The sequence below is a fragment of the Carcharodon carcharias genome, chromosome 35 (genome assembly GCF_017639515.1).
Source record: "Carcharodon carcharias isolate sCarCar2 chromosome 35, sCarCar2.pri, whole genome shotgun sequence".
Lineage (NCBI taxonomy): Eukaryota > Metazoa > Chordata > Chondrichthyes > Lamniformes > Lamnidae > Carcharodon > Carcharodon carcharias.
In genome coordinates this window covers 7,476,348-7,546,614 of record NC_054501.1, presented here as the reverse complement: position 1 = coordinate 7,546,614, position 70,267 = coordinate 7,476,348, and the positions used below count along the sequence as shown (strand labels likewise).

The following is a 70,267-nucleotide window of genomic DNA, read 5'->3' as shown; positions in this document are numbered from 1 at the left end:
GAGACCAGACAGCGCCTCAGTTTGACATCTCATTTGAAAGATGCCCAATTGCACTGGAACATTAGCCTATCCTTTTTTTGCACTAAAGCGTCGAGCAGTGGGCCACAAACCCACAACCTTCTTGACTAAGAAGCGAGGGTGCTACACACCCCTTACTGCGAAGGGGTTGGAGTATAAATGTTGGGAAGTCTTAACTGTACAGGGCATTGGTGAGGCCGCTCCTGGGGCACTGTGGACAGTTTTGGTCTCCTTACTTAAGGAGGGACAGACTCGCATTGGAAGCCGTTCAGAGAAGGTTCACTCGGCTGATTCCTGGGACGAAGAGGGTTTGGCTTATGAGGAAAGGTTGGGCCTCTACCCATTGGAGTTTAGAAGAATGAGAGGCGATCTTATTGAAACATATCAGATTCTGAGGGGGGTGGGGGTGGGTTTGACAGGTGGATGCTGAGGGAATGTTTCCCCCCCTCATGGGGGGGAATCTAGAACTTGGGGGGGGGGGGGGGTGGGTACAGTTTCAGAATGAGGGGTCTCCCATTGAAGATGGAGATGAAGAGGAATTTCTTCTCTCAGAGGGTGGTCAGTCTGTGGAATTCTCTCCCCCCCCACAGAGAGCAGCGGAGGCCGGGTCACTGAATATACTCAAGGCTGAGTTAGACGGGTTTCTGATCGACGAGGGAGTCAAGGGTTATGGAGGGTGTGGTGGGGGGGGGGGCCAGGGATGGACAGGAAAGTGGTGTCGAGGCCACAATCAGATCAGCCATGATCTTATTGAATGGCAGAGCAGGCTACTGCTCACTGAGCACAATGCAAATGATGCAAGCACTCTTCCTCTGTCGTGGGGCAAGAGCACAAACAACTTACCACATCGACGAGTGCACTTCTTGCCAACGAGACAACACTGGGCAACGTCCACATGAGGTCCCCTCGCCTGAGGAGTTCAGAGCCCGCAGCCTCCTTCTGTCACACGGGAAATGGCCAGACAGCACCCGCACATCCTTGTGTGTGAGAGCTCAATAACCCAGCGGAAGAGCTCTCTGCCGTCCAGAGCCCCTCCCCACCGATGGAAGGCCTTTGCAGCCTGTTCACCCTGGTCATCAAAGGCGACAGGGCAGCCAATTGACGCACAGCAAGCTCCAACGCACAGCAGTGTGATAAATGGCTGAATTGTCTGTGCTGGTACTGCGGGGTTGACGGGTGTGCGTTGGCAATGACCCTAGGAGGACGCACCCTGCTCTTCCTCAGAGACTGCCCTAGGACCTTTAACATCCACCTGAGAGCATGGAGATCCCCAGGAGTGAGAAATAGTGTTTACAAGAGCAGTGAGTGAGGAGGAATTTGACCCATTGAGATTATGTACTACGGGAGTGAATGACAGGATGGTTGGGTCCATTGAGATTGCGTACAGTGGGAGTGAACGGGAAGGGGTTTGGGTCCATTGGGATTGTGTACAGTGGGAGTGAGCGGGAATGGGTTTGGGTCCATTGGGATTGTGTACAGTGGGAGTGAACGGGAAGGGGTTTGGGTCCATTGGGATTGTGTACAGTGGGAGTGAACGGGAAGGGGTTTGGGTCCATTGGGATTGTGTACAGTGGGAGTGAGTGGGAAGGGGTTTGGGTCCATTGGGATTGTGTACATTGGGAGTGAATGGAAAAGGATTTGGGTCCATTAACATTGTATACAATGGGAGTGAACAGGAAAGGATTTGTGTTGATTGGGATTGTGTACAATGGGAGTGAATGGGAAGGGGTTTGGGTCCATTTTCATTGTGTACAATGGGAGTGAACGGGAAGGGGTTTGAGTCCATTGGGATTGTGTACAATGGGAGTGAATGGGAAGGGGTTTGGGTCCATTGGGATTGTGTACAGTGGGAGTGAATGGGAAGGGGTTTGGGTCCATTGGGATTGTGTACAGTGGGAGTGAATGGGAAGGGGTTTGGGTCCATTGGGATTGTGTACAGTGGGAGTGAGTGGGAAGGGGTTTGGGTCCATTGGGATTGTGTAGAGTGGGAGTGAATGGGGAATGGTTTGGCTCCATTGGGATTGTGCATGGTGGGAGTGAGTGGGAAGGGGTTTGGGTCCAGTGGGATTGTGTACAGTGGGAGTGAACGGGAAGGGGTTTGGGTCCATTGGGATTGTGTACAGTGGGAGTGAACGGGAAGGGGTTTGGGTCCATTGGGATTGTGTACAGTGGGAGTGAGTGGGAAGGGGTTTGGGTCCATTGGGATTGTGTACATTGGGAGTGAATGGAAAAGGGTTTGGGTCCATTAACATTGTATACAATGGGAGTGAACAGGAAAGGATTTGTGTTGATTGGGATTGTGTACAATGGGAGTGAATGGGAAGGGGTTTGGGTCCATTTTCATTGTGTACAATGGGAGTGAATGGGAAGGGGTTTGAGTCCATTGGGATTGTGTACAGTGGGAGTGAATGGGAAGGGGTTTGGGTCCATTGGGATTGTGTACAGTGGGAGTGAACGGGAAGGCGTTTGGGTCCATTGGGATTGTGTACAGTGGGAGTGAATGGGAAGGGGTTTGGGTCCACTGGGATTGTGTACAGTGGGAGTGAATGGGAAGGGGTTTGGGTCCACTGGGATTGTGTACAGTGGGAGTGAACGGGAAAGGGTTTGGGTCCATTGGGATTGTGTACAGTGGGAGTGAATGGGAAGGGGTTTGGGTCCATTGGGATTGTGTACAGTGGGAGTGAATGGGAAGTGGTTTGGGTCCACTGGGATTGTGTACAGTGGGAGTGATTGGGAAGGGGTTTGGGTCCACTGGGATTGTGTACAGTGGGAGTGAACGGGAAAGGGTTTGGGTCCATTGGGATTGTGCACAGTGGCAGTGAATGGGGAGATGTTTGGGTCCATTGGGAGTGAATGGGGAAGTGGATTTGGTCTGGCATGTGGAAGGCCAATAATGGGGCCTATCTCGGGTCCCAATGGCTTGTCTTATTATAAAAGAAAACATGGAGACTTATTAAGGAACAAAGCACTATACAGAGTGTATGGCAATGAAGTCCACACAGCAGGACAATATCCGCTCGTTCATTATCTCTTCTCCACAAAGTTTCCTCTGGTTATGATGAGAATGCAGTTTACAGGAATCTCCAGCAAACAGCAATACAGTCCCCAGCTACCTCATAAGGAGATAGAGAATGCAGATACCAACGGACAATGTGTGTGTGAACTCACAATAAGGCTATTTTGAAAGGCACTGGCCAAATATTGGGCCAGAGGCCTGTTTTTTCGATCCACTCGGAAGGGGTGAGTGAGGGACGATGGAGGCTCTCATCTGAGCCCCTGCATCAAAGGACTGGGGTCTAGGAGGAGGAGGAAGACAGGCACCCCAACAACAACTTGCATTGATGCAGCACCTTCAATGTAGGGAAATATTTCCACCCCCAGGGTGCCTCATTGGTCAGACAATATTTGACCGTGAGCCATATAAGGAGATATTAGGGACAGGTCACCAAAAGCTGGGTCAAAGAGGTGGGTTTTAAGGATTGTCTTAAAGGAGGTGGAGGGGGGAAGAGAGAGAGAGGGAAAGAGAGGGGGGTGGAGAGGTTTAGCGAGGGAAATCCAGAGCTTAGGGCCCCACCAGGCAGCTGAAGGCACGGCCGCCAATGGCAGAGCGATGGGAATCGGGGGATGCTCGAGAGGGCAGAATTGGAGGAGCGCAGAGATCTCAGAGGGTTCTGAGGGTTGGAGGAGGATGTTACAGAGATTGAGGTGTTGGGGGGGCGGGGGTGGGGGCACAAGGCCAGGGAGGTTAAGAGTTTCAAAATTGAAGCGTTACCAGTACTGGGAGTCAACGTAGGTCAGTGAGCACAGGGGGCGATGGGGGAATGGGGCTCACTGCTTGCACGTCGCATTGCTGGACAAGTTTCTTTGATGGCCCATTAGTTCCTGAAGAAGACGGACCAGAAAAGGCTAAGTACCTTTTCACAATGTCTAATTCCAGTAGATATGCGAGACCAAGGTATACACCGCTGTCAATCATCTCAGATGAGTCAAAGCTCACACACACTTCCCCTCCCCATCACTAACCGTAAACCTAACCCAGGGGGCTGATATCTGTTGCAGCTTCCCTAATTCGCCTGCTGAGCTGAGATCAGCTAATCTAAACTCCGCTGCTGTGACCTCAGCTTTCCTGTCCCCTTTTCTGTGTCAGTTCAGGGATTAAGGCTTGGAGCAATGTCGAGAGAGCTTTACACTCTATCCGACTTGTACAAGAGCCATCTCAGAGGGAGCTTTACTCTGTATCTAACCCCGTGCTGTACCTGTCCTGGAAGTGTTTGATGGGGACGGTGTAGAGGGAGCTTTACTCTGTATCTAACCCCGTGCTGTACCTGTCCTGGGAGTGTTTGATGGGGACGGTGTAGAGGGAGCTTTACTCTGTATCTAACCCCGTGCTGTACCTGTCCTGGGAGTGTTTGATGGGTACTGTGTAGAGGGAGATTTACTCTGTATCTAACCCCGTGCTGTATCTGCCTGGGAGTGTTTGATGGGGACAGTATAGAGGGAGCTTTATTCTGTATCTAACCCCGTGCTGTATCTGCCCAGGGAGTGTTTGATGGGGACAGTATACAGGGAGCTTTATTCTGTATCTAACCCTGTGCTTTATGTGCTCTGGGAGTGTTTGATAGGGACAGTGTGGAGGGAGCTTTACTCTGTATCTAACCCCGTGCTGCACCTGCCCTGAGAGCATTTGATGGGGACAGTGTAGAGGGTGCTTTACTCTGTATCTAACTCCATGCACGACCTGTCCTGGGAGTGTTTGATGGGGACAGTGTGGAGGGAGCTTTACTCTGTATCTAACCCTGTGCTTTATGTGCCCTGGGAGTGTTTATTAGGGACAGTGTAGACAGAGCTTTACTCTGTATCTAACCCCGTGCTGTACCTGTCCTGGGAGTGTTTGATGGGGACAGTGTAGAGGGAGCTTTACTCTGTATCTAACCCCGTGCTGTACCTGTCCTGGGAGTGTTTGATGGGGACGGTGTAGAGGCAGCTTTACTCTGTATCTAACCCCGTGCTGTACCTGTCCTGGGAGTGTTTGATGGGGACAGTGTAGAGGAAGCTTTACTCTGTATCTAACTCCATGCACGACCTGTCCTGGGAGTGTTTGATGGGGACAGTGTAGAGGGAGCTTTACTCTGTATCTAACCCCGTGCTGTACCTGTCCTGGGAGTGTTTGATGGGGACAGTGTAGAGGGAGCTTTACTCTGTATCTAACCCTGTGCTGTACCTGTCCTGGGAGTGTTTGATGGGGACAGTGTAGAGGGAGATTTACTCTGTATCTAACCCCGTGCTGTACCTGTCCTGGGAGTGTTTGATGGAGATGGTGTAGAGGGAGCTTTACACAGGAACAGGAGGAGGCCATTCAGCCCCTCTTGAGCCTGTTCCCCCGTTCAATGAGATCATGTCTGATCTGTGGCCTAACTCCACCTACCCACCTTCGCCCCGTATCCCTTAATACCCTTTGGTTAACAAAAGTCTCTCAGCCTCCCAGATTTAAAACTAACTGACCCGGCATCGATGGCCGTATGTGGGGAAAGAGTTCCAAACTCCCACCACCCTTTGTGTGCAGGAGCCTTTCCCCATTTCACTCCTGAAGGGTCTGCCTCTCCTTTTCAGACTCTGCCCCCCTCGTCCCAGACTCACCCCCCCCACCCGACCAGCGGGAAATGGGGTCTCTCTCTATCGACCCTCTCGGTTCCCCCTGAATATCTCGAAAACTTCGATCAAATCAACCGCCAGCCCCCCCCCCCCACCCCCCCGAACCGTCTAAATTCCGGGGAGCACAACCCGAGGTAGGGTGTAACCTCTCCTTGCGATTTAACCCCCAGAACCCCAGGTATCTCTCAGTCGACACTGCGCACAGATACCCCCCCGTTGAAGGTTGGGGGTGGGTGGGTGGGTGGTGGGGGGAGGGGGAACAGGGGGGAGAGTCAGGACATCTCAAGCAAGAGGCAACTTCACCCTGAACATGCAAAAATCAATGATTGAACCAAGCAATTTATTGTTTAACACCAGGGTGAGTGGGGGAATGGGGTGGGGTTGGGGTGCAGGGGTAAGGGGTAAGGGGTTCATACCATGCAGTAATATACAAATATACGTTCACAATCATTTAATCGCTTGAGGATTGAGCATTTAAAATACAAAGTCTTGACAGAAAAGTCCATCCGGGCTAGATTTGGTGACTGGAGATGTTGGGGTGGGGGTAGGGAAGAGAGTTGGGGGGGGTGGGGGTGGTGGGGAGGTGGTTGCAGTTTGATATACAGCGGGTAGAGTTGGCACCACAGAGGGAGCGGGTAGCGCCTGGAGGTGAAGGCCGAGGATAAGAAGCGGTTAAAGCTATAACAAAACGTGTGTTAAAAACGCGCCATTTCCCTCCCACCCGCCCCCCAACCCCACCATTGCGCTCGCTTGTTCACACAGGCACGGCCAACAGGCCCGAGGGCAACAGCCACCAAGACCGGGTCGACAACCCGGCGTGGCTCAGCGCCCAGAGGTGCCGCGGACAGAGGTGCCCCCCCCCACCCCCCCCACCCTTGGGCGTTCAGCCGGCGGGAGCCCACCACCCCCCCCCCCCTCCGCCCGGTTTCACCGGCTCCCTAAAGGCCGTCCTCCAGCCTCTCGATCGGCGTCGGACTTGCCGCCTCCCTTTCATTCTTGTCTTGATTTAATTCGGGGCTGTTGGGGGGGGCGGTGGGGGGGAGCGAGGCTGGTGTTTCTCGGTTCGACAGGTAAGACAAGTCGGGACGGCTTCTGTCGTCCCAGCTTCGATCGCGTGCCCAAAACCTCCGGGGAGCTGCCGGCGCTTAGGACTCCACGAGCCAGCCTCATTCAGCTAACTCCTTCTGAAATTCGGATACCTTGTGCGATTTCCAGCCAAGGCTGAACGATCAGGACAATAGCCTGGAAGTGGGGACAGTAACGACATCCTTATACAGCACCTTCAACGTAATAAAGCATCTCCAAGACACTGCACAGCAGCATTATAAAACAAAGCATGACCCCCCCCCCCCCCCCCCAAGGAGATATTAGGGATAGGTGGTCAAAAGCTCGGTCAGAGAGGTCGGTTTTAAGGAGCGTCTCAAAGGAGGGAAGCGAGGCGGAGAGGGCTAGAGAGGGAATTCCTGCCAAGGCAGCTGAAGGTTGGATGAGGTTATAGAGATAGGGAGGGTTGTAGGGGCTGGAGGAGGTTACAGAGATAGGGAGGGTTGTAGGAGCTGGAGGAGGTTACAGAGATAGGGAGGGTTGTAGGGGCTGGAGGAGGTTACAGAGATAGGGCGGGGTGTAGGGGCTGGAGGAGGTTACAGAGATAGGGAGGGTTGTAGGGTCTGGAGGAGGTTACAGAGATGGGGAGGATTGTAGGGGCTGGAGGAGGTTACAGAGATAGGGCGGGTTGTAGGGGGCTGGAGGAGGTTACAGAGATAGGGAGGGTTGTAGGGGCTGGAGGAGGTTACAGAGATAGGGCGGGGTGTAGGGGCTGGAGGAGGTTACAGAGATAGGGAGGGTTGTAGGAGCTGGAGGAGGTTACAGAGATAGGGAGGGTTGTAGAGGCTGGAGGAGGTTACAGAGATAGGGAGGGTTGTAGGGGCTGGAGGAGTTTACAAAGATAGGGAGGGTTGTAGGGGCTGGAGGAAGTTACAGTGATAGGGTCACGGCAAAGCTATTGGATGGGTCTGAAAACAAGGGTATGAGTGATCAAGAAATTTAGTTTGTCTTGGAGAGGGTGTGGAGGAGATTTACAATAATGGGAACAGGGATGAGGGGACTTCAGCCAGTGTGGAGAGACTGCAGAAGCTGGGATTGCTCTCCTTAGAGCAGAGGAGGATAAGCAGGAGATTTAATTGAGGCATTCAGAATCACGAGGGGTTCCAGTAGAGTAAATAAGGAGAAACTTATTTTAATACAGCACCTTTAACGCAATAAAACATCCCCAAGGCACTGCACAGGAGCATTATAAAACAAAGCATGACCTAATTTCTGCTCCTATGTCTTATGGTCTAAACTGTTTCCAGTTGCAGGAGGGTAAGTAACCAGAGGGACACAGATCGAAGAGAGTTGGCAAACGTAGTGGGAGAATATTTTTACGCAGAGAGTCGTTGTGATCTGGAAGGAGCTGCCTGAAAGGGCGGCGGAAGCAGATTCATTAGGAACACTCAAAAGGGGGAGTCGGATAAATATTTAAAAGAGGAGAAATTTGCAGGGCTGTGGGGGAAAGAGGTCGGGGTGGGGGGGGAGCATTGTACTGGCCAACACAGATGCCAAGGGGCCAAATGGTCTCCTCCTCTGCTGTGTGATTCTCATTGATACCCAAGCTCAGGTTTTAACTAGCGGGGGCGGGTTGAGGGTGGTGGGGGGGGGGGATAGTGGGTGGGCAGCTGGCAAGGATAACAGTAGCATCGAGGAAAGAGTGAATTTAGGAACAGCAGATGCAGCAACGAGTCTCAACCCTGAACCTGGCGACGGTGCGGGGGGGGGTGGTGGGGAATGATTGGAAGCCGTTCAGAGAAGGTTCACTTGGTCGATTCCTGGGACGAAGGGGGTTTGTCTGATGGGGAAAGGTTGAGCAGGTTGGGCCTCTACCCATTGGAGGTTAGAAGAATGAGAGGTGATCTTATTGAGACATATCAGATCCTGAGGGGAGGGGGGTTTGACAGGTTGGATGCTGAGGGGATGTTTCCCCCCCCTCATGGAGGGGAATCTAGAACGAGGGGAGGGGGGGTGCACAGTTTCAGAATGAGTGGTCTCCCATTGAAGATGGAGATGAGGAGGAATTTCTTCTCTCAGAGGGTGGTCAGTCTGTGGAATTCTCTCCCCCCCCCCTCCCCCTGAGAGCAGTGGGGGCCGGGTCACTGAATATATTCAAGGCCGAGTGAGACAGATTTCTGATCGACGAGGGAGTCGAGGGTTATCGGAGGGGGGAGGTTGGGGGGGGGTGGTAATGGGCAGGAAAGTGGAGTTGAGGCCACAGTCAGATCGGCCCTGATCATGTCGATTGGCGAAAGCAGCCTCGAGGGGCCGAATGGACTCCTCCTGCTCCTCATTCTCGCGTCCTTGGGAGGGCTGGCAAAGAGTAGGCAGCAATGGAGCTGCAAAAGAAGTGGGGCATTATTCCTATAGGGCCGCCGGGAATTAAGCAGGACAAATCGTCCCTGGGGTCAGTCACCGCGTTCGATTTCATTCACGGCCGCCTAGGTTATCCAGTAAAAGGCAGGAGGGCTGAAGTCCCAGTCAACAGGCTAAAGCCACGTTTTAGATCCATTCTTCCAAACGCCTTCAGGGCTGGTTAGGTCTATTTTTTTTATTTCCAATCAATCACAGAGAGAGATGAGCAGTGCCGATATTAAAAAATAATAGAGACGAGCCATCGAGGCTTGTGGTCTCGCGCTTTATCAGGACAGATGCAAGAATGCCAACTTTCAGAGGGAGCTGCAACTGATACTGCAATTTATGAGGAAAGGGCGCTGATTGGTGGAGGCGGCGTCGCCACGGAGGCTGCACCGGGGGTTTGGAGGGGGGAGGGTGGGGTCAGAGGTGGTGAGCGGAGGACCAGAAGGCGACTAAAGAGAGTTCGTGAAAATAAAACCGAGGAAAAGTCAGAAAGCCCTGGTCCCACGATTCATGGCGTCAACGAACCCGACAGATCCTTTCTCTTTTTGGAAAAGAATATCCCTCTCCTCTCGAGAAGCGCTTCAGATTGTGCTTTTCTTCTTGAACACTGTTGCTACGCTTTGGTCCATTGAGCAAGCGTTAGTAGGATATAAAGTCATCGGCTGACGTATAAATTGGATGGAAAAAAAATATATATATATATATTATAAAATCTATGTAAGGAGCTGGCCTGGAATCCAGGTTGAATTCTTTGAGGACAATATCTACCCAGTCACAAATATGAAATGTGTGAATCCACCGCCTTCGCCAAGCGTGTGTGTTTGCTTCGAGGAGAGTTTGCCCGCGATGCCGGGCGTGAGGGATCCACCGTCATCCGCGCGCCAACCTCGCTGCCGTCGGCACGATGGGTGGGGGGGCGGCACCTTAGCTGAGGGCTGACACGATGCTGGTGACAGGGTGGTGGCTGTAGGTCAAGGCCGACTGCGGGTGCAGGGCAGCGGGCGTGGCCAGGAGGTGGGGGTTGTGGCCGTAGGGCACCATGTGGCCGATGGAGGTCATGTGGCTCTGGAAGGTGGCGGAGCTCAGGGGGAAAGAAGGTCCCTCCTCCGCCAGGTCTTTGGCCAGCTCGCCAAAGTGCTCCTGGTTCTTCTTGACCTTCTTGGACTTGTTGGAGACTTTCCTGTTGCGGGTCTGGATGCCGTCTTTCTTCATCGTCAGAGGTCTGTTCACCTGCAGGGAGAGCAAGGTTACAGCTACCGGAAATAGGAGCAGTGAGAGAGCTTTACTCTGCACCCAGCCTGCAAACCGGGAGTGTTTGATGGGGACAGTGTAGAGGGAGCTTTACTCTGTTTCAAACCCCGTGCTGTACCTGTCCTGGGAGTGTTTGATGGGGACGGTGTAGAGGGAGCTTTACTCTGTATCTAACCCCGTGCTGTACCTGTCCTGGGAGTGTTTGATGGGGACGGTGTAGAGGGAGCTTTACTCTGTATCTAACCCCGTGCTGTAGCTGTCCTGGGAGTGTTTGATGGGGACAGTGTAGAGGGAGCATTACTCTGTATCTAACCCCGTGCTGTAGCTGTCCTGGGAGTGTTTGATGGGGACAGTGTAGAGGGAGCATTACTCTGTATCTAACCCCGTGCTGTACCTGTCCTGGGAGAGTTTGATGGGGACAGTGTAGAGGGAGCTTTACTCTGTATCTAACTCTGTCCTGGGAATATTTGATGGGTACAGTGTGGAGGAGCTTTAGTTTATTCAATCTTATTAAAACACAACATTTAAAAGGGTTAGAGCAGGTTCCACTCTCTCTAAGTGACAGGATTGAAGTCAAAAGCTCATCATCCGGAGGTTATGGATTGAGTCCGTCAATCTGTGGAACAACTTTGCCAGCTATTGGTGACGAACCTGCTTGCACATGGTGATAATGTCACTGGGCTAGTAACCCAGAGGCTCAGGCTAATGTTCTGGGGACACGGGTTCAAATCCCACCCCGGCAACCGCTGGAATTTAAATTCAAGGAATAAAATCTGGAATTGGAACTCAGTCTCAGTGACGGTGAGTGTGAAACTGTCATCGATTGTGGTGAAAAAACCACATTGGGTTCACTAATATCCTCTAATCGACAACTGGGTCTTTGTATACCATGCCAACTTTATATTGCCAATGTAGAGAGGATGTTTCCACTTGTGGGTGAGATGAGATATAAGACAGTCAGTAATAAATATGATCGGGGGGGGTGGAATTCAAGAGATACCTCGTTACCCAGAGAGAGCGGGGAGAACGTGGAACTCGCTCCCACAGGGAGGGGTCGAGGCGAATTGTGCCAATGTGTTTAAGTGGGGAGGGGGGAGAGGGAGGGAGGGAGTGATGGGGGGGTGGGAAGCTGGGTCAACACACGAGGGTGAAAGGAATAGAAGGATATGTGGATGGGGGGGGGGAGACGAAGTGGGTGGGAGGAGGCTGGCATGGGTCAGAAGCACCAGCATGGAGTTTCTGTGGGAGTTTCTGTGCTGTGAACACGATGTGATTCGGCTGGTTGGGGGAGGGGGGTGCGGCTCACACTCACGTTGTGCAGTTTGTAGTACAAGCCACAGGCGTTGCAGACAGGATCTCCGCTGATGTTCCGTCTCCACAGCGTGGTGGTGCTGGTGTGGCAGTTGGCACACTGCGTGCCCGCTCGCTTGCTCACGATCTGAGTCAGGAAAAGGGTTTTGGGGAAGGGGGAGGGGGGAGAAGCAAAGAAAAGACATTGAACCAGCATCGCTCCTCAAATTCACCACCCCCACTTACTGCGTAGCTCATGTTATTCCGTGCATGCCCTCCGAGTGAACATCCCTGGTGTGAAGGCCTTGGAAAGGGTGCAGGTGGTGGCATAGTGGTAATGCCACCGGACCAGTAATCCAGAGGCCCAGGCTAACGCTCTGGGGCCACAGGTTCAAATCCCACCCCGGCTGCTGGTGGGATTTAAATTCCATGAATAAAGTCTGGAGTCGGAAGCCAGTTTCAGTCACAGGGACTGTGAAACGATCATCGATTGTTGTTAAAAAATAACCCCATCTGGTTCACTCGTGTCCCTTTAGGGAAGGATATCTGCTGCCCTTACCTGGTCTGGCCTACACGTGACTCCAGACCCCACAGCAATCACCCTCTGAAATGAGCCCAGCGAGGTGCTCAGTTCAAGGGCAATTAGGGATGGGCAACAAACGCTGGCTTAGCCAGCGACCTCCCCCCATCCTGTGAAAGGATATGCTTCTTTTTTAAATCGCGCTAGAGCGGTCCCAAGGATGAGGGGACTTGAGTGATGTGGAGAGGCTAGAGAAGATGGGATTGTTCTGCTCAGAGCAGAAAAGGTTAAGAAGGAGATTTAATCGAGGCGTTCAAAATCACTAGGAGGCTCTCAATGGAGTAAAGGAGGAGAAACCATTTGCACTACCGTAGCTACAAGAGCAGGTCAGAGGCTGGGAATCCTGCGGAGAGTAACTCACCTCCTGACTCCCCAAAGCCTGTCCACCATCGACAAGGCACAAGTCAGGAGTGTGATAGGATACTCCCCAATTGCCTGGATGAGTGTGACTCCCACAACACTCAAGAAGCTCAGCACAGTCCAGGACAAAGCAGCCCCGCTTGATTGGCATCCTATCCACAAACTCCCTCCACCACCGATGCACAGGGGCAGCACCGTGTGTGTACCATCTACAAGATGCACTGCAGCAACTTGCCAAGGCTCCTTCGACAGCGCCGCCCAAACTCACCACCTCTACCACCTAGAAGGACACAACCTCTACCACCTAGAAGGACGAGGGCAGCAGACACATGGGGAACACCACCACCTGCAAGTTCCCCTCCGAGCCCCTCACCATCCCGACTTGGAAATAATATCGGCCGTTCCTTCACTGTGGCTGGGTCAAAATCCTGGAAATCCCTCCCTAACAGCGCTGTGGGTGTACCTACACCACACGGGGACTGCAGCGGCTCAAGAAGGCAGCTCACTGCCACCTTCTCAAGGGGGCAATTAGGGATGGGTAACAAATGATGGGCCCAGCCAGCGACGCCCAGATCTCGTGAATGAATGAAAAAAAACCAGCCTGTGGCTTGGTGGTCAGAGGATGCAGATTTATGATAACCAGCACGAGGTGCAGAGAGGACAGGAGTCATGGGGAGGGACCTGTGGATGCTCAGTCCTTGAGTAGATTCCAGGCTGAGAATGATAGATATTTGGGCAGCAAAGGAATCGAGGGATATGGGAAGGCTGAGTCGAGGTGGAAGATCAGTCACGGACCTCCTGAACGGTGCAGCAGACTCGACGGGGCTGAATAGCGTCCTCCGTCCAGCTCCTGTTTCTCACATCGTGATCTGGAAGGCCTGTCTCAAACAGCGGTGCAGGTAGCTCGGCTGGTGACCAGCTCCGAAAGAGAACTGGGTACATAGTTGAAGAGGAAAAAAGTGCAGGGCTGTTTGGGGGGGTGGGGGGGGGGGGGGGAAGAAGGAGGGGGTCGAGGGGAGTGGGACTAATTGGAGAACTCTTTCAAAGGGGTTCGCAGGGAGCTAATGGGCCGAATGGCCCTTGCCTCCTGAAATGCGGGATTCCATGATTCGTGGTCGCAGCTGATGTACAGTTCTACCTCCAAGTCTGAGAGAGAGTCATTAGGACACATGTGGTGGCCATTCGGCCCATCGAATGCATGCAGGGATACCCACCAGTCGTTTCTTTGGTCTGATGAGCGGCCGGTTCTGGCCATTCATTTTGTGGTAGAGGCCACAGGCGTTGCAGAGATAGTGTCCAGTCCCATCCCTCCGCCATAGAGGAGTGGCCGTCGCTCCACAGTTCACACATTCCCGAGCCTCTGAAATTAAGCACATTTGAGCGCGATCAGGGAGATACCATCAGGGAACTGCCTCCACGCCTCTGGGACTGGACAGGCAGGGCTGAAAATCCTGGCCAAAAAAGTAGGCTTTAACATGAGAGACCTGCACTGTCGATACTGAGGGAGCACCGCACTGTCGGAGGGTCAGTGCTGAGGGAGCGCCGCACTGTCGGAGGGTCAGTGCTGAGAGAGCGCCGCACTGTCGGAGGGTCAGTGCTGAGGGAGCGCCGCTCTGTCGGAGGGTCAGTGCTGAGGGAATGCCGCACTGTCGGAGAGTCAGTGCTGAGGGAGCGCCGCGCTGTCGGAGGGTCAGCGCTGAGGGAGCGCCACACTGTCAGAGGGTCAGCGCTAAGGGTATGCCGCACTGTCGGAGGGTCAGTGCTGAGGGAGCGCCGCACTGTCGGAGGGTCAGTGCTGAGGCAGCGCCGCACTGTCGGAGGGTCAGTGCTGAGGGAGCGCTGCACTGTCACAGGTGGTGTCTTTCAGCTGGTACATTCAACCATTCTGCCCTCTCGGAGGGACATATAAGATCTCACGGCCAGCGCCTCGAAGGAGAACTGGGGCTGAGGGGGAACCGAGTTCTGTCCAGAGTCGCAGCGCCCCACACTTCTCACTCCAACGCCAACGTCACAGGAAAGGCCGTTTCTTCATCACGTTGCTGCTGGTGGGAGCTTGCTGTGCGCAAAATGGCTGCTCCCCTGCCTGCACTGAAACTCCGATGGCGCTTCAATTCTTTTTAAGCCTCTGGAACGGTGGGAAACGGAGCCTCGAAACACCCTCTCCGGCCCCGAGAGTTAGCGCCTCTCAGCCCACCCCACCCACTGCTGCTGGCACAGGGGGCACATGACCTTACCCACCTTACTGCCACGGGCGCTGATGGTAGATCGATGTCCCCGCAGGCCCTGCCCACTCCCAAACAAGCCACCCCGAACCGGACACACCCCCCCCCCCCCCCCACCCCCCACCCCCCACCCCCCATCCCGCCATTGGCCTCCTTCCGTTGGATCTTACCGCAGGGCGATAATGACAGCTTGTGTTTGTGTTGCGACGAATGCCCTTCGATGATGGAGGCCGCCGACTGGTAGAAGCTCCCGTTGTAAGCCTGGGGGTGGCCGGCCAGGCCCAGCTGGTCGTCCTGGCTCAGCGTGAGGAAGCCCGAGCTCAGGGGGCTCCCCCTCTCCATCTTCATCGCCTCCGAGTACTTGGGGCTCCCCTTCTCCTGGCCCGGCTCGGGGCTGGTCTCCTTCAGCGGCGGCGCGAAGCCGTAGAGGTGCTGGCCGTGGTGGGGCGAGGCGAGGCCGGGGGCGGCCTGGTACAGCGGGAGCGAGGCCTTGGTGTAGGCCCCGACTGTCGACCAGGCCCCGTTGTACGGGTGGCCAATGGCCTGCCCGCTCTCCATCCACGGCAGGCTGTTCAGCAGGTGAGGCGAGTACATCTGTCGGCCTGCGGGGAGGAACGAGACGAATCTGTTGGCAAGGATCTCATGGGCAGAGGCTGGCGTAGTCATTGGCCCTAGCGAACCAGAGGCCCAGACTAATGGTGTTGGCCGTTGAGAGGGGGGTGGTGGGGGGCGGGGGGGCTGCGGACACGGGTTCAAATCCCACCACGGCTGCTTAATAAACATGGAACTGAAATCTAAATTGTCTGCCTCGCTAATCCCCTTTAGGGAAGGAAATCCGCTGCCCTTTACCCGGTCTGGCCTACATGTGACTCCCGACCCCACAGCCACGCGTTCACTCTTCACTGTGCACCCACCCACCCACCACCACCCGAAATGGCCCCAGCAAGCCGCTCAGCTCAAGGTAAAAGGCCGACCAATGCTGGCCTTGCCAGCGACGCCCCACATCCTGTGAAAGAATAAAGAGACGGGAGGCCATTCGGCCCACCGAGACTGCCCCCCACCCCCCCCCCCCCCCCCCCCACCCCCATAACCCTGCACATGCTTCCATTTTCAGATAACGATCCAATTCCCTTTCAAAAGCCTCGATTGACCCTGCCTCCTCCCACACTCTCAGGCAGCGCATTCCAGATCCTGACCACTCGCTACATGATAAAGTTTCCCCTCACGTCTCCATTGTTTTGTTTTGCCGATCGCCTTAAATCCGTGTCCCTCCGGTTCTCGATCCTTTCTCCAATGGGAACATTTTCTCCCAGTCCACTCTGCCCCACACCCCTCATGATTTTGAACACCCTCGATCAACTCTCCTTTCAACCTTCTCTTCTCCGAGGAGAACAGTCCCAACTTCTCCAATTCGTCCACATAACTGAAGTCCCCTCATCCCCAGAAGCATTCGCGTGAACCTTTTCCGCACTCTCTCTCTCTCTCTAAGGCCTTCATGTTCTTCCTATAGTGTAGCACCCAGAACTGGACGCAATACTCCAAGGATAGGCCCTATCTACTCAACTGCTCCTTGTAATCCTCTCATCCCCAACCAGTTTAGTGAACCGAACCTCTTGTGAAAACAGTGCACTGCTTTGTCGGTCAGTCAAGAGCGGGCATCTCCCCCACACATGTCTTCTACCGTGAAGACTGATGCAAAGCGTTTATTCAACTGCTCTGCCATTTCCTGGTTCCCCATTATTATCTCCCCAGCTTCATTCTCTAAGGGGCCTATGTTCACTTTGGCCTCTCTCTTCCTTTTAATATATTTAAAGAAGCTCTTACTGTCCATTTTTATATTACTTGCTAGTTTACCCTCAAAATTTACTTTCTCCCTCTTTATTATTTTTTGGTCATCTTTTGTTGGCTTTTGAAACTTTCCCAATCCTCTGGTTTACCACTTTTCTTTGTCACATTGTATGCTTTTTCTTTCAATTTGATACTATCCTTAACTTCCTTGGTTAACCATGGTTGGTTTATCCCCTTCCTAGAATCCTTCTTCCTCACTGGGATATATCTTTGTTGTGAGCCATGAACTATTTTCTTAAACGTCTGCCATTGTTCATCAACTGCCTTTTCTGCTAAACTCCTTTCCCAGTCCACTCCAGCCAACTCTGCCCTCATTCCTTTATAATTACCCTTATTTAAGTTTAGCACCGTTGTCTCCGTCCCAAGTGTCTCACTCTCAACCTGAATGCTAAATTCTAACATGTTATGGTCACTGTTTCCTATGGGATCCTTTACTCTGAGATCATTTATTAAACCTGCCTCATTACATGTTACCAAATCCAAAATAGCCTGACCCCTGGCCTTCATTTGTTTATATTATTTGCTAGTTTACCCTCAAAGTTTATTTTCTCCCTCTTTATTATATTTTTGGTCATCTTTTGTTGGCTTTTAAAACTTTCTGAGGTGTTGTGGCTTAGTGCTGTGCAAACATTAAAGTGGTCAACATAGGCTTCTGGGAGATATGCATTGGCATGAAGTGCACTTAATTTCCAACGAAGGTCTTCCTCTGGAGATGGTGGGGTGGGGAGTGCGGGTAAGAATAGCTCCTCTGATGGGGGTTGGGAGGGATTGTTATCTGGACAAGGCTGTGGTAACTCGAGTGAAACTTCCCATGAGTGAGGAGGAGGAGCTGGCTGGGCGGTGGTTGGGTGGGTGGGGGGGAGGGGGGTGGTGGGAAGGGGAGGGGGGGTTGGTTAGGGTGGCGTTGGCAGGTGAAATAGGTTTGCGGATGATGGGGGTTGAGGAAGAAGGACCAGGATGGGGGATGACCTGGCAAGGCAGATGTCTGCAAGGTGGTGGAGCAAGGGGGGTTTTGAGGAGAACATCAGATTTCAGCTCCTCACCATCCACCTGGATTAATAGATTAAGAATTCATAGCCCAGAAACAGGCCATACAGCACCCCCTCCACCCTGTGCCAGTGCTTCTGCTCCAAACTAGCCTCCTTCCACCCTCTACTTCATCTCCCCCTTCAATTCTTTTCGCCCTCGTGTGTTTATCCAGCCTCTTCCCCCTTAAATACATCAACACGATTCGCCTCAACCACTCCCTGTGGGAGTGAGTTCCACATTTCCCCCCACTCTCTGGGTAAACACGTTTCTCCTGAATTCCCCCGATTGGATTTATTAGTGACTGTCTTATATTGATGGCCCCCCTAGTTCTGGTCACACACCCCAGCCCCCACAAGTGGAAACATCTTCTCTATGTCTACCCCATCGAAACTCCCTTCATCATTTTAACGAGCTCGATCGGGTCACCCCCATCAGCCTTCTCTTTTTGAGAGAAAAGAGCCCCGGCCTGTTCAATCTGTCCTTTTTTAAAAATTTATTCTTTTGTGGAATGTGGGCATCACTGGAAAATCAAATTGGCAGAAGTAGCCACGAGTAAGAATTCAGAAAGTGTATTCGGGACAGCTCCCTAGAACAATATGTTGCGGATCCAGCCAGGGATCAGGCTATTTGGATCTGGTAATGTGTAATGAGGCAGGATTAATAAGTGATCTCAGAGTAAAGGATCCCCTAGGAAACAGTGACCATAACATGGTAGAATTTATCATTCAGGTTGAGAGTGAGACACTTGGGTCTGGTAATGTGTAATGAGGCAGGATTAATAAGTGATCTCAGAGTAAAGGATCCCTTAGGAAACAGTGACCATAACACGATAGAATTTAGCATTCAGGTTGAGAGTGAGACACTTGGGTCTGGTAATGTGTAATGAGGCAGGATTAAGAAGTGATCTCAGAGTAAAGGATCCCTTAGGAAACAGTGACCATAACATGGTAGAATTTAGCATTCAGGTTGAGAGTGAGACACTTGGGTCAGAAACAACTGTGCTAAACTTAAACAAGGGTAATTACAAAGGAGTGAGGGCAGAGTTGGCTGGAGTGGACTGGGAAAGGAGTTTAGCAGAAAAGATGGTGAACAATGGCAGATATTTAAGAAAATAGTTCATGGCTCACAACAAAGATATATCCCAGTGGGGAAGAAGGATTCTAGGAAGGGGATAAACCAAGGAAGTTAAGGATAGTATCACATTGAAAGAAAAAGCATAATGTGGCAAAGAAAAGTGGTAAACCAGAGGATTGGGAAAGTTTTAAAAGCCAACAAAAGATGACCAAATAATAAAGAGGGAGAAAATAAACTTTGAGGGTAAACTAGCAAGTAATATAAAAATGGACAGTAAGAGCTTCTTTAAATATATAAAAAGGAAGAGAAAGGCCAAAGTGAACATAGGCCCCTTAGAGAATGAGGCTGGAGAAATAATAAAGGGGAACCAGGAAATGGCAGAGCAGTTGAATAAGTACTTTGCATCAGTCTTCACGGTAGAAGACACTAACAGCTTTCCAAAAATACTAAATAATCAAGGGGCAAAATGGGGGTGGGAGGGGGGAAATAAATACAATAGTTGTCACTAGAGAAAAAGTACTAGGGAAACTAATGGGGCTAAAGGCCGATAAGTCCCCTGGGTCTAATGGGCTGCATCCTAGGATATGAAAGGAAATAGCTACAGAGATAGTGGCTGCACTGGTAGTAATCTTCCAAGAATCCTTAGATTCTGGAAATGTCCCAGACGATTGGAAAGCTGCCAATGTAACACCCTTATTCAAAAATGGAGAGAGACAAAAAACAGGCAACTATAGGCCAGTTAGCTTAACATCTGTCATTGGGAAAATGTTAGAGTCTATTATGAAGGATGAAAAAGCAGAGCATTTAGAAATGCATAATTTAATCAATTAGAGTCAGCATGGCTTCATGAAGGGGAATTATACCTGACAAATTTGTTATAGTTCTTTGAGGAGGTAACAAGCAGGATAGATAAAGAGGAAGCAGTAGATGTAATATATTTGGATTTCCAAAAGGCGTTTGATAAGGTACTGCAGGTAAGGCTACTTAATAAGAGAAGAGCCCATGGTGTTGGGGGTAGTATATTAGCATGGATAGAGGATTGGCTAACTAATAGATGACAGAGTGTTGGGATAAGAGGGGCAGTTTCAGGATAGCAACCTGTAACTAGTGGAGTGCCACAGGGATCAGTGCTGGGGCCACAATTATTTACAATATATATTAAAGACTTGGATGAGGGAAGTGAATGTACTATCAGCAAGTTTGCAGATGACACAAAACTACGTGGGAAGGCAAGTGGTGAGAATGACACAAAGAGTCTACAGGGGGATATAGACAGGTTAAGTGAGTGGGCAAAAACTTGGTAGATGGAATATAATGTGGGAAAATGTGAGGTTATGCACTTTGGCAGGAAGGATAGAGGAGCTGAATATTATTTAAATGGAGAAAGACTGCAGAAAGCTGCAGCACAGAGGGATTTGGGGGTCCTCGTGCATGAATCACAAAAAGCTAACATACAAGTTCAACGGGTAATAGGGAAGGCAAATGGAATGTTGGCCTTTATTTTAAAGGGAATGGAGTATAAAAATAGGGAAGCCTTGCTAAAACTATACAAGGCGCTAGTTAGACCACCCCTAGAATACGGTGAACAGTTTTGGTCCCCTTATCTGAGGAAAGATATACTGGCATTGGAGGCAGTCCAGAGAAGGTTCACTAGGTTGATCCCGGATATGGAGGGATTTTCTTATGAGGAGAGGTTGAGTCGGTTGGGCCTGTACTCATTGGAGTTTAGAAGAATGAGAGGTGACCTTATTGAAACATATAAGATTCTTAGGGGGCTTGACAGGGTAAATGCTGAGAGGTTGTTTCCCTTGTGGGAGAGTCTAGGACCAGAGGGCATAATCTCAGAGTAAGGGGGTGCCCATTTAAAACAGAGATGAGGAGGAATTTCTTCTCTCAGAGGGTAGTTAGTCTGCGGAATTCTTTACCGCAGAGGACTGTAGAGGCTGGGTTGTTAAGTATATTCAAGGCTGAGATAGACATGTTTTTAATCAGTAAGGGAATCAAGTGTTATGGGGAAAAGGCAGGAAAGTGGAGATAAGGGTTATCAGATCAGCCATGATCTCATTGAATGGTGGAGCAGACTCGATGGGTCAAATGGCCTACTCCTGTTCCTACGTCTTGTAGTCTTATGGCCAGCATTTGTTGCCCATCCCTAATTGCCCTTGAACTGATAGCTAACTAGGGCCATTTCAGAGGGCGGCTAAGAGCCGACCACGTTGCTGTGGGGTCTGGAGTGACACGTAGGCCAGACTGGGTAAGGACGGCAGATTTCCTCCCCTAAAGGGCATTAGTGAACCAGATGGGGTTCTTACGACAATCGATGATAGTTTCACGGTCACCGTCACTGAGACTGGCTTCCAATTCCAGATTTAATTCATTGAATTTAAACTCCAGCCAGCTGCTGTGGTGGGATTCGCAGCCGTGTCCCCAGACCATCAGCCTGGTCCTCTGGGTGACTAGCCCAGTGACATTCCCACTATGTCTCCCTGTTGCTGATAGTGTTGGAGCCGCTCAAGTTCTGGCATCTACCTTGTGGATCCTTCTCCATCTTCTCCAGCAACTCTTTATAATGAAGAGAACAATACTGTAAGCTCAAGTGCAGTAGGAGAGGCCTCAAAAAAAGCTTAGCGCCTTCTGGCACGGAGGTGGTTCAGTGATATTATTGGTGATGTTGCCGACTTTATCTGGGACTATTGCACACAGCTTTGGACGCACTATAAAGAAGACACAGAAAGGGACATCAATATTGGAAAGGAGTGATTCCAACAACGAGAGGTTAGAATTCGGATGAAAGGCTTGTGAGTCTGAAGCGTTGTTTCGCTGCAAGAGTAACGGCTGATGGGGTTTTATTTTAGGAAGTGGGGAGCTCGTGTAAGACTATTACCCCTGGGTGAGACAGCAACAACAGCACCGACTGAGGATTCCCACCGAAAGGTTGGAGAAGATGAAATCTTCCCACGTGTTTTCCGAGGGAGCTCAGCTGCGTGCAGACGCTGGGGTTGTTACCCCCAGGGCAAAGGAGATTAACAGGAGATTTAATTGAGGCGTTCAAAAACGTGAGAGGTTTCGATTTGAGTGAATAAGGTGAATCTGGCCCCACTGGCAGGAGGGTCGCTAAGCAGAGGGACGCAGATTGAAGAGAATCGAGGAAAGAGCCAGAGGGGGGAGAGAGGAGGAGAATTTTTTTTTGACGCAGCGAGTTGTTGTGATCTGGAAGTTGCTGCCTGAAAGGGCAGCAGAAGCAGATTCGACAGGAACGTTCAAAAGGGGGAATTGGAGAAATAATTGAAAGGGAAAAATTTGCAGGGTTATGGGGGGGTGGGAAAGAGCAGTGGGTGGTGATAGAGTGTTGGACTGATTACTTAGCTCATTCAAAGAGTCAGCACAGAGACAATGGGCTGATTGTGCTCCCCTTGTGCTGTGGGTCAGTGCTGAGGGAGCGCTGCGCTGTCGGAGGGTCAGTGCTGAGGGAGTGCCGCACTGTCGGAGAGTCAGTACTGAGGGAGTGCCGCACTGTCGAAGAGTCAGTGCTGAGTGAGCGCCGTGCTGTCGGAGGGTCAGTGCTGAGGGAGCGCCGCACTGTCGGAGGGTCAGTGCTGAGGGAGCGCCGCACTGTCGGAGGGTCAGTGCTGAGGGAGCGCCGCGCTGTCGGACGGTCGGTGCTGAGGGAGCGCCGCACTGTCGGAGGGTCAGTGCTGAGGGAGCGCCGCACTGTCAGAGGGTCAGTGCTGAGGGAGCGCCGCACTGTCGGAGTGTCAGTGCTGAGGGAGCGCCGCACTGTCGGAGGGTCAATACTGAGGGAGCGCCGCACTGTCGGAGGGTCAGTGCTGAGGGAGCGCCGCACTGTCGGAGGGTCAGTGCTGAGTGAGCGCCGCACTGTCGGAGGGTCAGTGCTGAGGGACCGCCTCACTGTCGGAGGGTCAGAAATGAAGGAGCGCCGCACTGTCGGAGGGTCAGTGCTGAGGGAGCGCCGCACTGTCGGAGGGTCAGTGCTGAGGGAGCGCCGCCCTGTCGGAGGGTCAGTGCTGAGGGAGCGCCGCACTGTCAGAGGGTCAGTGCTGAGGGAGCGCCGTACTGTCGGAGGGTCAGAAATGAGGGAGCGCCGCACTGTCGGAGGGTCAGAAATGAGGGAGCGCCGCACTGTCGGAGGGTCAGAAATGAGGGAGCGCCGCACTGTCGGAGGGTCAGTGCTGAGGGAGCGCCGCACTGTCGGAGGGTCAGTGCTGAGGGAGCGCCACGCTGTCGGAGGGTCAGTGCTGAGGGAGCGCCACGCTGTCGGAGCGTCAGTGCTGTGGGAGCGCCACACTGTCGGAGGGTCAGTGCTGGGGGAGCGCCGCACTGTCGGAGGGTCAGTGCTGAGGGAGCGCCGCACTGTCGGAGGGTCAGTGCTGTGGGAGCGCCGCACTGTCGGAGGGTCAGTGCTGAGGGAGCGCCGCACTGTCGGAGGGTCAGTGCTGAGGGAGCGCCGCACTGTCGGCGGGTCAGTGCTGAGGGAGCGCCGCACTGTCGGAGGGTCAGTGCTGAGGGAGCGCCACACTCTTTGTCCTGCTGCCCAATACCCGCTTCTCAACCACTAAGAGTACCGGATGATCTGGGTCGCTATCCCATTGGCTGCTGAGTTTCTTGCGTGACAACAGGGACCACTCTTCAAGACAAAAAAAAGAACTGATTCACTGGCTGTGAGGCGCTTTGGGATATCCCGAGATGGTGAAAGGGGAGGAGGGGCTGGAGAAAAACAGGCCTTTCCTCTGCCTGCTTCCTTTGCCTTTAGGCGAGCGGGTAGGTGATGTGAGAGTGCTGCGCCATCGGCGGGCAGCTCCACCAACATCACGATGACTCAAACCGGTCTCCGAGGTGGTTGACCTCCCCACTCAACCTGCCCTCCCCCAACCAACACCTCCCCACCCACCAGCAGCCCTCCCACAGTGTCACTCCGAGTAAAGGGACAGGGTGGTGGAGCGGAGGGGAAAATCCAACCAGCCTGGCCTCACCCCAGACAACCCAATCTGTGGGGAAGTGTGAGGTCATGCACTTTGGTAGGAAGAATAGAGGCGTAGACTATTTTCTAAATGGGGAGAGAATTCAGAAATCTGGAGTGCAAAGGGACTTGGGAATCCTAGTCCAGGAATCTCTTAAGGTTAACTTGCAGGTTGAGTCGGTAGTTAGGAAGGCAAATGCAATGTTGGCATTTATTTCGAGAGGACTAGAATATAAAAGCAGGGATGTGCTGCTGAGGCTTTATAAGGCTCTGGTCAGACCACATTTAGAATATTGTGAGCAATTTTGGGCCCTGTATCTCAGGAAGGATCTGCTGGCCCTGGAGAGGGTCCAGAGGTGGTTCACGAGAACGATCCCAGGAATGAAAGGCTTAACATATGAGGAACGTTTGAGGACTCTGGGTCTATACTCGATGGAATTTAGAAGGATGAGAGGGGGGATCTGATTGAAACTTACAGAATACTGAAAGGCCTGGATAGAGTGGACGTGGGGAAGATGTTTCCATTAGTAGGAGAGACTAGGACCCGAGGGCACAGCCTCAGAGTAAAGGGAAGACCTTTTAGAACAGAGATGAGGAGGAACTTCTTTAGCCAGAGATTGGGAATCGATGGAATTCATTGCCACAGAAGGCTGTGGAGGCCGGGTCATTGAGTGTATTTAAGACCGAGATGGATAGGTTCTTGATTGGTAAGGGGGATCAAAGGCTACGGGGAGAAGGCGGGAGAATGGGGTTGAGAAACTTATCAGCCGTGATTGAACGGCGGAGCAGAGTCGATGGGCAGAATGGCCTAATTTCTGCTCCTATGTCTAACGGTCTTATGATCTAATCACCCGCGTTGGGCAGAGGCGCTCGGGTAGTGACGCCCCGGGGGTTGGGAGCGCGGAGAGAGGGATGAGATGCCTCTGGCTCCCATTTTGGTGGGGGGTCGGGTGGGTGGGGGGAGGTTTGGCGGTTGGTGCGAGGGAGAGAAAACTCTTGAGGTTGGAGGGAAAGTCGGAGCAGGCGTTAAAAGAAAAAAGGAGAAGCCTTGCGAGGGCTTGCATCGAAATTCTCTTCCCCGCACACCGGCACCCCCACCCACCCACCCCCACCAGCACACACACCCCAACTGGGGGTGCAGAAAATGCAGAAAGCCACACACTTCAGTAATTTGTACAGTGTTACAATTTCCTGACGGTTTGCAGTTTATCTATCAAACTCATCAGCCTCGTTTTTACAGATAAAGACTCTCTTTCCGCTCCCACAGCTCCTTGCATCCCACGAGCGGCAGGCATGCTCGAGAGAGCAAGAGTTTGCATTCCCCCATCACCCCCCACCTCCCGACGTCCCAGCGCGACCCTGTCACTCTCGTAACGTAGGGGGACGCAGCCGCCAATCCAGAGCAGCAAGATCCCACGAACGGCACCATGGCAGACGACGCAGGTCGTCTGGTTTTGTTTGAGCGATGTTGGTTGAGGGATAAAGGTTGGCCCCAGGAGACCCGGGGAGAAGGCCCCACACCACCACCACCACCCCCACCCCGCCCCCACCCCTGCTCTTCCCCCAGTGGTGGCCGTGCGTCCTTTCACATCCACCTGAGAGGGACGAGCAAGCCTCTTTTTAATGTCTCATCCGAAAGCCTGCACCTCCGACAGCGCGGTGCTCCCTCAGCACTGACCCTCCCACAGCGCGGTGCTCCCTCAGCACTGACCCTCTCACAGTGCGGTGCTCCCTCAGCACTGACCCTCCCACAGCGCGGTGCTCCCTCAGCACTGACCCTCCCACAGCGCGGCGCTCCCTCAGCACTGACCCTCCAACAGTGCGGTGCTCCGTCAGCACTGACCCTCCCACAGCGCAGCGCTCCCTCAGCACTGACCCTCTGACAGGGAGGCGCTCCCTCAGCACTGACCCTCCAACAGTGCGGCGCTCCCTCAGCACTGACCCTCCGACAACGCGGCGCTCCCACAACACTGACCCTCCGACAGTGCGGCACTCCCTCAACACTGACCCTCCAACAGTGCGGCGCTCCCTCAGCGCTGACCCTCCGACAACGCGGCGCTCCCACAACACTGACCCTCCGACAGTGCCGCGCTCCCTCAGCACTGACCCTCCGACAACGCGGTGCTCCCTCAACACTGACCCTCCGACAGTGCGGCGCTCCCTCAACACTGACCCTCCGACAATGCAGCACTCCCTCAACAGTGACCCTCCGACAGTGCGGCGCTCCCTCAGCACTGACCCTCCGACAGTGCGGCGCTCCCTCAGCACTGACCATCCGACAACACGGCGCTCCCACAACACTGACCCTCCGACAGTGCGGCACTCCCTCAGCACTGACCCTCCGACAGTGCGACGCTCCCTCAGCACTGACCCTCCGACAACACGGTGCTCCCTCAACACTGACCCTCCGACAGTGCAGCACTGACCTCCGACAATGCGGCACTCCCTCAACACTGACCCTCCGACAGTGCGGCGCTCCCTCAGCACTGACCCTCCGACAGCGCGGCGCTCCCTCAGCACTGACCCTCCGACAACGCGGCGCTCCCTCAACACTGACCCTCCGACAGTGCGGCGCTCCCTCAACACTGACCGTCCGACAGTGTGGTGCTCCCTCAGCACTGACCCTCCGACAGTGTGGTGCTCCCTCAGCACTGACCCTCCAACAACGTGGCGCTCCCTCAGCATTGACCCTCCGACAGTGCGGCGCTCCCTCAGTACTGACCCTCTGACAACACGGTGCTCCCTCAACACTGACCCTCCGACAGTGCAGCACTGACCTCCGACAATGCGGCACTCCCTCAACACTGACCCTCCGACAGTGCGGCGCTCCCTCAGCACTGACCCTCCGACAGCGCGGCGCTCCCTCAGCACTGACCCTCCGACAACGCGGCGCTCCCTCAACACTGACCCTCCGACAGTGCGGCGCTCCCTCAACACTGACCGTCCGACAGTGTGGTGCTCCCTCAGCACTGACCCTCCGACAGTGTGGTGCTCCCTCAGCACTGACCCTCCAACAACGTGGCGCTCCCTCAGCATTGACCCTCCGACAGTGCGGCGCTCCCTCAGTACTGACCCTCTGACAACTCGGCACTCCCTCAGTACAGACCCTCTCACAGTGTGTGTGTGTGTGTGTGTGTGTGTGTGTGTGTGTGTGTGTGTGTGTGTGTGTGTGTGTGTGTGTGTGTGTGTGTGTGTGTGTGTGTACGTGTGCTTTCTACTTGACAAGTCTGACTTTCTAATAAGCTAATAATTTTGTCATTTATTGAAGAAACCTGGGCATTGCATGGTCATTCTGAGATTCATGGGTAAAGCACACATGTGGCCATATAGCTAGCTGGAGAGATCATTGAAATATGTGTTGTGAGCTCTGATGTACTGGAATTAGAGACAGACTGTGCACTCCTCCCATCTCGGTCGTAACACACAGGGTGGGGTCAGGGGCACAGTCTCAAGATAAGGGCTCGATCATTTCAGACTGAGATGAGAAGAAATTTCTTCACTCAGAGCGTTTGGAATCTTTGGGATTCTCTACCCCCAGAGGGTTGCAGATGCTCCTTCGTTGAGGATATTTAGGGCCAGGACGGACGGATTTTTGGTCTCTCCGGTAACCGAGGGATATGGGGAGCGGGCCGGAAAGTGGGAGTTGAAGCCCAAGATCAGCCGTGATCAGACTGAATGGGGGAGCAGGCTCGATGGGCCGAATAGTCTACTCCTGCTCCCGTTTCTTGCATTCTTGTGAGGGAGGAGAGAGGAGAGGGAGGCAGGGAGAGGGAAAGGAGGTGAGAGGGAGACGAAGAGGGGAGAGGGAGAGAGGGAAGAGGAAGAGGGAAGGGGGTGAGAAGAGGAAGGGGTAGAGGATAGAGAGAGAGAGAAAGGATAGCGAATGGAGGGGAAAGGAAGAGGAAAGAGAGGGAGGGGAAGGAGGGAGAGATTGGGGGTTAGTCCTCAAGGATGACCTATTTTATAAATCTCTTGTAGCCCGCGTGAGACATTTCAGGAAAGGCTCTACGTGTATGAACAGCAGCCAGGGGCTTTACGTGTGGACTTTCCCTGGTGATGGACAATGGACATCTTGCCTTGGTTCAAAAAGGAGCCAAGAAAGGCAAACTGGACTGTGTGTCCAGGAAATAAAAGGAAAGGTTGCCAATGGTTCACAACAATCACCAGGTCAGATCCTATTAACACAGCACACTACAGACGCTTGGAGGCAGGTAGTTCACCCTGCAGAAAGCAGTCTCCCTCTGAATCCAGTGCTGGACCCCTGCTCAACTCCATTGGAGCCTGTGAGGCTCCTGGTTTCTCTGCAGGGATGGGCAGAAGCAGGATGATGGGCTCAGTGGGTCTCTGGGTCAGAAGGTCTGCGTTCGAGTCCCTGTCCGTTCCAGGACACTCGATCACCAAAATCCGGGGGGCCGATCCCCGGTGCCAGTATCGAGGGTGAGCCACACTCCCAGAGGTGCCGTCTTTCGGGACAACAACCGCCTGCCCCCTCCGACCATCCTCTTAAGCGGGTATGAAGGTCCCCGGCCTCTACTGGAACAAGAGCAGCGGCGGGTGAATTCTCCCCAGCTGATACTTTTTTTTAAAAAAAGTTGCTCATCACATTTCTCTTTGTGGGATCTTGCAGTGCTCAAAACGTTACCCGCCAATTTCCCCACCATGCAACGGCGATGAAGCACTTTGGCCATAACGGGAATGTCCTGAGGGGAGGTGAAGGAGGGAGTGAAGATGAAGGAGGGAGTGAAGGGAGGAGGGAGGTGAGGAGGGAGGTGAAGGGGGAGGGAAGTGAAGGGAAGGTGAAGGGAGGAGGGAATTGAGGAGCGAGTGAGGTGAAGGAGGGGAGGAGGGAGGTGAGGGGGAGTGAGGTGAAGGAGGGAGTGAAGGGAGGAGGGAGGTGAGGAGGGAGTGAAGGGAGGAGGGAGGTGAAGGGGTGGGAAGTGAAGGGAAGGTGAAGGGAGAAGGGAGTTCAGGAGCGAGTGAGGTGAAGGGGGGGAGGAGGGAGTTGAAGGGGGAGTGAGATGAAGGAGGGAGTGAAGGGAGGAGGGAAGTGAGGAGGGAGTGAGGTGAAGGGGAGGTGAAGGAGGGAGTGAAGGGAGGAGGGAGGTGGGTGGGAGTGAGTTGAATGAGGGAGTGAAGGTAAAGGGGGAGGTGAAGGAGGGAGTGAAGGGAGGAGGGAGGTGAGGGGGGCAGTGAGGTGAAGGGGGGAGGGAGGTGAAGGGGGAGGTGAGGGGGGGAGGAAGGTGAAGGGGGGAGAAAGGTGAAGGGGGGAGGGAGTTAAAGGGAAGGTGAGGTAAGGGGGGTGAAGGGGGAAGATGAAGGGACGGGGGAGGGAGGTGAGGGCAGAGTGAGGTGAATGGGGGAGTGAGATGAAGGGGGGAGGAAGCTGAAGGGGGGAAGGAGGGAGGTGAAGGAGGAGGGAGTTGAAGGGGAGGGAAGGAGGTGAAGGGATGAGAGGGAGGGGGTGAAGGGGGTCGGAGGGAAGGAGGTGTAGGGGGGAGGGAGTTGAAGGGGGAGGGAGGTAAGGGGGAGGGGGGAGGTCAAGGGGCAGAGTGGGGAGGGAGGTGAAGGGAGAGGGAGGGAAGGAGTTGAAGGGGGAGGGAGTTGAAGGGGGAGGGAAGGAGGTGATGGGATGACAGGGGAAGGGGTGAAGGGGCGACGGAGGGAAGGAGGTGAAGGGACGAGGAGGGAGAGGGTGAAGGGTGGAGGGAGTTGGAGGTCAAGGGGCAAGGGGAGGGAGATAAGTGGGGAGGGAGGTAAAGGGGGGAGGGAGGGAAGGAGGTGGTGGGATGAGGGGGAGGGGGAGAGGGTGAAGGGGGGAGGGAGTTGAAGGGGGAGGGAGGCAAAGGGGGAGGGAGGGGGGAGGTGAAGGAGTAGGGGGAGGGAGGTAAGTGGGGAGGGAGGTGAAGGGGGGGAGGGAGGGAAGGAGGTGGTGGGATGAGGGGGGTGAGGGAGCTGTGCAGACGCCAACCCTCCCGGGCTTTGGGAACAGGATGGTGAATCCGGAGGTACTCACCGTGCCGGTAGCTCCCGATGGTCCTGCTGTGCATCGGACCTGCGTAGTACGGCTGCGCCAGGCTTCCCTCACCCTCGGTGTGGCTGAGGAAGACGTCCACCTCGTTGGCGGAAGACTGCATGGGCATCTCGTCGGCATAGTGGAGGAGGGGCTCGGGCCCAGCGCTCAGCAAGGCGTGGTGAGGCAGCCAGCGGGGCTGGTCTGATGATTCCTCCATCTCCTGCGTCAAGGTTCAGGCTCCTTCCTCGGATGGGCCCTTCCGCACCCTTGACCTGCACAAGTAGGTTATCAAAATATATATATTCTTATTATCCAATCAATGAAGAAACCCTTACAGCCTGCACTTCTATTTGTGACTCCTCAGGTACTGGAAGAGTATCCCACATGCAGCGAGACCTGGACAACATTCAGCCTTGGGCTGACAGGAGGCAAGTGACATTCGGGCCACACAAGTGCCAGGCAATGACCACCTCCAACAAGAGAGAATCTAACCATCGCCCCCGTGACATTCAATGGCATCACCATCACCAACCACCACTATCAACATCCTGGGGGTTACCATTGACCAGAAACTGAACCAGACCCAGCCATATAAACACTGTGGCTACAAGAGCAGCTCAGAAGCTGGGAATCCTGTGGTGAGTAACTCACCTCCTGACTCCCCCCAAAGCCTGTCCACCATCGACAAGGCACAAGTCTTTTTTAAGGCAGGGGTAGATAGATTCTTGACTAACAAGGGAGCAAAAGGTTAGCAGGGATAGACGGCGGAATGTGGAGTTGAGGCCACAATCAGGTCAGCCAAGATCTTATTGAATGACGGAGCAGGCTCGAGGGGCTGAATGGCCCACTCCTGCTCCTAATCTGTAAGTCAGGAGCATGAGGGAATACTCTCCACTTGCCTGGATGAGTGTGGCTCCCACAACACTCAAGAAGCTCGACATCATCCAGGACAAAGCAGCCCCCGCTCGATCGGCACCCCATCCACAACCTTATACATCCACTCCCTCCACCACCGACGCACAGGGGCAGCAGTGTGTGTACCATCTACAAGATGCACTGCAGCAACTCGCCAAGGCTCCTTCAACAGCGCCGCCCAAACCCACCACCTCTACCACCTAGAAGGACAAGGGCAGCAGACACACGGGGAACACCACCGCCTGCAAGTTCCCCATCCGAGCCCCACACACACCATCCCGACTTGGAAATATATCGGCAGTTCCTTCACTGTCGCCGGGTCAAAATCCTGGAACTCCCTCCCTAACAGCGCGGTGGGCGTACCTACACCACACGGGGACTGCAGCGGCTCAAGAAGGGAGCTCACCGCCTCTGTCTCAAGGGGGCAATTAGGGATGGGCAACAAATGCTGGGCCCAGCCAGAGACGCCCACATTTTCTTTTTAATTCATTGACGGGACATGGGCTTCACTGGCCGGGCCCAGCATTTATTGCCCGTCCCTAGTTGCCCCCTTGAGAAGGTTTGGGGGGGTGGTGAGCCGCCTTCTTGAACCGCACCCCAAGAATTAATAGAAAGGTACATCCATGGACGGCTTGTGGTAGCCCTGAATAAGCAGGGACCCTATACAACAATAACGATGACAACTTGCATTTATATAGTGCCTTCAACATGCTAAAACATCCCAAGACGCTTCACAGCAGAGTTACCACGCAGAATTTGACCCCGAGCCTCATAAGGAGATATTAAGGACAGGTGACCAATAGCTGGGTCAAACAGGTCATTTTCAGGAATGCCTTAGTTGGGGGGGTGGGGGGGCGGAGAGGCAGAGAGGTTGAGAGAGGGAATTGCAGAGCTTATGGCCCCAGTCAGTGTTAGGCACGGCCGCTAAGGGTGGCACGATTAAATTCAGGGATACGGCAGGGGGCCAGAATTGGGGGGAGCGTAGTGATTACAGATCGTCGAGAGGTCACGACAGAGATAGGGAGGGGACGTGGCCCTGGAGTGATTCGCCAACGAGGATGAGGGAGGGTGGGTGGGGTTGCGCTGACGAAGGCGCGGTGCGAGGGTTTCGGCAGCCGATGAGCTGGGGAGGGGGCGGAGTCCGGGCGACGTCACGGGCGGTAAGGATTCAGCCGCCTTGCTGTAAGGGCCTGGAGTCACGTGCGAGGCCCAGACCGGGTAAGGACAGTGGACTTCCTTCCCTAAAGGGACGTTGGTGAACCAGATGGTCCAGCCTCTGGGCTGAGGGGTCCCCTCAAGCCCCCTGCAGCACGGCCCTCCACCCACCCATCCGCACCCCCCTCCCCTCCCCTCCCTCCCTCCTGGCTCAGCAACCCAGGAATGGACGCCGATGTCAGGGGAGGGGGGGGTGGGCAGAGGGCTGGAACTGAGCAGTGACTCCGCTGCCAGCCTTAGATCACTGGCCGCAGTGAAACGGCGCTTGGAGCCACGAGGCATATAAGGGGACGTTGGGTGATTATTCGACTGGAAGCAAGGTGCAAGGGGTGGGGGGGGGGGCTGCTATGATGAAAAGGCAGGGCAATGGCACGAGGTCATAACGCTCATGGGGAGAGCCAGTGCCGACGCGATGGGCCGAATGACCTCCTTCTGCGCAGTTAAGATTCCGTGATTCGGAGGGGGCTTGAAAGAATATTTCCTCTCATGGGGCGGGGTGGGGGGGAGACTAGAACTCGGGGGCACTGTATAAAAATAAGCGGTCTCCCACTTAAGACGGAGAGGAGGAGAAATCTTTCCTCTCAAGAGGGTCGTACGAATTAGGAGCAGGAGTAGGGCCACTCAGCCCCTCGATCCTGCTCCACCATTCGATAAGATCGTGGCGGATCTGATTTTCACCCCAGCCCCACGTTCCCGCCCACTCCCCGATAACCTTTCACCCCCTTGCTCATCAAGAATCTACCTTACCTCGGCCTTAAAAACATTCAGAGGCTCTGCTTCCACCGCCTTTGGAGGAAGGGAGTTTGACCCTTTGACCCTTTGAGAGTCTTTGGAAGTGGCGGAGATAGGGTCAGTGAGTATTTTTGGGGCAGAGGTAGATTGACAAAATGTCGGTCAAGAGCCTGAGGCCTTCGAGGGGTAGGCAGGAATGCGGAGTTCTGGCCACGATGGGATCAGCAGCGATCTCATCGAATGGCCCTCTCCTGCTCCGAATTCGTACCTTCATATGTATGAGGGGGCAAAGTGAAGGGGGGTGGGGGGGGCGTCGTGGTGGTGGGGAGCGGTGTGGGGGTGGCGGTGGGGGGGGGGGCGGGGGTGGGTGTCAACCCGGAGGTCGTTGGATTTTGCGTGTCACAGAACGGTGGCAGGTATGTCACCAGGCAGAAGGGCGTGGCGTACCAGGGCTGCGCTTTTCCCAGCAGGAGTAGCGACAGGCGTCAGCGGCAGAGGGGCGATGGAGCTGCCCTCCAGCCAGAAGCAGAGGCTGAGGGGAAGAGGGGATTTGAGAGGGTGGATGAGTGGGGGAGAGAGGGAAGGGGAAAACCCCCTCGTAAGTAAGGGAGCCGAAAGATCACCCCCCCCCTACGCCCACCCCCCCCAAGGGAGAGTGGCTGGCCCTTGAACCAGTTTCCCTCTTATTCCACACTCCCCCAGTTAGTGAATCCTTTTATGGTCTTCAGAAAGTCAATGGCATTAGAGTGCAACAAATCTAGTGGAAGACAGGTACGGCAGAGGGTTAGATACAGAGTAAAGCTCCCTCTACACCGTCCCCAGCAAACACTCCCAGGACAGGTACAGCACGGGGTTAGATACAGAGTAAAGCTCCCTCTACACCGTCCCCATCAAACACTCCCAGGACAGGTACAGCACGGGGTTAGATACAGAGTAAAGCTCCCTCTACACTGTCCCCATCAAACACTCCCAGGACAGGTACAGCACGGGGTTAGATACAGAGTAAAGATCCCACTGCACTGCCCCCATCAAACACTCCCAGGACAGGTACAGCACGGGGTTAGATACAGAGTAAAGCTCCCTCTACACCGTCCCCATCAAACACTCCCAGGACAGGTACAGCACGGGGTTAGATACAGAGTAAAGCTCCCTCTACACCGTCCCCATCAAACACTCCCAGGACAGGTACAGCACGGGGTTAGATACAGAGTAAAGATCCCACTGCACCGTCCCCATCAAACACTCCCAGGACAGGTACAGCACGGGGTTAGATACAGAGTAAAGCTCCCTCTACACTGTCCCCATCAAACACTCCCAGGGCAGGTACAGCACGGGGTTAGATACAGAGTAAAGATCCCACTGCACTGCCCCCATCAAACACTCCCAGGACAGGTACAGCACGGGGTTAGATACAGAGTAAAGCTCCCTCTACACTGTCCCCATCAAACACTCCCAGGACAGGTACAGCACGGGGTTAGATACAGAGTAAAGCTTCCTTAACACTGTCCCCATCAAACACTCCCAGGACAGGTACAGCACGGGGTTAGATACAGAGTAAAGCTCTCTCTACACTGTCCCCATCAAACACTCCCAGGACAGGTACAGCACGGGGTTAGATACAGAGTAAAGCTCCCTGTACTTTGTCCCCAACAAACACTCACAGGGCAGGTACAGCACAGGGCTAGATAAAGAGTAAAGCTTCCATAACACTGTCCCCAGTAAACACTCCCAGGACAGGTACAGCACGGGGTTAGATACAGAGTAAATCTCCCTCTACACCGTCCCCATCAAACACTCCCAGGACAGGTACAGCACGGGGTTAGATACAGAGTAAATCTCCCTCTACACCGTCCCCATCAAACACTCCCAGGACAGGTACAGCACGGGGTTAGATACAGAGTAAAGCTCCCTCTACACCATCCCCATCAAACACTCCCAGGACAGGTGCAGCACGGGGTTAGATACAGAGTAAAGCTGCCTCTACATTGTCCCCATCAAACACTCCCAGGACAAGTACAGCACGGGTTAGATACTGAGTAAAGCTCCCTCTACACCATCCCCATCAAACACTCCCAGGACAGGTACAGCACGGGGTCAGATACAGAGTAAAGCTCCCTCTACACTGTCCCCATCAAACACTCTCAGGACAGGTACAGCACGTCGGTGTTACTCTTCCTGCTGTGCTGGTGTGAAACTTCCTGCGTTAGCCATTTTGTTATGGAGTGAAACTCCCTCTACAAACTGTAGCGAGGCTCCGATGGAAAGCATCGTTGTCTGCTACCCACACTGGTGGGTGCTGCAGCTGGACAGCACCTTTCACGTAAATAATGATCCACTGTTGCTGTAGGTTAGGCGGGAGGCAATTGAAAGCTTCATATCTACGAAGGTCTAGCATCAGAGAATCCCACAGCCTATAAGCATCTACCCAATTAGCCCCATGCCCATCCATCCCCTTCCCCAGGTCCTGCACTGTTCCCTTGAAAGTTCACTTTTGAAAGCTGCCATTGACTCTGCTGTCGCCGCCCTTTCAGGCAGCGCGTTCCAGATCTTGACAACTCGCTGCACAAAAGATAGAATTCTCCTCATCTCCCTCCTCTGATGTTGATCACATGTACATACTGTTCACTACTGTCAATAAACTCCTAAGAATGTCTGCCTGGCTGTGGCTCCCTGTTCTGATGAGCGGTGTTCTCGTCACTCAGATGTGAAACCTGTCTGCACAAGATAAAGGCAGATGTCTCAGTCCAGGGCCTCTTTCCTGTGCTCTATGCAGCCTCCAGACCAAAGTGATGGTCCAGCCTCACACTCGCTGGAAACATTACTGCTGCCTGCATGTCGGCAGTGCTGGTTATTGCTGCCGAAATGTAGTGGGTAGGCACCACGGAGTTCTCTCGTACTCTCTGTGTGCTCTCAGCAGCTTTAAGGTGGGGCTGGCCCCCATCACACCAGCATCCGTGACCAGTGATGCTATGCACCAGCTCCTGAAGGGCTGAGGTGCTGTAGGCGGACACAGCATCAGATGCGTCTAAAGTTCCATGGCTTTCATCTCTGAGGTGGCACAGGGATTGTAAACCCAGCCTGACACCAACAACATGCATTTATCCCCCGCCTTTAGCCTCGGGAACTTCCCAATCTCTGAGATGCAGAGGGATCTGGGTGGCCTAGTACATGAATTGCAAAAGGCTCGCATGCAGGTACAGCAAAGTACGAGATAGAAAGTTATCATTTACGGTGAGGGAAATTGGGTACAAAAGTGGGGAGGTTATGCTTCAGTTGTACAGGGAACTGGCGAGACCACATCTGGAGTGTTGTGGTCTTTTAGGGGGGATGTAAATGCATTGGAAGCAATCGAGAGAAGGTTGACCAGACTAACACCTGGAATGGGCGGGTTGTCTTATGAGGGAAGGTTGGACAGACCAGGCTTGTATCTGCTGGCGTTTAGAAGAGTGAGAGGCAACTCGATTGAAACCTTTAAGATCCTGAGGGGTCTTGGACAGGGTGGATGTGCAGAGGATGTTCCCTCTTGTGGGAGAATCTAGAACTAAAGGGTCACTGTTTAAAAATAAGGTGTCGCCCATTTAAGATAGAGATGAGGAGGAATGTTTTCTCTCAGAGTGTCGTGAGTCTTTGGAACTCTCTTCCTCCAAAGGCGGTGGGAGCAGAGTCTCTGAATATTTTTAAGGCCGAGGTGGATGGATTCTTGGTAGGCAAGGGGGTGAAAGGCTATCGGGGGTGGGTGGGAATGTGGGGCTGAGGTTACATTCAGATCAGCCATTACCTGACTGAATGGGGGAGCAGGCTCGAGGGACCGAGTGGCCTACTTCTGCTCCTAGCTTGTATGTTCATACTCGAACTGGGGCAAAAATGGATCGGCAGACTGTCGGACAATCCTCCCCGTTCAATCTTCATTCTGATATCATACCTCAGTTCAGAGTCTGCTTCTCGTAATTGTTTACAGAGGATGCTTTGTTTATCTAACATCGCCCAACGTCCTGTCCACCTGAACAGTCAGTGGTGTCCACCCTTTAACATTCTCAGCTGATGTCCCTCAACACTGGCACTGGGGAGAGTCGGACCTGGACTGTAGGACTCGAGTGAGTTCTCAGACCCTCCTGACCCAGAATAGTAGAAGGGCTGAGAGCCGAGCCGAGGGCATGTTCCCCCTCGTGAGGGATAAGAGAACTGGCGGGAGGGTGAGGGGGGCGCACAGTGTCAGAATGAGGGGTCTCCCATTTAAGACAGAGATGAGGGGGAACTTCTTCCGTCAAAGACTCACTAGTCTGTGAAATTCCCTTCCCCAAAGGGCAGTGGAGGCTGGCTCATTGAATATATTCAAGGCCTGTTTAGACAGCATCTGTATAGCTTCAGTTCAATCCCCTCTACCTCTGTAACCTCTTCCATCCCTTACAACCCTCCCTATCTCTGTAACCTCCTCCAGCCCCTACAACCCTCCCTTTCTCTGTAACTTCCACCAGCCCCTACACCCCTCCCTATCTCTGTAAACTCCTCCAGCCCCTACACCCCTCCCTATCTCTGTAACCTCTTCCAGCCCCTACAGCCGTCCCTATCTCTATAACCTCCTCCAGCCCCTACAATCCTCCCTATCTCTGTAACCTCCTCCAGCCCCTATAATTCTCCCTATCTCTGCAACCTCCTCCAGCCCCGACAACCCTCCCTATCTCTGTAACATCCTCCAGCCCCTACAATTCTCCCTATCTCTGCAACCTCCTCCAGCCCCTACAACACTCCCTATCCCTGTAACCTCCTCCAGCCCCTACAACCCTCCCTTTCTCTGTAACTTCCACCAGCCCCTACACCCCTCCCTATCTCTGTAAACTCCTCCAGCCCCTACAACCCTCCCTATCTCTGTAACCTCCTCCAGCCCCTACACCCCTCCCTATCTCTGTAACCTCCTCCAGCCCCTACACCCCTCCCTATCTCTGTAACCTCTTCCAGCCCCTACAGCCGTCCCTATCTCTATAACCTCCTCCAGCCCCTATAATTCTCCCTATCTCTGCAACCTCCTCCAGCCCCTACAACACTCCCTATCCCTGTAACCTCCTCCAGCCCCGACAACCCTCCCTATCTCTGTAAACTCCTCCAGCCCCTACAACCCTCCCTATCTCTGTAACCTCCTCCAGCCCCCACAACACTCACTATCTCTGTAAACTCCTCCAGCCCCTACACCCCTCCCTATCTCTGTAACCTCCTCCAGCCCCTGCAACACTCCCTATCTCTGTAACCTCCTCCAGCCCCAACAACACTCCCTATCTCTGTAAACTCCTCCAGCCCCTACACCCCTCCCTATCTCTGTAACCTCCTCCAGCCCCTACAACCCTCCCTATCTCTGTAACCTCCTCCAGCCCCTACAACCCTCCCTATCTCTGTAACATCCTCCAGCCCCTACAAGTCTCCCTATCTCTGCAACCTCCTCCAGCCCCTACAACACTCCCTATCCCTGTAACCTCCTCCAGCCCCGACAACCCTCCCTATCTCTGTAAACTCCTCCAGCCCCTACAACCCTCCCTATCTCTGTAACCTCCTCCAGCCCCCACAACACTCCCTACCTCTGTAAACTCCTCCAGCCCCTACACCCCTCCCTATCTCTGTAACCTCCTCCAGCCCCTGCAACACTCCCTATCTCTGTAACCTCCTCCAGCCCCAACAACACTCCCTATCTCTGTAAACTCCTCCAGCCCCTACACCCCTCCCTATCTCTGTAACCTCCTCCAGCCCCTACAACCCTCCCTATCTCTGTAACCTCCTCCAGCCCCTACAACCCTCCCTATCTCTGTACCCTCCTCCAGCCTCTACAACCCTCCGTATCTCTGTCACCTCCTCCAGCCCCCTACAAAGCTCTCTATCTCTGTAACCTCCTCCAGACCCCACAACCCTCCCTATCTCTGGAACCTCCTCCAGCCCCCTACAACCCTCCCTATCTCTGCCACCTCCTCCAGCCCCCTACAACCCTCCCTACCTCTGTAATCTCCTCCAGCCACCTACAACCCTACCTATCTATACAAACTCCTCCAGCCCCGAAAACCCTCCCTATCTCTGTAACCTCCACCAGCCCCTACAAACCTCCCTATCCCTGTAACCACCTCCAGCCCTTACAACCCTCCCTATCTCTGTAACCCTCCTCCAGCCCCTACAATCCTCCCTATCTCTGTACCCTCCTCTAGCCCCTACAACCCTCCCTTTCTCTGTAACTTCCACCAGCCCCTACACCCCTCCCTATCTCTGTAAACTCCTCCAGCCCCTACAACCCTCCCTATCTCTGTAACCTCCTCCAGCCCCTACACCCCTCCCTATCTCTGTAACCTCCTCCAGCCCCGACAACCCTCCCTATCTCTGTAAACTCCTCCAGCCCCTACAACCCTCCCTATCTCTGTAACCTCCTCCAGCCCCCACAACACTCCCTACCTCTGTAAACTCCTCCAGCCCCTACACCCCTCCCTATCTCTGTAACCTCCTCCAGCCCCTGCAACACTCCCTATCTCTGTAACCTCCTCCAGCCCCAACAACACTCCCTATCTCTGTAAACTCCTCCAGCCCCTACACCCCTCCCTATCTCTGTAACCTCCTCCAGCCCCTACAACCCTCCCTATCTCTGTAACCTCCTCCAGCCCCTACAACCCTCCCTATCTCTGTACCCTCCTCCAGCCTCTACAACCCTCCCTATCTCTGTCACCTCCTCCAGCCCCCTACAAAGCTCTCTATCTCTGTAACCTCCTCCAGACCCCACAACCCTCCCTATCTCTGGAACCTCCTCCAGCCCCCTACAACCCTCCCTATCTCTGCCACCTCCTCCAGCCCCCTACAAACCTCCCTACCTCTGTAATCTCCTCCAGCCACCTACAACCCTACCTATCTATACAAACTCCTCCAGCCCCGAAAACCCTCCCTATCTCTGTAACCTCCACCAGCCCCTACAAACCTCCCTATCCCTGTAACCACCTCCAGCCCTTACAACCCTCCCTATCTCTGTAACCCTCCTCCAGCCCCTACAATCCTCCCTATCTCTGTACCCTCCTCTAGCCGTTACAACACTCCCGATCTCTGTAACCTCCACCAGTCCCGTACAACCCTCCCTATCTCTGTAAACTCCTCCAGCCCTTACAACCCTCCCTACCTCTGTAACCCTCCTCCAGCCCCTACAACTTTCCTTGTCTCTGTAACCTCCTCCAGCCCCTACAAAACTCCCTATCTCTGTAACCTCCTCCAGCCCTTACAACACTCCCGATCTCTGTAACCTCCACCAGCCCCGTACAACCCTCCCTATCTCTGTAAACTCCTCCAGCCCTTACAACCCTCCCTACCTCTGTAACCCTCCTCCAGCCCCTACAACCCTCCCTATCTCTATAAACACCTCCAGCTCCTACAACCCACCCTATCTCTGTAAACTCCTCCAGCCCCTACAACCCTCCCTATCTCTGTAACCTCCTCCAGCCCCTACATACCTCCCTATCTCTGTAACCTCCTCCAGCCCGCTACAACCCTCCCTATCTCTGTAACCTCCTCCAGCCACCTACAACCCTACCTATCTATACAACCTCCTCCAGCCCCAACAACCCTCCCTATCTCTGCAACCTCCTCCAGCCCTTACAACATTCCCGATCTCTGTATCCTCCACCAGTTCCGTACAACCCTCCCTATCTCTGTAAACTCCTCCAGCCCTTACAACCCTCCCTACCTCTGTAACCCTCCTCCAGCCCCTACAACCCTTCCTATCTCTATAAACACCTCCAGCCCCTACAACCCACACTATCTCTGTAAACTCCTCCAGCCCCTACAACCCTCCCTATCTCTGTAACCTGCTCCAGCCCCTACAACCCTCCCTATCTCTGTAACCTGCTCCAGCTCCTACAACCCTCCCTATCTCTGTAACCTCCTCAAGCCCCCAACAACCCTCCCTATCTCTGTAACCTCCTCCAGCCCCTACAACCTTCCCTATCTCTTTCACCTCCTCCAGCCCCCTACAATGCTCCCTATCTCTATCACCTCCTCCAACCCCCTACAACCCTAACAATTTCTACAACCTCCTCCAGCCGCAACAACCCTCTCTATCTCTGTAACCTCCTCCAGCCCCTACAACCTTCCCTATCTCTGTCACCTCCTCCAGCCCCCTACAACCCTCCCTATCTCTGTAACCTCCTCCAGCCCCTACAACCCTCCCTACCTCTGTAAGCTCCTCCAGCTCCTACAACCCTCCCTATCTCAGTCACCTCCTCCAGCACCAACAACCCTCCCTATCTCTGTAACCTCCTCCAGCCCCTACAACCCTACCTATCTCTACAACCTCCTCCAGCCCCAACAACCCTCCCTATCTCTGCAACCTCCTCCAGCCACTACAACCCTTCTTATCTCTGTAACCTCCTCCAGCCCCTACAACCCTCCCTATCTCTGTAACCTCCTCCAGCCCCTACAACCCTTCTTATCTCTGTAACCTCCTCCAGCCCCTACACCCCTCCCTTCCTCTGTAACCTCCTCCAGCCCCTATAACCCTCCCTATCTCTGTAACCTCCTCCAGCACCTATAACCCTCCCTATCCCTGTAACCTCCTCCAGCCCCCTACAACCCTCCCTATCTCTGTAACCTCCTCCAGCCCCTATAACCCTCCCTATCTCTGTAACCTCCTCCAGCCCCCTACAACCCTCCCTATCTCTGTAACCTCCTCCAGCCCCTACACCCCTCCCTATCTCTGTAACCTCCTCCAGCCCCCTACAACCCTCCCTATCTCTGTAACCTTCTACAACCCTCTGAGATCTCTGCGCTCCTCCAGTTCCGGCCTCTTGAGCATCCCCCGATTCCCATCGCTGTGCCTTCAGCTGCCTGGGGGGGACCCTGAGCTCTGGAATTCCTTCCCTCGCCCTCTCCACCTTTCTCTCTCTCTCTCTCCCCTCCTTTAAGCCGCTCCTTGGACCTCTTTGACCAAGCTTCTGGTCGCCTGCCCCTAACATCTCCTCACTTGGCTCGGGGTCAAACCCAGTCTGATTTACACTCCTGCAAAGCGCTTTGGAGACTTTGCTACAAGGTTAAAGGCACTATATAATTGTAAGTAGTTGTCGAGCAGCAAAATTGCTTTTAATCAGCTGACGGGGAACCTCGCCCATCTCTATGGGGCAACAAATTATCGCCAGAATCATTAATGTCTGACTCCTCTTCCAGCCTGTTCCAGTGGAATCCTGTCCTCCATCAGATGGCTGAGAGACAGAGGACAGTTTCAGACAGTTGTGGTACAGTGGATATCGGTTAGGTGTTGCACAACTGATTGAAGATGGAGATGGCGGGGGACAGAAAGGTGCAGTGGTGGGAGGTTCCGCAGTCAGAAACGACAGGGTGAGAGGCACCGCACTGTGTGAGCAACAGGCATTAACTTGCCAGGCAGGGGTTGGTTTGATTGAAAGACTTTTGTAGGTCTGAAATTTGTCTCCAACAAACACCACTTACCAGCAGCGCCCGCACCACCCCCCCACCCCCCCACCCCACACCCCCCACCGCCCCACTCAAACCCTCCCACCCACTCCTGGCCCAGCCACACCTCGCCCTTGTGGCAGAACATTACTTCACTTGAGCAGGCTGAGAGTACACAACGGGCACACCCAATCCCATGCATTTGGCTCAACGCATTCAACTGTCCCAAGGGTCAGTGCTGAGGGAGCGCCGCGCTGTCGGAGGGTCAGTGCTGAGGGAGCGCCGCACTGTCGGAGGGTCAGTGCTGAGGGAGCGCCGCGCTGTCAGAGGGTCAGTGCTGAGGGAGCGCCGCACTGTCGGAGGGTCAGTGCTGTGGGAGATCCGCACTGTCGGAGGGTCAGTGCTGAGGGAGCGCCGCACTGTCGGAGGGTCAGTGCTGTGGGAGCGTTGTGCTCGAGAGGTGTCGTCTTTCAGAAGAGACCTTACACCAAGCCCCTGACCCTCATCCAGACATCCCGCCGTCAAGGTTTTGACAAAGTACAGGGTGGGGTGGGAAGGAAGCTCTCCGTCATCCCACAGTGCCATTAAATCAGCCCCGAGCCACAGTCGAAAAGGGCAGGCTACCTTGTCGCTACTTCACTCCTGTTTGTGGGAGCTTGCTGTGCGCATGTCGGCTGCTGCGTCTTCCTACATTATAACAGCCAGCGTGCTTCAACAGGAAAAAGGGCTGCAAAACACTTTGGGGACATCCTGAGGCTGTGGGAACAGGGGTGGGGGGGGGGGGGAGCTGGAGAAATGCCCCCTTCCTTTCCCCGGAACGGGGGGGAGGGTGGGGGTTGTTCGGTGTGCGCGTTGTGCTGCGACACGGGTGACTCACGCCAGCCTTGGCGTTGGGATGGGGAGCCCAGCAGCCTGCACGGAGCCTGCAACCCTAGAGAGGGCGGCTCTCCCCCACCCCACCCCCCCCACCCCCCCACCAAGCCGAAGAGCGGGGCGTACTACGGACGCTGAATCGAACTCAGCGAAATGCCGGGAGGGCTCAGCAGGGTAACGCCTGGCGGGGGTGTCGGGGGGAGGGTGGGGTGAGAGGGGGGGTGCACAGAGCCAGCCTTTCAGGGGGTCGGCAGCCTCCCTTCAGAGCGGTGGGGGGGAGGGGGGGGAGGGTGGGTGGGTAACGGGGGCCGGGGCAAATAACCACCGGCCCCGCCGACGATACCCAAGCCCCGGCAGCAAGCCGGGGGGACCAGAAGGGAACAAGGAAGAGCCCTCGCCTCAAGGAGCGGAATAGTCGAACGGGATGGGGCTATGGGGTAGGAGGAGCTGAGGCAGGGTTTGAGCTCAGGGAAGCTGGGCTGACCAGTGAATAATGCCCCGATTAAAGCGGTGGGGAGTGGGGTGGGGAGTGGGGGGTGGGGGGTGGGGGGCGGGTGGAAACACTTCTATTCAAAAGACAACTTTTGCAAAAAGGAGATTGAGGCGATATCTACTCATTTCAGGGAAGGAGTAGAAAACACTCAAGATCAGAAAGATAAACAGATGATAATCTGAAAAGGCCACTAACCTTGTCGAAAAGCTATCAGAAGTAAAAGGCAGTGGAGTAATAATCTTCGTGCCAGCAATAGTTCCAACAGAGTTTCTTTTCTCTTTCTCCCCTCCTCAAGGAACGATATGGGACCAGGAGGGAGGGAGGGAGGGAGGGAGGGAGGGAGGGGGCGGTGGTGGTGATTGAACTCACTGATACAAGAGCGGCAGCTTTATGTTGCCTGGGCTGACAGTGGAGTTGGTGTGAGGGCGGAGGGAGGGAGGGAGGGAGGGAGGAGAGAGCTGGAGGATTGTCAGTCCCTGCCCCCCTGGCCCACCTCCAGCCAAGCCACCCAATCTGAAGCACCAGCCCTCCCCAGAGTGCCGGCGTCCCCGCCAGCTCTGCTCTGGAAGTCTCCGTCCTGCTACCGCTGTCCCTTTTTATTTTCTTTTGTTCACCCCCCCCCTCCATCCCTCCCCTCTCCCTGTGGCCCTCCGGTGTGCCTGTGCGGACGGGGTCGAACTGGAGATAGGGGTAGTGAGGTGGGGAGGGGGGGGAGCCTTCCAGCCGCCACTCACCCCACCCCCCCCCCCAACCCTTCCGCGCCAGCGATGGGCAAAGCTCGGTAACCCTGGCCGGTGTCGCCGGGTCTTGCTCTCCACCGCCTTGACCAACGGGTGTCGCCGGGGGGGGGGGTGGGGGGGTGGAGGGTTCAGGGGTCAACACTCACCACCGGGCTGCGGCTTACCGGAGTATTTGGCACGCCGATTCACGCTGTGTCCTTGTCTCCCGGTAAATAAAGAGCTTGCAATGCCGTGGCGCCATTCACCAAGCCTCGGGTCACCCGGAAGCTGAATAAGCCACCAGTGGCAGTACGTGGCTGAAGTATGGTGACTGTGGCGACGCAGGGGACGCGCCAGCCGATCGGCAGACGGCCATGGCAGCCGCGCAGCGGAGGCCGGATTGTCAGCTTCGGCGTGTCGATGGAAGGGGTAAAACACGCCAAGGGAAACAACCCTTCCCCCCCGACCCCGCCCCCCACCGCCACCACCACCACCCCAACCCCCCCACCCCACCCCCCAGCTCCTCTTCCAATGGCGGCCCTGGGGTATCCGACATATGAAACCCTCCGGCGGTTTGACCGCGTCGATGTTGAGAGGCTGCTTCTCCCTGGCTGGGGGGTCTAGAACACGCAGAGGGTGGTCACCGTATCAGGGTAAGGAGGGGGTTGGCCATTTCGAGACGGGGCTGGGGGGGGAGGGTCGGCGCCGGCGCCGAGGGACTCGCGGGCGCCGAGGGAAAGGGGCGGGGAGAGTGAAGCTGAGGTGGCAGATCAGCCACCCTCGCGTCGGACGGCAGAGCAGGCTTGAGGGGCCGAATGGCCCACTCGTGCTGACTTCCCGCCAAGCCGAGGTTTAGAGGTGGCCCGAGCGTGAGACAGGGAGCTGCTGGGTCTTGACCGAGTCTAACGTTGAACCTCAGCGTCGCCCGAGCCCTGGATAAGCCTACCACACTGCGGCCAGCTGGGGCCCATTCAACCGAGTAAGGCCATAGCTTGGAGAATCGTGGAGCCTCGTACAGAACGGAAGGAGGCCAATCGGCCCATCTTGCCTGTGCCGGCTCTTTGAAAGGCCTATCCAATTAGTCCCACACTGCTCCCCCCCACCACCCCCCACCCCCCGCCCAATAGCCCTACAAACTTACCCCCTTCAAGCATTTCTCCAATTTCCCCCCTTTTCGAGGGTGAATCTGCTTCCCCCCCCCCCGCCCCACCCGGTTACCGACACTCCCACCACAGTTTCTCCTTATTTACTCGATCGAGACCCCCACACCCCGCACCCCCTTCGTGATTTTGAACGCCTCGATTCAATCTCCCCCCATCGCCTTCCCTGCTCCGAGGTGAACCCTCCCAGCTCCCTCCAGCGTCTCCACACGAACTGAGGCCCCCTCATCCCCGGGGACCGTTCTGGTGAATCCCCTCCGCACCCTCTCCGAGGTCCTCGACATCTTTCCTGAAGTTGGGGGAGGGGGTGGGGGGGGTGTGGGCAGACTTGTATACAATCCTCCAGGTTGCAGCCTGTAAGAATTCTTTTTTTTTTAAAAAACGCACTCGGTGTTTTCAAGCCAATCCTGCACAGAGTTTCATTTTCACTCATTCACGGGATGTGGGCCAGCATTTATCGCCCATCCCTAAATGCCCCTTGAGAAGTTGGGGGTGAGCCACCGCCTTCTTGAGCCGCTGCAGTCCCCGTGTGGGTGGGGGTGCCAATCAAGTGGGGCTGCTTGGGCTGGAACCACATCGGCCGTCGCTGGGTCAAAATCCTTGGAACTCCCTCCCTAACCCCCACCTTCCCTGAGCTCAAACCGCACTGTTAGGGAGGGAGATCCAAGGATTTTGACCCGGCGACGGCCGATGTAGTTCCAGCCCAAGCAGCCCCACTTGATCGGCACCCCCATCCACCACCTTAAACGTTCACCCCCTCCTCCACCGACGCACAGGGGCAGCAGTGTGTGTGTGTGTGTACCATCTACAAAATGCACTGCAGCAACTCGCCAAGGCTCCTCCGACAGCGCCGCCCAAACCCACCACCTCTACCACCTAGAAGGACGAGGGTAGCAGACGCACGGGGAACACCCACCACCTGCAAGTTCCCCCTCCGAGCCCCACTCACCCCATCCCGACTTGGAAACATATCGGCCGTTCCTTCACCGTCGCTGGGTCAAAATCCTGCAGCTCCCTCCCTACACCACAGGGACTGCAGTGGTTCAAGAAGGCGGCTCACCCACCACCTTCTCAAGGGGCAATTAGGGACGGGCGATAAATGCTGGGCCCGGCTAGCGACACATGTGAACGTGTAAAAAAATAATGTAAATCCCTTTCTTCCTGAGGAGAGTAGCAGAGATTACTTGGCCCTAAGCAGAAATGCCGGGTGCAAGAAACACAGCGAGATGGACCGAGTGTCGGGGATTAGATCCATCTGGCATTTTCAAGACACTGATATTTTAGTCTTGGATGGATGTATTCCCAGAGTCGCCAGTGTCACTGGAGAGCAGGAAGATCTTGGGAACACGCACTCCCCCTCTTGTTGTCAAGCAAGAGAGAAGCAGAGTTTCTCCGAGCCTCAATTTGTGTGACACCCCGACAGGGCGCGATATAAACTCGATGGGCTTACTGGGTGGGGGGAGGGAGGGAGGTGGACTGGAATGACCATAAACCTTTGGGAATCAGGAGTACTCAGCTACACCCTGCCAAGGCAAGAAGGGTCAGGTTGCCAGAAACAGCAGGCCTTTCGGCCCCCTCCTCGAGCCTGTTACACAGGAACAGGAGGAGGCCATTCAGCCCCTCTCGAGCCTGTTACACAGGAGCAGGAGGAGGCCCCTTTCAGCCCCCTCCTCGAGCCTGTTACACAGGAACAGGAGGAGGCCCCTTTCAGCCCCCCTCGAGCCCGTTACACAGGAACAGGAGGAGGCCCCTTTCAGCCCCTTCCTCGAGTCTGTTACACAGGAACAGGAGGAGGCCCATTCAGCCCTCTCCTCGAGCCTGTTACACAGGAACAGGAGGAGGCCCCTTTCAGCCCCCTCCTCGAGCCTGTCACACAGGAACAGGAGGAGGCCATTCAGCCCCCGTCCAGCCTGTAACACAGGAACAGGAGGAGGCCCGTTCAGCCCCCTCTCCAGCCTGTTACACAGGAACAGGAGGAGGCCATTCAGCCCCTCTCCAGCCTGTTACACAGGGACAGGAGGAGGTCATTCAGCCCCTTTCCAGCCTGTTACACAGGAACAGGAGGAGGCCATTCAGCCCCTCTCGAGCCTGTTACACAGGAACAGGAGGAGGCCATTCAGCCCCCTCGCGAGCCTGTTACACAGGAACTGGAGGAGGCCATTCAGCCCCTCTCGAGTCTGTTACACAGGGACAGGAGGAGGCCCATTCAGCTCCTCTCGAGTCTGTTACACATGGACAGGAGGAGGCCATTCAGCCCCTCTCGAGCTGGTTCCACAGGAACAGGAGGAGGCCATTCAGCCCCTCTCAAGCCAGTTACACAGGAACAGGAGGAGGCCATTCAGCCCCTCTTGAGCCAGTTACACAGGATCAGAAGGAGGCCATTCAGTCCCCCTCAAGCCTGTTACACAGGAGTGAGGGGGCCCATTCAGCCCCTCTCGAGCCTGTCACACAGGAAGGGGCCGTTCAGTGGAGCTCACTGGCCTGGACCCACCCTCAAAACCCCATCGCGTTAACTGTTTTAAATCTGGAAATAAAAATGTTGAAATTTGGGTAAAACTGACTGAGAGGTGCTTTCTTCCCCACTCTCTCCTGGGGGATGGGCGTCACTGGCGAGGCTTTCTTTCAGAGGGGCAGTTATTGCTGTGGGGTCTGGAGTCACGCGTAGGCCAGACTGGGTGAGGATGGCAGATTTCCCTCCCTAAGGGGCATTAGTGACCCAGATGATGGGGTTTCTAGGACAATCGATGATCGCCGGTGCTTTCGAATTCCCTATTCGTGAACCGGATTTTTAATTCCACCAGCGGCCGGGGGTGGGGATTTGAACCCGTGTCCTCCGCCCCCCACCAACCCCACCCCCCCACCCCCAACAATCTCAACCCTCTTAGAGAAACGAGGGGCCGAGCAGGAAAGGCCTGTGGCACCCCAGCCCCCTTCCGCCACCAACCGCCCGCCAAGCCTCTTCCGTGGAGAGTTAAGTGCACCAGGGCTAGGTACAGGAGGAAGTCATGAGGAGCCCAGAAACTCACCGGGTTGCAGAACACGAGAAGTAGGCCCCAGGAAGGCCCTCAGGCCAGCGATTGGCCATCACGGCCTTTTTAATATCATTTTCAGGGGGTGTAGGCATCACTGAAGAGACCAGCGTTCGTTGCCCATCCCTAGTTGCCCCCTTGAGAAGGTGGTGGCGGGGGGGGGTGGTGGTGAGCCGCCTTCTTAGACCATAACGCATAGGAGCAGAAATTAGGCCAATCGGCCCATCGACTCTGCTCCGCCATTCAATCGCGACTGATGAGTTTCTCAACCCCATTCTCTCGCCTTCTCCCCGTAACCTTTGATCCCCCTCACCGATCAAGAACCTATCTATCTCGGTCTTAAATACACTCAATGACCTGGCCTCCACAGCCTTCTGTGGCAATGAATTCCATCGATTCACCACTCTCTGGCTAAAGAAGTTTCTCCTCATCTCTGTTCTAAAAGGTCTTCCCTTTACTCTGAGGCTGTGCCCTCAGGTCCTAGTCTCTCCTACCTGCTTCTTGAACAGCCGCAGTGTCCCGTGTGGTGCGAGGGAGTTAGGAAGGGAGTCCCCGGATTTTGACAGCGAAGGAACGGTGACGTGGGCCTACACCGCGGTCCGACCGCCTCTGGTGCCCTTGTCAGCCGGGGGTTCAGCTCCTGCCCCCTGAACCGCGCGCGGGGTTCGAGGGCCACTGCACGGGAGAGGGTCGAGCGCCAGAAATCCAGGCTGGCACCACCCCCGCCCCCCCAACCCCCGAGGTGCCAGCGCTGAGGGAGTGCTGCGCTGGCTAGGGGGTGCTGACTTTCCGATGGGGCCTTAAACCCAGGCCACGCCTCTCAGGTGGGCGCAGAAGGGTCCCGCGGCCATCGTTTCGAAGAAGTTGGGGGGGGGTGGGGGAGGAGGGAGGTGAGGGCGGGGAGGGGTGGGGTGGGGGGTGTGGGGGTAGGTTCCCCACCTCGTGCCATGGCCAATATTAATCCTGCAATTGACGTCGTGAGAAACAGGTTGTCTGGTCATTGTCGCGTTGCTGCTTGTGGGATCGTGCTGTGCACAAGCTGGGCGTTTCCTACCTTATAACGGTAACTGCGCTTCAAATAAAAAGTATTTCGTGGCGCAGTGAAGCACTGTGGGAATATCCTGAGGCTGTGAAAGACGCTATCTAAATGCAAGGCTTTCTCTTTCTACCTGAGAATCATGTCCGATGATTTTTTTTTTTAACAGAGGCTTTTATCATGTAACGTGGGGAGTGTGGCAGCCAATTGGTTAAACGGCACTAACTTGTCGGAATGTAGCAGCCAATCTGCGCACAGCAAGATCCCACCAACAGCAATGTGAAAACGACCCGGGTTATCTGTTTTTAATGATGTTGGTGGAGGGACAAGTATTGGCCAGGGACACCGGGGAGAACTCCCCACCCGACTCTTTTTCCAATAGCAGCGTGAGATTTCTACTGTTCACCTGAGGGGGCAGGAGCGGCTTCGTTTAAGCTTCTCCTCCGACAGGCGGGACCCTCTGACAGTGCGGCTCGCCCTCGGCAACATGACAGTGAGGCACTCCCTCGGTACCGCGTCGCTCCCTCTGTACCGCGACCCTCCCTCGGTACCGCGGCGCTCCCTCGGTACCGCGACCCTCCCTCTGTACTGCGACCCTCCCTCTGTACCGCATCGCTCCCTCGGTACCGCGACCCTCCCTCTGTACTGCATCGCTCCCTCTGTACCGCATCGCTCCCTCTGTACCGCGACCCTCCCTCTGTACTGCATCGCTCCCTCTGTACCGCGTCGCTCCCTCTGTACCGCGACCCTCCCTCTGTACTGCATCGCTCCCTCTGTACCGCGTCGCTCCCTCGGTACCGCGTCGCTCCCTCAGTACCGCGTCGCTCCTGCGGTACCGCGTCACTCCCTCTGTACCGCGGCACTCCCTCAGTACCGCGTCGCTCTCTCTGTACCGTGTCGCTCCCTCTGTACCGCATCACTCCCTCGGTACCGCAACGCTCCCTCGGTACCGCATCGCTCCCTCTGTACTGCGTCGCTCCCTCGGTACCGCGTCGCTCCCTCTGTACCGCGTCGCTCCCTCTGTACCACGGCGCTCCCTCGGTACCGCGTCGCTCCCTCTGTACCGCGTCGCTCCCTCTGTACCGCGGCGCTCCCTCTGTACCACGGCGCTCTCTCGGTACCGCGACCCTCCCTTGGTACCACGACCCTCCCTTGGTACCGTGACCCTCCCTCGGTCCAGTGTCGCTCCCTCTGTACCGTGTAGCTCCCTCTGTACCGTGGTGCTCCCTCGGTACCGTGACCCTCCCTCGGTACCACGTCGTTCCCTCAGTACCGCGTCGCTCCCTCGGTACCGCGTCGCTCCCTCAGTACCACGTCGCTCCCTCGGTGCTGCGTCGCTCCCTCTGTACCGCGACGGTCCCTCGGTACCGTGACACTCCCTCCGTACCGTGTCACTCCCTCGGTACTGCGACGCTCCCTCGGTACCGTGTCACTCCCTCGGTACCGTGTCACTCCCTCCGTACTGTGACACTCCCTTCGTACTGTGTCACTCCCTCCGTACCGTGTCACTCCCTCGGTACCATGACACTGCCTCGGTACCGTGATGCTCCCTCGGTACTGTGACAGTGCAACTCGCCCTGGGCACCACAACAGTGCAGCTCGCCCTCGGCACTGCGGCAGTGACACCCACAGCGCCACGACAGTGCAGCTCGCCCTCGGCGCCACGACAGTGCGGCACTCCCTCGGCACCACAATAGTCCCGCAGCACTGTGACTGTGCGGCCCACCCTCGGCACCGCAGCTCACACTTGGCACCGCGATAGTGTGCTCGGCACTGTGATAGTGCGGCACTCCCTCGGTACTGCACCGGTGAGCGTCGGCCTGGGTTTCCGTGCTCGAGTCTCCAGTGCGGGACTCGAGCCCACGACTTTCCGAGTCGGGGTGAGAACGCTACCCACCCGGGGAGACGGCACCTCCGGCAGTGCAGCACTCCCTCAGTACTGTCGCTGAAGCGTCAAAAGTGGGCTCAAATCTCGAGCACGGGACCCACAACATTCTGACCCGGGGCTCAGAAGCGGGGGTGGTGGGTGGGTGAGCGGCACACACCCCAAGCAAGGGCGAGCGACAGGGCGGGAAGATAAAATTCAATTAAGTCCCCGGAAAATTGATCCCTGGGGCAAAAATGGATTCCGGCGGGCGGTGTTCGTGAGAGGGAAAGAAAACAAAATCTAGCAGGTTGGAGGCAGGAACTTGAAATGGGGCCTTGATTAGAGAAACCGTTAAGCGAGACTTGTGGTAAAGGAATTGAGTTGAGATGATAGCATCACGCATAATTTGGATAAATTTCATATCTCCCCTTCCCCTCCAACCCAATTAAAAATAAGAGAAATATTGTGTCAGCTCCACAGACGTGCTCCTGGGTCCCACCAAACACACTTCATAATCTAGAGCGCAGACTGTGCCGAATGATCTCTGTGTCCTACTCTGTGGATGATGCCACCCATCTCCTCTAACTGTTTGTCACTGATAAGGCTTTTATCTGATCAGAGGCAATTGTTGGCTCATAAGTGCTGCAGAAATCTGAACAGTCATTTTCTATTTTCTCTCTCTCTCTCTCTCTCTCTCTCTCTCTCTTTCTCTCTCCCTCTCCCCTCCAAGGGCAGGGGTTTGGACATTTCCGAGCGTTAGCAGGGCCAGCTCCTGCCCCGCTTTGGGCCCTCGCTCCTGCAAGGAGGGTGGTTTAGCCCACCCTGCCCTCATGTGACTCTGGGAGCAAGGTCACGGGCGCTGTTCTCTCCCTTCCTCCCTCCACCATCCCCAGCCCCTCCCTCCCTCTCTCTTTTTCTCCTTCGATGAAACTGTAATATCAACAGAAAGGGGTTGGGGGGGGGTGGTGGGGGGGAGTCGATTGACTTCACAAAACTGGCTTAGGAGGAGTGCCCTGGCATGTGAATCTCAAAAAGGTTAGCACGCCAGTCATTAGGAAGGCAAGTTGTCCATTATTGCGAGGGGGGGGTGGGATGGAGTATAAAAGTGGGGAAGTCTTGCAACAACCGGACAGGGCGTTGGTGAGGCCGCTCCTGGGGCTCTGTGGACAGTTCTGGTCTCCTTACTTAAGGAGGGACAGACTCTCATCGGAAGCCGTTCAGAGAAGGTTCACTCGGCTGATTCCTGGGACGAAGAGGGTTTGTCTGATGGGGAAAGGTTGAGCAGGTTGGGGCCTCTACCCATTGGAGTTTAGAAGAATGAGGGGTGATCTTACTGAAACATGTCAGATTCTGAGGGGAGGGGGGTTTGACAGGGTGGATGCTGAGGGGATGTTTCCCCCCCTCGTGGGGGAATCTAGAACGAGGGGAGGAGGGGAGGGGGGGCACAGTTTCAGAATGAGGGGTCTCCCATTGAAGACGGAGACGAGGAGGAATTTCTTCTCTCAGAGGGTGGTCAGTCTGTGGAATTCTCTCCCCCCCCCCAGAGAGCAGCGGAGGCCGGCTCACTGAATATATTCAAGGCCGAGTTAGACAGACTTTTAGTCGGCAAGGGAGTTGAGGGTTATTGTGGGAGCAGACAGGAAAGTGGAGTTGAGGAACAATCAGGTCAGCCAGGACCTTCATGGAATGGTGGAGGCAGGCTTGAGGGGCCGAATGGCCTACTCCTGCTCTGGCTCCAAATTAAAGCGTGTCTGGCATCAAGAACAGCAACTTCTGGGTCAAAGATGGCACAGAGTGAATCTGAAGAGAGCAACATCGAAAGAACCCCGACAGGTGACTGTCATAATCCCAATCTCAAAGGAGCATACTATTAGGTCAAGATGAAGGGACCTTTACTCTGTATCTAACCCCGTGCTGTACCTGTCCTGGGAGTGTTTGATGGGGACGGTGTAGAGGGACCTTTACTCTGTATCTAGCCCCGTGCTGTACCTGCCCTGGGAGTGTTTGATGGGGATGGTGTAGAGGGGGCTTTACTCTGTATCTAACCCCGTGCTGTACCTGTCCTGGGAGTGTTTGATGGGGACAATGTAGAGGGAGATTTACTCTGTATCTAACCCCGTGCTGTACCTGTCCTGGGAGTATTTGATGGGGACAGTGTAAGGGGAGCTCTACTCTGTATCTTCTACCTTCCTGACCACCTCACCACACAACGAACAAATGGAACTCGTTTATTTTGCTACGTTGGGATCTTGCTGTGTACAAATTACCAGCCGCTTCAGCCGGCAGGACAGCAAGGTGACTTCCTTTCCTGATTCTTCAGCTCCCCTCTTTTCCGGTTTTCTCTCTCTCGTCCGAGGGCTGCTTATTCGCGGCTGTCCAGCTAAACCCGGTGTCCCCCCTCACTCTCACTCTCTCTCTCTCTCTATTCCCTCACTGCTTGCTTTCCCTTCATCTCTCATGTTCAGCCTCAGGCTGCGTTTGACATCACTCGTGCGCGCTCACTCACCCAAACACTGCAGATAGAACTGGAAGGGTCTGGGCTGGCGAGATAAGCTTGTTTCCGAGGAACTGATCTTCTACTGAAGTGACCCGGTAGCTGCCTCACACCCAGAACTCAGAAAACTCAGCAGTGTTCTCAAGGGAGTGGCCAGGCTTAACTCTGGTTTCCACCAACTAAGCTCTGGAGTCACAAAGAGCGTTCCCTTTCGCAAAGCGAAACTCGGAGAAAGGCACATTCGCTTCCCTTTGGCTGGTATTCACCCAGGGCAGGGTCAGTGTAGCAACCGAACCCTGGACCCAGCCACACTGGGACCTCGATCGAACCTTGGTTTGGCGCACTGACTCCGGTTCTGGTTGCCATATTATAAAACAGCATGTGGAGGCGCTGGAGAGGGCGTGGAGGAGATTTACGAGGGTGATCCCAGGAACATAGGGGCGTCCAATTAAGGAAGGATTGAATAAAGGCAGCTGAGGTGGTGGGGGTGGGGGGGGGAGGGTCCTGATAAAGACCCTCATCGAGGTCTTTAAGACGATGGAAAGTTTTGATCGAGAGGAGAGGGACAGGATGTTTCCTCTTTTTGGGAAGCGAGAGGCCGTCAATGTGAGAGGGTCCCCAAGAAATCCAATCGGGGGCTTGGGGGTGGGGGTGGGATTTCAGGAGAAACGTCTTTACCCAGAGAGTGGCGAGGATGTGGAACTCGCTCCTGCAGTGGCGAACAGTGGCGACGTGTCCAACGCAAAATCAAGCGCGGCGCCGAAGGAGTGCTGCGCTGTCTGGAGGTGCCACCACCACCTTTCTCGTGGGCTGATAAAGTCTCATGGCAGCATTTCAAAGAGGAGTGTGGCGGGGAAGTGGAGATGGGTGGCGGGGAAGGGGGGGGGTGGGTGCGAAGGGGAGAAAGAGTTATCCCTCAAAATCGTCACACACAAAAAAAAACCCTAGACAATCCAGGTCATTCCCACATCGCTGTTTGTGGGGGCTTGCCGCGCGCAAATTGACTGGCGCAACTCCTACAACAGTGAGCGCAGGTCCAGGAGTCGCTCATTGGCAGTCACTTTGGATGTCCTGTGGTCATGAGAAGCATTGTAGAGAGGAAACGGTAGTCTGGTGGTTCTGCTGCTGGGCTAGTAACCCAGAGGCTGAACTAATGATCCAGCGTCATGAGTTCAAGTCCCTCCGCAGCATCTAGTGGAATTTAAAGTCAATAACCCGGGAATATAAAGTTAGTCTCGGTGACGGTGGCCGCGAAATCATCAGATTGTCGTAAAAACCCATCTGCTTCACTCAGGGAAGGATGTCCTTAGCCCATCTGGCTCTACACGTGACTCCAGACCCCGCAGCAATGGGGTTGGCTCTTAGCTGCCACCCTGAATTGGCCCTCACGAGACCCTCAAAATACCTCTTGGAAAACTCACATCAGGAATAAAGCAAGATGGGTCCATCAGCGTTGACCTAGGTACCCTCCTTCTGCTGCTGGGTCAAAATCCTGCCCTGAACTCCCTCCCTAACAGCGCTGGTGGGTGTACCTGCAGCACACGGACTGCAGCTCACCACCACCTCTTCAGAGCAATCGGGGGTCAGGCAACAAACACTGGCCTTACCAACAACGCACGTATCCCTAGACCGAAACAGGTTTCTCGATCGACCCGGGAGTCGAGGGTCATAGATGGCGGGGAGGGGGGTGGTGGGAGGGTTGTGAGCAGGAAAGTGGAGCGGAGGCCACAACCGGATCAGTCGTGACCTCATTGAATGGCCTCTTCCTGCTCGCAATCAAGGGGGACCCTACCATGGTTCAGGGAGGGAGGAGAAGGCGTGAGGGCGGATGTGCGGGAGATGGGCCGGACACGGTTGAGGGCCCTGTCAACCACCATGGGTGGAAAACCTCGGTTAATGAAGAAGGAGGACATGTCAGAGGAACTGTTTTTAAAGGTAGCATCATCGGAACAGATGTGACGGAGGCGAAGGAACTGAGAGAATGGGATGGAGTCCTTACAGGAAGCGGGGTGTGAGGAGCTGTAGTCGAGGTAGCTGTGGGAGTCGGTGGGTTTGTAATGGACATTGGTGGACAGTCTATCACCAGAGATTGAGACAGAGAGGTCAAGGAAGGGAAGGGAAGTGTCAGAGATGGACCACGTGAAAATGATGGAGGGGTGGAAATTGGAAGCAAAATTAATAAATCTTTTCAGGTCCAGACGAGAGCATGAAGCAGCACCGAAGCAATCATCGATGTACCGGAGAAAGAGTTGTGGGTGGGGGTCGGAGTAGGACTGGAACAAGGAATGTTCCACGTACCCCATAAAGAGACAGGCACAGCTGGGGCCCATGCAGGTACCCATAGCCAGACCTTTTTATTTGGAGGAACTGAGACAAATTTAAGAAAAAATTGTTCAGTGAGAGAACAAGTTCAGCCAGACAGAGAGTGGTGGTGGATGGGAGTGCTTGATGGGGAGGGGGGGTTGCAGAGACTCCCTTGGCACCGTGCTCGTTCTGGGGTCCTCTGTGGCGTGGGCTTTGTAAGCCCCCAGGCCTTCTCATGGACAGAGAGCAGAGTCGGAGAGGCGGTAGAGGTGTTCAAGATCGCGAGGGGGTCCGGGACGGAGTGGACAAGGCCGGTGGGGGTGGTGGGGTGGGGTGGGGGGGGTGGGGGCGGCGGGAGGGGGAGCAACGGTTCCCGTTGGCCGAAGGGTTGAGAACCAGAGAGGGGCAGGGGTTTACGGCGATCGGTGATAAGGAGACGTGAGGAGAAGCTTTCTCGCGCAGCGAGCGGTTAGGGTCCGGAACACGGGCTGCCCAAGAGTGCGGGAGGGGGGGTGGGCGTTCAGGAGAGAGGGAAGAGGAGAAAGTAACAGAGGAGGTACGAGGGCCTGCCTTGTGGGAGGACCACGCTTCGAGAGAACCAAAAAAAAACCAAAAAAGGCCACTTTAAATTTCCAATTAAGACGGAAAAACAGACAGGAGGAGGCTTCTGAAACCAAGGCGTAAACCGTGGTGAGGTTTCAGTGGGTGACGCAGAGAATCAGAGGGTGGAACAACCTTTCACAAAACTGACTCAGAACAGCGCTGCCGGTTAACTCGAGGAGAGAGGGGAAAGGCCCCCACGTTACTTGCTGTCCAGAAGCTAAGTGCAAGGAGTCGAAATGGGGCTGAAGGGCCGAGGTTCAGGGGATGCGCCGGTCACCGAGAGCGGCGAGGCAAGGTTTGTCAGGCCCGCAGACTGGCCAACGCCCGGCCCTGGGGTTGGGCCAGTTGGAACGCGGGCAAGAACTCGGCCCCAACCTGGGGCGCCGTATTAGAACAAGGGCGTCGAAGCGCGGTGAGCTGACGGGAGTCACGGCGGCAGGGTAGGGCCCAACCCGGCCCCTCTCGAGCCTGTACCCGCAGGGACAGGAGGAGGCCATTCAGCCCTCCCTCTCGAGCCTGTACCTGCAGGGACAGGAGGAGGCCATTCAGCCCCTCTTGGGGCTGTTACACAGGAACAGGAGGAGGCCATTCAGCCCCTCTTGGGGCTGTTACACAGGAACAGGAGGAGGCCATTCAGCCCCCCCGAGCCTATTCCCGCAGGAACAGGAGGAGGCCATTCAGCCCCTCCTCTCGAGCCTGTTCCCACAGGAACAGGAGGCCATTCAGCCCCTCTCGAGCCTGTTCCCACAGGAACAGGAGGAGGCCATTCAGCCCCTCTCAAGCCTGTTCCCACCCAGAACAGGAGGCCATTCAGCCCCTCTCGAGCCTGTTCCCACAGGAACAGGAGGAGGCCATTCAGCCCCTCTCGAGCCTGTTCCCACAGGAACAGGGGGCCATTCAGCCCCTCTTGAGCCTGTTCCCACCCAGAACAGGAGGAGGCCATTCAGCCTATTAAGCCCGTGCTGGGTGTCTGTGGAGCAATCCAGTCAGTCCCATTACCACCCCCTACCCCAACCCCCACCCCGCTCTCTCGCCGTAGCTCCGCAAGTTTGTCTCCCTCGAGCGCCCGTCCAATCCTCTTTGGAAATCGCTCACCGGCTCCCATTCCCCCTCCCTCGTGGACAGCGAGGTCCAGGCCGTTGACTGCTCGCAGCGAAGGAAAGGCTCTCCCTCACCCGCTCACCCACCCCTCCCCCACCACCACCCTTCTCCGAAACCCGCAATCGGTGTCTCCCTCCCTAGCCCTGGTGCCATCGGCGAACGAGAACGGCTCTGCTTTGCCTTGCCCACCTCATCCAAACCTGTCCCAAAGCTTGCACACCTCAGTCAAATCTCCCCTCAAACCCGCTTTGCTCCGAGGGCGAACAAGTCCAGCTTCTCCGACCGAACCTTGCAGCTAAAAGTCCCTCGTCCCCGGAATCGTTGCGGTAAATCTCCCTCCGCACCCCAAACCCTCAAGGGCCGTCCCTTTCTTCCTAAAGTGTGGCGACCAGCATGGGAGGCAATGCTCTAGCTGGAGCCGAACCAGAGCCGTATGAAGGTTCAGCACTTGGGGTACTGTGCACAATACTAGTCACGATGTTACAGAAGACGGTAAAGTCACTGGAGTTTTTTCTTCATTCGTTCAGGGGATGTGGGCATCGCTGGCTGGGCCCAGCGTTTATTGCCCATCCCTAACTGCCCCATGAGAAGGTGGGGGAGGGGTGAGCCGTCTTCTTGAGCCGCTGCAGTCCCCGTGTGGTGTAGGTACACCCATTGTGCTGTTAGGAAGGGGGGGCGGGGTTCCAGGATTTTGACCTAGTGACAGTGAAGGAACGGCCGATATATTTCTAAGTCGGGATGGTGTGAGGGGCTCGGAGGGGGAACTTGCAGGTGGGTGGGGTCCCCCATGCGTCTGCTGCCCTCGTCCTTCTAGGTGGTGGAGGTGGTGGGTTTAGAAGTCTAAGGAGGCTTGGTGATTTCTGCAGTGCATCTTGTAGATGGTACACACACACTGCTGCTACTGTGCGTCGGTGGTGGAGGGAGTGAATGTTTGTGGATGTGGAGCTGATCAAGCGGGGCTGCTTTGTCCTGGATGGTGTCGAGCTTCTTGAGTGTTGAGGGAGCTGCACTCATCCAGGCAAGTGGGGAGTGTCCCATCCCACTCCTGACTTGTGCCTTGTAGATGGTGGACAGACTTTGGGGGGAGTCAGGAGGTGAGTTACTCTCCACAGGATTCCCAGCCTCTGATCTGATCTTGTAGCCACAGTGTTTATATGGCTGGGTCCAGTTCAGTTTCTGGTCAATGGTAACCCCCAGGATGTGGATAGTGGGGGGATTCAGTGATGGTAATGCCATTGAATGTCAAGGGGTAAAGGTTAGATTCTTCTCTCTTGTTGGGGATGGTCAATGCCTGACACTTATGTGATGTGAATGTTACTTTCCACTTGTCAGCCCAAGCCTGGATATTGTCCAGGTCTTGCTGCATTTGGACATGGACTGCTTCAGTATCTGAGGAGTCACGAATGGTGCTGAACATTGTGCAATCATCAGCAAACATCCCCACTTCTGACCTTATGATGGAAGGAAGGTCACTGATGAAGCAACGGAGGACACTACCCTGAGGAGCTCCTGCAGTGATGTCCTGTAGCTGAGATGGTGCAAAGAAGATTTTCAAGGTGATATGCAAGGAAACGTTGAATAGACTGGGGCTCCTTTTCATGAGAAGGGCATTGGTGAGGCCGCTTCTGGAGCACTCTGTATAGTTTTGGAATCCTTACTTAAGGAGGGACAGACTCGCATCGGAAGCCGTTCAAAGGTTCACTCGGCTGATTCCTGGGACAAAGGGGGTTTGTCTTATGGAGAAAGGTTGAGCAGGTTGGGGCCTCTACCCATTGGAGTTTAGAAGAATGAGGGGTGATCTTATTGAAACATGTCAGATTCTGAGGGGAGGGGGTTTGACAGGGTGGATGCTGAGGGGATGTTTCCCCCCCTCGTGGGGGGGAATCTAGAACGAGGGGAGGGGGGCACAGTTTCAGAATGAGGGGTCTCCCATTGAAGATGGAGATAAGGAGGAATTTCTTCTCTCAGAGGGTGGTCAGTCTGTGGAATTCTCTCTCCCCCCCCTTCCCCCAGAGAGCAGTGGAGGCCGGGTCACTGAATATATTCAAGGCCGAGTGAGACAGATTTCTGATCGACGAGGGGTGGGGGGGGGGGGTCGAGGGTAAAGGGCGGGGGAGGAGGAGGGGGGAAAGGCAGCAGAGTGGAGTTGATCACAGTCAGATCACCCTCGATCTTATTGAGTGGGGGAGTAGGCTCGAGGGGCCGAATGGCCTCCTCCTATTTCTCGTTGTCTGATGGAAGAATCAGGAGGTTTCTCTCTGCGACCCGCTCACTCTGCGGGGCCAGAACGTCAGTGTAGCACTGCGACTGAATGACTGTGAGGGTGCTTGCTGGTGTACATCAGCCCTGCCAGTGACGCTGGCCTGACACTTACGCCTGTGATGTTTTATCTAATCTGTGTTGGAGGATGAATCACACACAAACGTAATTGTGCATTTCCTGTCTTTCCCCCTGGTGCGAGGGGGTGTAGGAGAAGCCTGGTTGCTGAATACTCGTCTCCAGTTGCAGCTTCGTCCAGCGCTGCACTGACCATCGTGGGGTGGGTTCCCAGGAGCCAGCCGCAGCTCCCCATTGACCCTCGAGCGAGGAAGGCGAGAGGGGCGATGCCATTGCCGGCTCCTCAGCCCAATGGAGGCTGAAGGGGGTGGAGGGGGGAGCTGGAGGTGGTGGGATCCGCCCAGGCTGCTGTGCTGGAATGCCATTGTGAGGCCAACACTGCCTGTACCCCAACTCACCCTGACCCCACTCGCTCAGCGACGCTGAACCTGCCCAGTGACGCGAGCTCCCAGTCCGTCAGCGCCTCAGTTTCGAAATTCGGATCTTTGGGCAAGACTCCTTCCTTGGGCCTCGCCCTCCCTATCTCTGTAACCTCCTCCAGCTCCTACAACCCTCCCTATCTCTGTAACCTCCTCCAGCCCCTAAACCCCTATCTCTGAAACCTCCTTCAACCCCTACACCATTCCCTATCTCTCTAACCTCCTTCAGCCCGTACAACCCTCCCTATCTCTGTAACCTCCTCCAGCTCCTACAACCCCTCCCTATCTCTGTAACCTCCTCCAGCCCCTACACCCCTCCCTATCTCTGTAACCTCCTCCAGCCCCCTACACCCCTCCCTATCTCTGTAACCTCCTCCAGCTCCTACAACCCCTCCCTATCTCTGTAACCTCCTCCAGCCCCTACACCCCTCCCTATCTCTGTAACCTCCTCCAGCCCCTACACCCCTCCCTATCTCTGTAACCTGCTCCAGCCCCTACACCCCTCCCTATCATTGTAACCTCCTCCAGCCCCTACACCCCTCCCTATCTCTGTTAGCTCCTCCAGCCCCTACACCACTCCCTATCTCTGTAACCTCCTCCAGCCCCTACACCCCTCCCTATCTCTGTAACCTCCTCCAGCCCCTACACCACTCCCTATCTCTGTAACCTCCTACACCCCTCCCTATCTCTGTAACCTCCTACACCCCTCCCTATCTCTGTAACCTCCTCTAGCCCTCTACACCCCTCCCTATCTCTGTAATTTCCTCCAGCCCCTACACCCCTCCCTATCTCTGTAACCTCCTCCAGCCCCTACACCCCTCCCTATCTCTGTAACCTCCTCCAGCCCCCTACACCCCTCCCTATCTCTGTAACCTCCTGCAGCCCCCTACAACCCTCCGTATCTCTGGAACCTCCTCCAGCCCCCTACACCCCTCCCTATCTCTGTAACCTCCTGCAGCCCCTACAACCCTCCGTATCTCTGGAACCTTCCTCAGCCCGTAAAACACTCCCTATCTCTGTAACCTCCTCCAGCCGCTAAACCCCTCCCTATCTCTGAAACCTCCTCCAGCCCCTAAACCCCTATCTCTGAAACCTCCTTCAACCCCTACACCATTCCCTATCTCTCTAACCTCCTTCAGCCCGTACAACCCTCCCTATCTCTGTAACCTCCTCCAGCTCCTACACCCCTCCCTATCTCTGTAACCTCCTCCAGCCCCTACACCCCTCCCTATCTCTGTAACCTCCTCCAGCCCCTAAACCCCTCCCTATCTCTGAAACCTCCTCCAGCCCCTACACCCCTCCCGATCTCTGTAACCTCCTCCAGCCCCCTACAACCCTCCCTATCTCTGTAACCTCCTACCACCCTCCGAGATCTCTGCGCTCCTCCAATTCCGGCCTCTCGAGCATCCCCCGATTCCCATCGCTCCACCATTGGCGGCCGTGCCTTCAGCTGCCTGGGGGTGGTGGGGCGGGGGGGGCGCCCTGAGCCTTGGACCCACTCCTTAAACCCTGGACGAAGCTGTCAGTCATCTGACCAACAGCTCCTTCTGTGGTTGAGCAGTGTCGTACTCCGTTTGATAACGCTGCTCCCGTGAGGCGCCTCGGGGCGTTCCGTTATGGTTAAGAGGCTCGATATAAGTAAGTTGTCGACGCTGGAGGAGGGCGACAAGGGTGGAGTCGCCTGGCGCTCCCAGGCGAACCTCTGCTGCCACCTACAGGAGGCAGCAGGCGCTGGCCGCCGAACGGCTGCAACTGGACTCACGGCAATGGGAACAGCCCTGACTTTGCAAAGGGTGGGGGGCGAGTCGGAGGCTGGGGGCTGGGAGTGGGGAGTGGGTGGGGGGGGGGGGGAGAGTTGGGGTGGGGGGGGGGGTGGGGGAGGAAGTTGGGTGCACCCCTGTTCCCCTCGCGCGACAGGATCTTCCCACACCCGCGCGAGTGGGGTGCTCAGTGCCCAAAGGAGGGCGCCTCTTGACAATGCTGCTCTCCCTCGGTGCTGCACCTGATTAAGTTGGACGATGCGGGGTGGTGGGGGGGGTGCGGTGTAAGAGGTTTGAAAAGGCTGCCCTTCCGGAGGGCTGACGGGAGCGTCACCTCAGTCAGTCACTCAGCAGCTGCAGGCACTGCCTGTATAAACACCGCCCGCACAGCAAGAGTAGGTGACAGCCCTTAGCAGCACCCCCTTCCCCGGGTATGTCTTAGGGAATGGAGGGGGAGACTAACCCAGACATGTCAGCAACCTTGGCGTCGCGCTTGACCCCGAGATGAGCTTCTGACCACATGCCCGCCTCCTACGGAAGGATTCCCGTCCCCGTCACCACCACCACTAGGCTGCCTGACCTCGCCACCTCCTCCAGCCCCCTACACCCCTCCCTATCTCTGTAACCTCCTCCAGCCCCTACACCCCTCCCTATCTCTGTAACCTCCTCCAGCCCCTACACCCCTCCCTATCTCTGTAACCTCCTCCAGCCCCTACACCCCTCCCTATCTCTGTAACCTCCTCCAGCCCCTACACCCCTCACTATCTCTGTAACCTCCTCCAGCCCCTACACTCCTCCCTATCTCTGTAACCTCCTCCAGCACCTACACTCCTCCCTATCTCTGTAACCTTCTCCAGCCCCTACAACCCTCCCTAACTCTGTAACCTCCTCCAGCCCCTACACCCCTCATCTCTGTAACCTCCTCCAGCCCCTACAACCCTCCCTATCTCTGTAACCTCCTCCAGTCCCTACACCCCTCCCTATCTCTGTAACCTCCTCCAGCCCCTACACCCCTCCCTATCTCTATAACCTCCGACAACCCTTTGAAGTCTCTGAGCTCAGCCAATTCTGGCCTCTGGAGCATCCCCCGAATCCCAACGCTCCACCATTGGCGGCCTTGCCTTCAGCTGCCTGGGGCGCTAAAGTTTGGGATTCCCTCCCTAAATCTCTCCGCCTCTCTCTCCTCCTCCTTTATGACTCTCCTTAAAAACTGAACTCTTTGACCGGGCTTTTGGTCACCTGTCCCCTATATCTCCTTATGTGGCCCAGGGTCATATTCTATTTGATAATCACTCCAGTCACGCTCCTTGGGGATGTTTTATTACATTAAGGGTGCTATATAATTGCAAGATGAAGCGCTGGAGTGGCAGCCGCTGTGTATTTTATAGAAGATGGTCTCTATAAAGCGGAATAGCAGCCTACGTCTCTCTCTCTACGTGGGCACCATACGGGTATCATTGTCTCCAACGTCCCGGCTAGTTCGTTCCTCGCTGCCAATGGTCCTTGGCATTGGGGAGGTTCGACCTTTGCCCACCCCTTCACCAGATCCTGACGTGCTGGGAGACGAGCTCTGGGTCGATCACCGACTCCTCAAGGGGCCGGTCAGTGTGGAACTCGTGCTGGTGCTGCAGCCTCTGCTGGCTCTTCTTGGCTCCCCGCTGTGGGATAGGTAGCTCGGAGTGGTGGGCTGGGAGCGGCTCCTTAAAGAAGTACGGGTGCAGAAGGGCCTGCGGAGGGAGAAGACACCGATCAGGGTTATGGTCACGTTAGGCCGGCTCGCTCTCTTCTGCTCCGGGGGGTGGGGTGGTGGTGTCACATAAGCAAGTATTAACCAGTGGCAGCCATCACCCTGCGCACCCCCCCACCCCCAACCCCACCCACCACCCCCCCCTCCCCACCACCCCCATCCATCAACTGAACACGAGGGGCATTTGGCCTCCCCCAGCAAGTGGGAACATCTCCCCTGTTGGTCCGCCCTATTGATCCCCTTCATCATTTTAAAAGACCTCTCTCGGGGGTCCTTAGAAATAGGAGCTGTCTGAGGCCACTCGGCCCCTCGAGCCTGCTCGGCCATTGAACACAATCATGGCTGATCTTCTCCATCATCTTCCTGCAATATTCCCATATCCCTTAACCTCAAAAGCCGCCAAATCTCCATCAGGACTATACTCGACGACTGAGCTCCCTCTGGGGTCGAGAACTCCAGAGACTCTCGGAGTGAAGGAATTTCTCTTCGTCTCAGTCCAAAATGGCCACCCCCTTATTCTGAGATTGTGACTCCCCCTCTACCCACCACCCCCACCCCCCCAAACACCGAGTTCTGGACTCTCTAGTCAGAGGACCCCATGGCCTTCTCCTTTCTAGAGAAAGGAGCCCCGATATAGTTTCTCAGATTTGGTATCATCTGTCTCAATATTTGTTGCATCTTCTCCAGGGTCTTCAATTGCTTTTTATAATTTGGAGACCGGAACTGTGCACAGTATTCCAAGAGGGATATGTACACCAGGACTGTGCACAGTATTCCAAGCGGGATATGTACACCAGAACTGTGCACAGTATTCCAAGTGGGAAATGGGGACCAGAACTGTGCACAGTATTCCAAGCGGGATATGGAGACCAGAACTGTGCACAGTATTCCAAGTGGGATATGTACACCAGAACTGTGCACAGTATTCCCAGCGGGATATGTACACCAGAACTGTGCACAGTATTCCAAGTGGGATATGTACACCAGAACTGTGCACAGTATTCCCAGCGGGATATGTACACCAGAACTGTGCACAGTATTCCAAGTGGGATAGGGAGACTGGAGCTGTGTGCAGTATTCCAAGTGGGATATGGAGACCAGAGCTGTGCGCAGTATTCCAAGTGGGATATGGAGACCAGAGCTGTGCACAGTATTCCAAGCGGGATATGTACACCAGAACTGTGCACGGTATTCCAAGCGGGATATGGAGACCAGAACTGTGCACAGTATTCCAAGCGGGATATGTACACCAGAACTGTGCACAGTATTCCAAGCGGGATATGTACACCAGAACTGTGCACAGTATTCCAAGTGGGATACGGAGACCGGACCTGTGCACAGTATTCCAAGTGGGATATGGAGACCGGAGCTGTGCACAGTATTCCAAGTGGGTTACGGAGACCAGAGCTGTGCACAGTATTCCAAGTGGGATACGGAGACTGGAACCGTGCACAATATTCCGAGTGGGATATGGAGACTGGAACTGTGCACAGTATTCCAAGTGGGATATGTACACCAGAACTGTGCACAGTATTCCAAGTGGGATATGGAGACCGGACCTGTGCACAGTATTCCAAGTGGGTTACGGAGACCAGAGCTGTGCACAGTATTCCAAGTGGGATATGGAGACTGGACCTGTGCACAGTATTCCAAGTGGTTTACGGAGACCGGACCTGTGCACGGTATTCCAAGTGGGATATGGAGACTGGAGCTGTGCACGGTATTCCAAGTGGGATACAGAGACCGGAACTGTGCACAGTATTCCAAGTGGGATATGGAGACCGGAGCTGTGCACAGTATTCCAAGTGGGATATGTACACCAGAACTGTGCACAGTATTCCAAGTGGGATACGGAGACCGGAGCTGTGCACAGTATTCCAAGTGGGATACGGAGACCGGAGCTGTGCACAGTATTCCAAGTGGGATACGGAGACCGGAACTGTGCACAATATTCCGAGTGGGATATGGAGACTGGAACTGTGCACAGTATTCCAAGCGGGATATGGAGACCAGAACTGTGCACAGTATTCCAAGTGGGATACAGAGACCGGACCTGTGCACAGTATTCCAAGTGGGATACGGAGACCGGAGCTGTGCACAGTATTCCAAGTGGGATACGGAGACTGGAGCTGTGCATGGTATTCCAAGTGGGATACAGAGACCGGACCTGTGCACAGTATTCCAAGTGAGATACGGAGACCGGAGCTGTGCACGGTATTCCTGGTCCAGTCTAAGCGAGGATCGATAGCAGTTTATTATAACTTATTTGCCTTTCTGGAACTGGCAGTGCCCATTTTGTTTTTGTTAAAATATCCTGCGTTGGCATTTTAATTGATCTGTGTATCCCTACCCCTGGAGACTGCATTACCCGGGCCTCTGGGTTACTACTCCCTCCACTGAACTGATCTATCACTACCCCTGGAGACTGCATTACCCGGGCCTCTGGGTTACTACTCCCTCCACTGAACTGATCTATCGCTACCCCTGGAGACTGTATTACCCGGGCCTCTGGGTTACTACTCCCTCCACTGAACTGATCTATCGCTACCCCTGGAGACTGTATTACCCGGGCCTCTGGGTTACTACTCCCTCCACTGAACTGATCTATCGCTACCCCTGGAGACTGCATTACCCGGGCCTCTGGGTTACTACTCCCTCCACTGAACCGATCTATCGCTACCCCTGGAGACTGCATCACCCGGGCCTCTGGGTTACTACTCCCTCCACTGAACTGATCTATCGCTACCCCTGGAGACTGCGTGGTTATATTTTTTTTCTGGCGGTCCCTGTACACCTCTCGCACAGGTCAGGCAGACACAAAGAGCGAGTGTGGAAATCCGCGAGGTTTGACGAGGTTGGGGTGGGGGGTGGGTTAGGAACCGCGCCTCTCCTCACCTCAGCAGCACTGATCCTCTGCTTCGATGGGTAGATCAGGAAGCGTTTCAGCAGGTCCACCGCTTCCGGCGAGGCGTCCGGGACCACCTGCTCCAACGGGATGGGCGGGTTCTCCTTGAAGGTAATCTTGTTGTAATCCGGAAGCTCCGTGATTTCCTGGAGGGTGGGGCGGGGGAAAGAAGAGAGGGTCAGAGGATCGGAAAACCGAGATGTGAGGGAGGGACTGGAAAAGACGGAACGGAGAGCACCCCCCCACCCCCTCCCACCCCCACCCCCCGTGCCCTTCCGTGCGTCACGTACAAACCAACCGAGTCAGGAACTGCCCTCATTCCCATCCCCGCGTCAGGTCGAGGGTTATAACAAAGTAATGGTGACTTGAGACTCGAGCACCATAATCCAGGGTGAGACTCACCTTCCCAAGTGCCAGCGCCGAGGGAGTGCCACACTCTCGGGGGGTGGGACAGAGCCAAGGGAGTGCTGCACTGTCGGGGGGGGGGGGACACAGCGCCAAGGGAGCGCCGCACTGTCAGTGCGGCCAGCGCCGAGGGAGTGCCACACTGTCGGTGGGGCCAGTGCCGAGGGAGTGCCACACTGTCGGTGGGGCCAGTGCCGAGGGAGTGCCACACTGTCGGTGGGGCCAGTGCCAAGGGAGGGCCACACTGTCGGTGGGGCCAGTGCTGAGGGACTGCCACACTGTTGGTGGGGCCAGTGCTGAGGGAGTGCCACACTGTTGGGGGGGGGGGGGGCAGCACTGAGGGAATGCTGTGCCATCAGGGGTCCAGTGCCGAGGGAGTGCTGCGTGGTCGGGGGCGCCAGTGCCGAGGGAGTGCTGTGCCGTCGGGGGATCCAGCGCCGAGGGGATGCTGTGCCGTCGGGGGATCCAGCGCCGAGGGAGTGCCGCACTGTCGGGGGGGGGGGGGGACAGCGCCGAGGGAGGGGCGCCAAGGGAGTGCCACACTGTCAGTGGGGCCATCGCCGAGGGAATGCCGCACTGTTGGGGGCGTCAGCGCCAAGGGAATGCTGTGCCGTCACGGGTCCAGCGCCGAGGGAGTGCCGCACCGTCGGAGGTCCAGCGCCGAGGGGGTGCCGCGCTGTTGGAGGGGCCAGCGCCGAGGGAGTGCCGCACTGTCGTGAGGGCCAGCGCCGAGGGAATGCCGCACTGTCGGGAGGGCCAGCGCCGAGGGAATGCCGCACTGTCGGTGGGGCCTGCACCGAGGGAATGCCGCACTGTCGGTGGGGCCAGCGCCGAGGGAATGCCACACTGTCAGGAGGGCCAGCGCCGAGGGAGTGCAGCACCGTCGGAGGGGCCAGCGCCGAGGGAGTGCAGCACTGTCGGAGGGGCCAGCGCTGAGGGAGTGCAGCACTGTCGGAGGGGCCAGCACCGAGGGAATGCTGTGCCGTCGGGGTTCCAGCGCTGAGGGAGTGCCGCGCTGTCGGAGGTCCAGCGCCAAGGGCCTTCTTTCATGATGAGACATTAAATGGAGGGTCCCCTCTGCCCTCTTGGGTGGATGGGAAAGATCCCACAGCCGCTAACAGAAGAAGTGAGGGGTTGGAGCTCCCCCCACTGCCCGGTGGTCCCAGCACAGTGGAACTGAAGTACAATAGTACAAGAAGGAGCCAAGCCCCAACCCTGGCCTGTGGAGAGTTGGTCTACGTCATCCCAGGCGAAGGTGGGGGAGGACGCGCTACAAACGGGCCCCGTTTTCACAACTCCAACCAAGCGCACTGGGAACTTCTGCGCCCTGTCAGATACCTGGCCGTCCCAGTCCATACTCACCCCTTCAGCCCTCCTCCGCACCTCGGCATCCGCACCCTCCTCGTCCCACGCCACTCTCCCCTCCTGCGTGCCGAGGCTGGTGGAAGGGTCCAGGACAAGGCGGCAGAGCCTTACAATGAGAGCCAAACCGTTCAAGGTGTCAGGAAGCCCTTCTTCACACAAAGAAGACGGGAAGTCTGGCAAACTCTCCCACAAAGAGCTGTCGAGGCTGGCGGTCAATTGGAAATTTCAGAGCTGAGGTTTTGGTTGGGTAAAGGGGATCAAGGGTTACAGAGCTGAGGTGGGTAGATGGAGTTAACACACAGGTCTGCGTCCATCTGACTGAAGTGTGGTACAGGCTCAAGGGGCTGAACAGCCTCCTCCTATTCTTGTGTCTCTGAATCGGACACGTGGAAATGCTTCAGTGTGACAGTCATAGGAGCAGGAGGAGGCCATTCAGCCCCTTCTGAAACCTGTTAACACAGGGACAGGTGGAGGCCATTCAGCCCCCCTCTCAAGCCTGTTACACAGGAACAGGAGGAGGCCATTCAGCCCCTTCTTGAGTCTGTTACACAGGGACAGGAGGAAGCCATTCAGCCCCTCTCAAGCCTGTTACACAGGAACAGGAGGAGGCCATTCAGCCCCTCTCAAGCCTGTTACACAGGAACAGGAGGAGGCCCATTCAGCCCCTTCTCGAGCCTGTTACACAGGAACAGGAGGAGGCCATTCAGCCCCTCTCAAGCCTGTTACACAGGAACAGGAGGAGGCCATTCAGCCCCCCTCTCAAGCCTGTTACACAGGGACAGGAGGAGGCCATTCAGCCTCTCTCAAGCCTGTTACACAGGAACAGGAGGAGGGACATTCAGCCCCTCTCAAGCCTGTTACACTGGAAAAGGAGGAGGCCATTCAGCCCCTCTCAAGCCTGTTACACAGGAACAGGAGGAGGCCCATTCAGCCCCTCTTGAGCCTGTTACACAGGAACAAGAGGAGGTCCATTCAGCCCCTCTTTGAGTCTGTTACACAGGAACAGGAGGCGGCCATTTGGTACTTGTCCCCTATCCTTTAATACCTTCGGTGAACGAAAATCTGTGAATCTGAAACTTAAGATTCATCAACATCCTTTTCTGTTTGTGGAACAGAGTTTCAAACTCCTGCCACCCTTTGTGTGTCGAAGTGTTTCCTAATTTCACTTCTGAAAGGTCTGCCTCTCATTTCTAGACCCTGCCCCCTCATTCTAGACACCCCCAACCAACGGAAATAGTTTCTCTCTATCAGCCCCCGGATATCTTGAAACGTCAATCAAATCACCGCCTGCACCTTCTCAGTTCCAGGGAATACAACCCGAGTTTGTGCTTAATCGCTTTTCAGAGTCCAGGGAACATTCTGGCAAATCTGCCCTGAGCACCCTCTGAGCGTGACATATCCTTCCGAAGAAGTCAGCGAATGGCTTACCGGCCAGGTCCTGTGGTTGGGTGTCCCGAGCACCCGGAGCACACAGCAGAGCTGTTCGATGTCGTTCTCGCCAGGGAACAGTGGCGAGTTGTTCAAGAGTTCCCCGAATATGCAGCCCACAGCCCTGGAGAGAGCAGAGCCGCAGTAGAGGTGAACAAACTGCCCGATCTTCCCACACCACCCC

General features: G+C 55.4%; 2 protein-coding genes across 2 annotated transcripts in view; both read right to left on the bottom strand.

Moving 5' to 3' along the window:
* Nucleotides 1-9,888: 9,888 nt before the first annotated feature.
* Nucleotides 9,889-43,736, bottom strand: LOC121272808 (GATA-binding factor 2-like). Its single transcript, XM_041179598.1, has 6 exons — nt 43,600-43,736; nt 29,763-30,034; nt 14,991-15,422; nt 13,813-13,958; nt 11,681-11,806; nt 9,889-10,347 (listed from the first exon to the last, which is right to left on the bottom strand). Exons 2-6 carry the CDS (start codon nt 29,977-29,979, stop codon nt 10,042-10,044), a joined length of 1,227 nt encoding a protein of 408 aa, XP_041035532.1. The 5' UTR covers nt 29,980-30,034; nt 43,600-43,736; the 3' UTR covers nt 9,889-10,041.
* Nucleotides 43,737-63,537: 19,801 nt separating this feature from the next.
* Nucleotides 63,538-70,267, bottom strand: part of cdk20 (cyclin-dependent kinase 20) — a 24,389-nt gene continuing 17,659 nt past the window's right edge. The window contains exons 6-8 of the mRNA XM_041179600.1: nt 70,084-70,207; nt 66,876-67,031; nt 63,538-63,960 (exon numbers count right to left, since the gene is read on the bottom strand). Of these exons, the coding sequence (XP_041035534.1) occupies nt 63,772-63,960; nt 66,876-67,031; nt 70,084-70,207 (469 nt within the window). The 3' untranslated portion in view covers nt 63,538-63,771. The remainder of the gene's footprint in view (nt 63,961-66,875; nt 67,032-70,083; nt 70,208-70,267) is intronic.

Coding starts and splice junctions, on each gene's coding strand:
- LOC121272808 (XM_041179598.1), bottom strand. CDS start 29,979: ATGGAGGAATCATCAGACCAGCCCCGCTGGCTGCCTCACCACGCCTTG. Junction 11,807..13,812: donor TCAGACCAAAGAAACGACTG/GTGGGTATCCCT, acceptor TTCCTGACTCAG/ATCGTGAGCAAGCGAGCGGG. Junction 10,348..11,680: donor TGTACTACAAACTGCACAAC/GTGAGTGTGAGC, acceptor CTCTCCCTGCAG/GTGAACAGACCTCTGACGAT.